Source organism: Rhizophagus irregularis, chromosome 6 (assembly GCF_026210795.1).
Source record: "Rhizophagus irregularis chromosome 6, complete sequence".
Lineage (NCBI taxonomy): Eukaryota > Fungi > Glomeromycota > Glomeromycetes > Glomerales > Glomeraceae > Rhizophagus > Rhizophagus irregularis.
Genome location: NC_089434.1, coordinates 1,816,669 through 1,888,301, shown reverse-complemented (window position 1 = coordinate 1,888,301; position 71,633 = coordinate 1,816,669). Strand labels below are relative to the sequence as shown.

The following is a 71,633-nucleotide window of genomic DNA, read 5'->3' as shown; positions in this document are numbered from 1 at the left end:
TATGCTGACAGCGGTTCATTACATTCTTATTTAAAGGAAAATTTTAATAAGCTTGAATGGTGTGATAAATATCGGTTAGCATTACAACTTGCAAGTGCTGTAGAATGTATTCATAACGAAGGAATAATTCATTGCGATTTGGTAATAATTTCTTAATATTTAAATGCAGTATTATATAAAATTACTAATTTTAATTTAATTCTATGTCTTAGCATGCACATAATGTACTTATACATCAGAATAATATTAAATTGGCGGATTTTGGTCTATCTAGGAAGACATCTGAAGCATCAATTTATCTTAAGGATGTATACGGTGTGTTACCATACGTAGATCCAAAATGCTTAAATGATCAATCATATGCAATAACTACTAAATCAGATATCTATAGTATTGGAGTTCTTTTATGGCAACTATCAAGTGGACGTAGACCTTTTTATGATGAAGATACACAATATGATGTATGTTTGGCTATAAATATAAAAAATGGAAAAAGAGAGAATATTATTGAAGATACACCACCCGAATATAGTAATTTATATAAAGGTAAATTATTTATTTAGTATGAATTTTATTATTTGAATATTTATTTACATTGACTCTCTAAACTCTTATAAAAAAATCAATTTAGCATGTTGGTTAAATGATCCTGATAAAAGACCTGCTATACAACAAGTTGTTTTATCTTTAAAATCAATTATATCTAAAGAACACAACGAATGTATTAGTGCTATTATATGTAAGAAAGAATTACCAAAAGAGATAAATTCTAATCCTATATCAATAGATAATGAATTTGATGATTTGGTAATAAGTGATTTTATATTAAAATATGATTTAGATACGTTAGAAAATAAAATTTTACCATATATAATAAAACAAGTTAGAAAACTATTTAATGAAATATTTGATTCTATAGATTCAATTATTGATAAATTAATTTCTTTATTAATTGAAATACAAGATAAGGAAGGATATAATTTTTTAGAAACGAATCAATTTATTAATCATTATATTACTCTTTCAAATCAAACAAATAATATATTTAATTGGCTTATAAAAAATCAATCAAATAATCCTCAATATATTTTCTTTCTCGGTTTTCTTTATTATAATGGTATTATTGTAGATAAGGATAATGATGAAGCTTTTAAATTATTTTCAAAAGCATCAGAAGATAATTATAATATTGCACAAGTTTATTTAAGTAAATGTTATCAAACAGGAGTTGGAACTGAAATTAATAGTGATTTAGCAATTAATTGTTTAAATAATTCTATAAAGAATAATAGTATATGTGGTCAACTTTATCTTGGTAATTTATATGAAGATGGTAAAGGAACAAATGTGGATTTAAATAAAGCTTTTTATTGGTATGAAAGAGCGGCTAATCATGGAAATTTAAGTGCATTGTATCATTTAGGTAAATGTTATCAACATGGAAAAGGAATCAAAAAAGATGAAAAAAAAGCATTTGAACTTTATAAAAAATCAGCTGATCGAGAAAATATTGTTTCAAAATTTTTACTTGGATGTTGTTATTATAAAGGAATTGGAACTGATATTAATAATACGATGGCTTTTGAATTATTTAAAATAGCTGCCGAAGAAGGTAATTATGGTAATGCACAAAATAATCTTGGAATATTATTTGAAAATGGAAAGGGGATCAAAAAAGATTCAGAAAAAGCTTTTCATTGGTATCAAAAAGCTGCAGAAAATGAAAATAAAATTGGTCAATATAATTTAGGTAGATGTTATCAATATGGTATTGGTATTGAAAAAAATGAAATTAAATCATTTGAATTATATATGCAATCAGCTGACGAGGGAAATTATAACTTGGCACAAAATAATCTTGGATTTTTTTATGAAAATGGTATTGGTACAGAAAAGGATTTAGAAAAAGCATTTTATTGGTATCAAAAAGCAGCAGAAAACGGAAATGAAATTGCACAATATAATTTGGCTAAATGTTATGAAGATGGTTATGGTGTTGAAAAAGATGAAGTCAAAGCATTTAAATGGTATAAAAAATCTGCGAAGAAAGGAAATAATAGTTATGCACAAAATAATCTTGGATTTTTATATGAAAATGAAAAAGGAGTAAAAAAGAATTTGAAAAAAGCTTTTTATTGGTTTCAAAAAGCTGCAAAAAATGAAATTAATGTTGCACAATATAATTTAGGCAGATGTTATGAAGATGGAAAAGGTGTTGAAAAAGATGAATTTAAAGCATTTGAATGGTATAAAAAATCAGCTGAAAATGGATATAGCAAAGCGCAAAATTATCTTGGATTATTGTATGAAAATGGAAAGGGAACAAAGAAAAATTTGGATAATGCTTTTTATTGGTATCAAAAAGCAACAGAAAATGGAAGTGAAATTGCACAATATAATTTAGGTAAATATTATGAAATAATTAAAAATGATGAAGTTAAAGCATTTATATTGTATAAAAAATCAGCTAAACAAAATCATAATGATGCACAATGTCAACTTGGATATTTTTATGAAAGTGGTATAGGTATAGAAAAAAATTTAGAAAAAGCAACTTATTGGTATCAAAAAGCAGCAGAAAGTGGAAATAAAATCGCACAATATAATTTAGGTAGATGTTATCAATATGGAATTGGTATTAAAAAAAATGAAGTTAAAGCATTTGAATTGTTTGAAAAATCTGTTAAACAAGAATATAGTGACGCACAAAATAGTTTAGGATTTTTTTATAAAAATGGTATAGGTATAGAAAAAGATTTTAAAAAAGCAGTTTATTGGTATCAAAAAGCAGCAGAAAATGGGAATAAAATTGCACAATATTATTTAGGTGAATGTTATGAATTTGGAGATGGTATTGAAAAAGATGAAATCAAAGCATTTGAATTGTATAAGAAATCAGCTGAGCAAGAATATGTTGATGCGCAAAATAGTTTAGGATATTATTATAAAGTTGGTATAGGTATAAACAAAGATTTTAAAAAAGCAGTTTATTGGTATCAAAAAGCAGCAGAAAATGGGAATAAAATTGCACAATATAATTTAGGTGAATGTTATGAATTTGGAGATGGTATTGAAAAGGATGAAATCAAAGCATTTGAATTGTATAAAAAGTCAGCTGAGCAAAATTATAGTTATGCACAAAGTAAACTTGGATATTACTATGAGAGCGGCATAATTACCGAAATGAATTTAGAAAAAGCAGTTTATTGGTATCAAAAAGCAGCTGATAATGGAGATGAAGTAGCGCAATATAATCTGGGATTATTATACGAAAATGGAAAGGGCATTGAAAAAGATGAAATTAAAGCATTTGAATTGTATAAAAAGTCAGCTGAAAATGATTATAACGATGCACAAAATCAACTTGGATATTGTTATGAAAGTAGTATGGGTATCGAAAAGAGTTTAGAAAAAGCAGTTTATTGGTATCAAAAAGCGGCAGATAATGGAGATGAAGTAGCACAATATAATCTAGGATTATTATATGAAAATGGAAAGGGTGTTGAAAAGGACGAAATTAAAGCATTTGAATTCTATAAAAAATCTGCCGATCAAGGATTTGCAGACGCTCAATATAGAGTTGGATATTGTCACGATCATGGAATTGGAGTTAATATTGATAAAGAAAAGGCGTTTGAATTTTATAAAGTAGCTGCTAGAAAGAAAAATCGTGATGCACAAAAAAGTCTTGCACTTTTGTATGAACGAGGAGAAGGGACAAAGAAATGTACAGAAAAAGCCATTTACTGGTATGAAAAAGCAGGACATCAAAGTTATAAATAATGATAACGTCGGATAATTATAGTAGTTATTATTATTTTGTTGTACTAATTATTTAATTATTTACAAAATAAATCTTCATCGTCTTATTTCATAAATTATGAATAAACAAATACGATAAATTAATATTTTCACCATTTTTATTTACAAATAAATTTATTAATTGTGATTTAATTAACATACATTCTTTTATTAGGTTATTCTCTATTTTTAATGGATAAGTGATGCCTCTAATATATTTTGGTATTTTGGTAAATTATTTAGTCATGTGTATCATTTTGAAGATACAGTAATAATCTTTACCAGCGGGTTAAGTTGGATGAATAACTACAGCGTTCAATTCCATGCTCTATAAAGGCCTCACAACTTGCACAATTGACTTCAAACATTCAGAACGTTAATATGACCGCGTCACGATAGTAATTAGATCAACTCGACACTCCTTAAATTCATAATAGAACATCAGTATGTTAATCGATATTCCCGCCTCTATACATTACTTCTTCTTGTTCGGGCAGTAAAACTTATGATAAGCATTTTTACGTACCAACAGATTCTGTAAAATCGAAAAAAATTTTTAAGTACGTATTCTCTCTCTCTCTGATAGCATCATACATTTCATTCGCTAGCTCCACTTTTTCACTGAAAATTAATAAAGTTTCAAAAAAATAAATCATTATTTTTTTCATATGCACATGTCCCATTAGTTTGCATTGGAAGATCAAGATTGTACGTCATGCGATTTTACATTTTATGGAAATTAACTCTTATATTACTTTTTCGTGATTATATTATTTTCGCAACGAAAGATATAAAATGGATCTGAGTACTGAATGTCTTAACGCTCTGAAATAACCTGATAAGACAAATTGTAGCTATTTCTTTATGAAAATGCTTTATAATATAACTCGTTGTTTGAATATCGTATGTAGTCTTTTGGAAAAGCACAGAAAGCCCTTCACTTAAAAAGCTTTAGATTTCCGACTACGCGAAGGTAATTTAGATGATGAAAAAATGGTACGTATAAAGGTGAACTAAAGAGTATTATACTGAAACTTCCGAAATCGGGAAGAAGGTACTAAACTGGATAAATGTTTTTAAGGCAAGTTGAATTTATTTAGTCGATACTACAGCCTAAGTTGCTCTATTCTGTCACCAGATACCTGCTGATCGCGTGTTTGCAGTGTGAAAGGTTGCATGCTTGCTGGTGAGCATACCATAATGGTGTGTTAGTCGCACGCTCTGTTCTGTCACTAATTACCCTGCTAATCGCGTATTGGCAGTGGGAAAGGTTGCCGTGCTTGTTGGTGAGCATACTCTAAATGGTGTGTTAGTGTGCAGTGCTTCAATGGACTACTTTGCGGATTGCGTGTCAGTAAAGGAAAGACTGGGTGTTTATCCGTTGTTTCAGGCTGATAATATATTGTCACTCTTTCTATATAATAATATAAAGGTGATAAAAAGTCGAAACAGATAGATCTTTTCTGGAAAATACAAACGAAGAGACAAATAATTCATATAGAGAACAAGATGCTTGATGAGAAAGCCCAACTAAATCAAGTAAGTCCCTTATGTATATTCGAAATTTAATGGCTTACCATTTTAACACCTAACAATATTGAATGTAATCTGCGAAGAACGAACTGAAGAACCATATAATTCATCTCGAACGGGTTAGTATTTTTACTTGATACCTTATTCCACCTGATCTTAAAATTGTATGCTGAAGCCATTATAGACCCAACAGATTCTGGATGCAGCGCCGAAGAGGCAAACAGATGTATAGCTCTTTGATAATAAAAAGGGCGCAGAGAGAAGCATACTCATCCCACCACTCCATAAAATAAAATTATTTCTACCACCCCTCATAAACTGAAATAAAATTATGAGTATAATATAGTAGACTATAGTGTACCTATAACATCTTATATTCTTAGCACATTATAGTCTAATAACATCTTATATTCTTAGCACATTATAGTCTAATAATCACACTATAATCTATCTAGTAGATTAACGTCCTAGCACATTATAGTCTAGTCTAAGACGTACTAATATTAATATATTAATTCTCAGTATGTTTAATGGAACTCCCATTAAATATAGTAATACAGTATAGTAAATTTACTTCCCATTTCAGTGTCAGAGTAAGAACTTTTTTTTAGTTACTACTTACTAGCTATGTGAAAGTAAAAATATAAATGATACGATAATAAATCACGACTTAATGACAGACTCCGGACAAACATTTTCTAAAGTCGTAATTTTTTTATTTTTCAAATTATTCGATGAGATGGAAAATTTAATAATCATTTGAGTATTAAATATGAATAGAATAGAATAATTACACAGGATCAATTAGAGAAATTTCATTAGTTAACAAAATATAATATGCTGTAGATTATTTTCAATTACCTGAAATTTGTAAAAACTGCCAAAACAATTATTCGCCAGAATTATTATCTAAAGTTGCGGAAATAGTACTATTATCAGAAGATAATATTCTTCTTAATTTAGTGTTCAAAAGCAGCAACATATATTAAATGATATTGAATTCGGTTGATTATCTATTAAAGCACTTGAATATCTTCTGTTTTGTATGTATGAAAAAGACTTACCTTTTGCAACACGTTTCAAACAAATAACTTACTGCCGATCAAAAAGTGAACAAATACATAAATCTAAATGAATTAAGGATCAAATTGATATGCATAAGTGGACTTGAATGAGACGGAAGAAGATAATAGGAAGAAACGCAAGAAAAAGAAAGCGATTACGCGTGCGGATGTAGATTTGGATTTAGATTAGAGATTGAATAAGGACGGTCAAGTTTTTTTCTGGATTTACGATTTATAGGTTTATAGCACCCTTGTAGGGTATGATTTATTTACGGTTTTAATCGAGAAAGCTGCTGTATCGGACCGATAACACAGTTCAACCCGGAGACACTAACCATTTTCTTATTCATGTAGAAATTTTTTTCTTTTTTATTTTAGGCTTTCTTTTTCTTTTTATATATCTTTTATTTTAATTTACTATGTATTTAGCGTTAGGTGATTCTTTTATTAGATAGATACTTTATTTAACGGGGTGAATAGACACTTAGGCCTTCATAATGTAATAAATAGTTTATAAGTCCCTTCATCAATATTGCAAAAAACTGCATGATACAATAAGAATTTATTCTTGTTTTCGTATGTAATTAACAATATAGAAAAAATTATTTGGCATTAAAATATGTTAAATTCAAAGTGTCCAGAATCATGTAATTTTTTAATGACTAATGGTATTATTATTGGACAATGTTTTGATAGTAAATTTATTCCTTGTACTGTTTACAGTAAACGCACACCGGTAAAAAAATAAAAAAAATGCAATCTTGAATATTTTCATTATGTATATCTCCATAATTATGTTTATGACCTTAACAACTAAGCCAAATTAAAATTCGTTTTGTTAATTACACCTGAAATTAAAATTTTCAGCTAATTAACTTGAAAAGATATTATTTCTATGACATAAAATTATTTATTTGTATATTATATACAGTATTAACGGTAGATTTTTACTTTGTTTCTCTCTTCTGGAAAACTAATAGATACAGTACTATGGAACGGGATACATTTTCACAATTGTGAAAGCTCTTTGAAATATATACTTGGAAAGATGATGTCACGACTGTCACGTTATAAGACTGAAATTGACGATCTGTAATTCTGTATAATGTAGCACAATTTCATAAACATTAATAAATATTGTACCACAAATCATGCATTTTTTTTATATATAAAAAACAACCCAAAATATATCGGGTCAACGGTCAGGTTGGAAAATCTCTTTTTTTCTCAATTTTAACATTAATGAGAAATGATGACATATAAGCAATTTGATGACCCCGTTGAATGGGTAGAAAAAACAGTTAATATAAAATATTATCCTTATTCCGAATTCACTAATATGAAAGAAATTAATCATGGTTCAGTCGGAAATATTTATCAAGCGAATTGGAAAGGAACCGACACTCTTTTGATTGTTAAATCTTCATATAAATTAACTGTTAAAGAAATCTTGAATGAGGTAATTCATTTAAATTTCAAATGATGATACAGTATTGCCAATTTCCGATAGTTAATAAGCAAAATTAGTATTAACTCGTTAGAATATTTTATAGATAGAAATACAGCGAGAAGTTGATTTTCATCCAAACATTTTACGATTTTATGGAGTTTCAAAACTAGAAACTTCTGGTTTAGCTAATCAGATAAATAAATATTTGTTAATTCTCGAATATGCTGATGGTGGTTCATTGTATTCTTATTTAAAGGAAAAATTCAACGAACTTGAATGGAATGATAAATATCGGTTGGCATTGCAACTTGCAAATGCTGTAGAATGTGTTCATGATGAAGGAATAATACATTGTGATTTGGTAACACAATAAACATAATAATTCACTGTAATTTATATAAGATTAATAATATTATATCTATATCTTAGCATGCGTATAACGTACTCATACATCGGAATAATGTTAAATTAGCAGACTTCGGCCTATCTAGAAAGATATCTGAAGCACCAAATTATCTTAAAGATGCACACGGTCTGCTACCATACGTAGATCCAAAATGCTTAGAAAATCAATCATATGTAATAACTACTAAATCAGATGTCTATAGTATTGGTGTCCTTTTTTGGCAGTTATCAAGTGGGCGTAGACCTTTTTATGACGAAAATACACCATACGATGCAAGTTTAGCTATAGCTATAAGAAATGGAATGAGGGAGGATATTATTAAAAATACACCACCTGAATATAGTAATTTATACGAAGGTAAATTATTAAATTTAAATAATATTCTTTTCAATATTTATTTTATTTATTTACGTTGGCTCTTTTTTCTAAAAAAAAAAAAATTAGCATGTTGGGTAGATGATCCTAATAAAAGACCTAATATACAAAAAGTTGTTTCATCTCTAAAGTCAATAATTTCTCATGAAAATAATGGAGAAATTAATTCTATCGTACATGTAGAAAATACAGAAAATAAGGTGTCAAAAGAGGATGAATTTACTGATTTAGTAATAAGCGATTTTATACTAAAATATGATTTAGATGATATGACAGAAAATGAAATTCCTCTATATATATTAAAACAAGCGAAAAAATTGTTTGATGAGATAAGTGGTTTAACTATCGAAAAAATTGTTGATAAATTAATTACATTGTTGATTAAGGTACAAGATAAAAGAGGATATAACTTTATGGAAACAAATCAATTTATTAATCAATGTATTAATCTTTACGATCAAATTCCAAGTAATGACATTTTTAACTGGCTTATGAATAATCAAACAAAACCTCAATATATTTTCCTTCTCGGGTTTCTTTATTATAATGGTATTATTATTGAAAATAATATTCATGAAGCATTTAAATTATTTTCAAAAGCGTCAGAAGATAATTATCATATTGCACAAGTTTATTTAAGTAAATGCTATCAATTGGGAACAGGAACTGAGATTAATATTCCATTAGCAATTATTTGTTTGCGTAATGCCATAGGGAATAATAGCATATGTGCACAGCTTTACCTTGGTAATTTATATGAAGAAGGTACAGCAAGAACAAATGTAGATTTAAAGAAAGCTTTTTATTGGTATGAAAAAGCAGCTAATAATGGAAATTCAAGTGCATTATATCATTTAGGAAAATGTTATCAATTTGGAAAAGGAATAGAAAAAAACCCTAGTAAAGCATTTGAAATTTATAAAAAATCGGCCGAACAAGAAAATATAAATGCACAATTTTTAATAGGACGTTGTTATTATCGTGGAATTGGAACAGATATTAATCATGTAAAGGCTTTTGAATTATTTAAAATAGCTGCTGAAGAAGGAAATTATAGTAGAGCACAAAATAATTTTGGATTTTTACACGAAAATGGAATAGGAACAAAGAAAGATTTAGAAAAGGCTTTTCATTGGTATCATAAAGCAGCAGAAAATGGACATGAAATAGCACAATATAATTTAGGCGAATATTATGAACTAGGAACTGGTGTTGAAAAAGATGAGGTTAAAGCATTTGAATGGTATAAAAAATCGGCTGATAATAATTTTTTTTATGCAAAACTCTTACTAGGATATTGCTATGTAAACGGTATTGGAACTGAGGTTAATAAGAAAAAAGGATTTGAATTATATAATAACGTGGCACAAATTAATGTTGAACGTTATGATTATGATGAAAAATCAATAAACATTTTAGATAATATGTGTTGGTGGTATCAGAAAGCAGCAGAAGATGACAGTAAAGTTGCATTATATAACTTGGGCAAATGTTGCGAATTAGAGGGTATACTTCAAAATAAAGTTAGAGCATTTGGGTTTTATAAAAAATCAGCTGATCAAGGATTTGTAGATGCTCAGTATAAAGTTGGATATTGTTATGATCATGGAATTGGAGTGAATATGAATAAAGAAAAAGCATTCGATTTTTACAAAATAGCTGCTCAAGAAGAAAATCGTGATGCACAAAAAAGTCTTGCATTTTTATACGAACAAGGTAAGGGAACAGAAAAGAATATAGAAAAAGCTATTTATTGGTACGAAAAAGCCGTAAAGAATGGAAGTCATGAAGCTAAAGAAAGGCTAGATAATTTATCGTCAAAAAATAGTTAAAATTAAGCATTTTTGGTCACTTATTTTTAATGGCAGTTTTTGGCAGGCTTTGATTTTTAATTAGAAATTCATGATATCTGATATTTGAAAAAAAAATGTTTAAACGCTAAACTCGCATTTTAAGTTTGTCTATTCTTTCATATTAATTCTTAATATCAGAGATCTATACACCAAAGAAATTTTCTTCAATCCCTATACATTTAATTTTTGATTAATGTGTTTAATTCATATTAAATACTTTATTCATTTTATAGAAAGGGACGTAACAGATAATGCTAAATTTTTATTTATATTAATTTACCTTCGAAATTTTTGAATTATATTAATTTTGATTTTTGTAAAATAACGCATATTAATTAATTTATAATATTACATGGTATAATTTATTTTAATACTATATAAATAATTTTAACATATATTTAATCATTATAAATTGTACAACTCTGCTATTTCCCTCTAAATAATAATAAATATATCTAACAAAAAAATTTTACGAATAGGGATCGAACATCGTTAAATCTCCCTTGCTTATTTTTTGGTTAGTACTTGAATTATTATTACTATTGCCGTTGTTGTTTAACCCTGACTTATTTGAATTTATGGGTTGAAGTATACTTCCGGCATTAAACATAGGTTGAGATGGAGGAGTATTCATATTCTTATTCAAATTAAGTGTATTATTATTTTTGTTTGGCAATGATGACATTGAATTAAATTGGGAATTAAAACTTGTGTTTGTATTTGTATTAGGTGAATATATGTTGTTTAAAGATGGCGTATTTGATGATGGCCTAGACGTATTCATTGTATTTGAATGATCAAAATTTTGTTGAGACATTCGTGAAGTTGTTGCTATTGAATTAAAAAGACTTGATGAAATTGAAGTAGTAGTTGAAGTTGATGAAAGTGTTCCTGCTTTTGAAGAATTTGGTGGCGGTAATGATGGAATTATATCAAGTGAAGGTTTAGATGTTGTAGAAAATGAATTTATTGATTGTGTCTGCGAATGAGCTTTACTTCCTGCATATGAATTTGTTGAATTTAATGAATTACGAGGTTTTGGTGACATTGGAGTAATTCCTCCATTTGTTATGAAGAAATCAGATTGAACGGATGATGATGACAATTTTCTATCACTTTTCGTCGAATTCTAATAATTAAAAAAATTATTGGCAAACCTATTTTAAAATATTAGAGAGAAGAATTTTTGAATAAAAACGTACCATATTAGAAGATCCTAATGTAGTCATAAATTCGGCAACAGGATTATTACCCGGTGTGTCAAAAGGATCCGATGGAATTTCAATGGCACCATTACTAATGCCATTTCTTGTATTACCATTTATTGTTCCTCCTGATGAACCAACAAGCTTTTCAAAATCAACGGGAACTACATCATCACTACTTTTTCCTCCTTCTACATATTTCTTTGTATTATCTTCAATATTCCTAATGTCTTGAAGTTGACGAGAATGATCCTGTTCAACTTTCATAGATAATTTTTTGATCACATCCATGAATTTTTGAAACTAAAAGGGTGAAAAATTTAGTACAGAGAAATTTTTTTAAAAAAAAAACTTCTGTATAAATTATAATTTCATACCTGTTGAAGATTTAACGTAGGAACAACAGATAGTCTCCATAATTGTGGTATTATTTCAGTAGCTATAACATCTTTTTCTCCATTCTTGCCCATTTCTTCGAACACTGATAGCGTAGTAACCTATAATATAAAGCATATTAAATATATATATAATGCATAAATTTAATTATAACAAAAAATTATTTACCATTACAGTGGCTTCTTTTGTTTTGATACCTTTTAACAAAGGTATAAGTTTTTCCGTTATCGTAAACTACGCAACAAAAAGAGAAAAATTAATAATGTAAGCAATTATAAACTGAAATAACCAATAATTAACAAATAGACCTACATTGTCCAAAAATTTTATTAATGATTGAAGGCAGACTAAGGCTATAACTTTAATGGATAATAGTGTAGTATGGATAAACAAATTCTGTTAAAAATTATAAAAATCATTAATTATAATTGAATCTATATTTGTTAAAAAAAAATATTTCTTCATACCTGAATCCTTGGAAATAATGAAACCTTAACAGTCGAAATATCTAAAGAATCAGCTATCGCTGGAATAACTTTAAGAACTTTGTCTTGTATTGCAGGTGTTTTAGCTTCCAACGCATGATAAATTAAGGGCATTACATCTATGGTGCGCGTAAAGTTAGTAAAATTTATAATATAAAAAGTTAAGTTTGCTTATAAAATACCTTCTTTAAATATATAAGATGAGGTTTTTTGTTGAAACAAATCAATATTATCTAGGCAAGTTATCATATTTTGCATTGGTTCAGAAACAGAAAATATTGGTTTAAGAGGAGTAAGAACTTTTTCGCAAAAATCATTAGGAGATAATTTTTGTGCTATAAAGAAAATATTAGGAAGAGTATAAGCCAAAAGTGAATGATCCTTCATTTCTTGAAGAAGAGATGGTAAAATCTAAATCATATTTAATATATTAGTTAATTATTTCCTTCTATATAAATAAAAATATATTTTAAAGTAAATTTACCTTGCGAACTAGTACTCTTTCAGGAAATTGCGGCAAAATTCTGATTAAGCCTTTCATAAAATTTGCTTTGTCGTCTGCGGTTTTCTCAGGAAAGCTTTCAAAGAATTTCACAGTTGAAACTAAGACATTATCAAAGTATTTGCACGTTTGAAATTCAGCTGCAGTCATTCTCTGAGATGGATATCGCGTAATAAGATTATACATAACCTCTAGACAATAAAAATATATAAACCGATTAGATATTTAATCATTATAATAAAAATAGAATAAAATTTCAAAAACTACCATGAAGATGGTATGGAAGATGGTCGTAATTTATCGATGATAAATTTTCAATATTTTTTCGATATGTGTGAATACTATTATGGTTTTCCATTGGAGGTTTGCCATGTCTATGCACCGTATATATTAAACAGCCAAGCGCAAACATGTCATTCGCGAAATCAAGATTCTCATCCAACACGTATTCAGGCGCTAAATTTACAAAGAAATCGAAGACAATAAGTTTTTTAGTATAAATATGTTGTGTGTTAACCGTCAGTTCGCACTTCAGATGAATTATTTTAGCCACTCTCTTAAGGCATCATAAAATTGACCAAAAAATTAGATCAGTCGTCATCTGAGGCACAACAAATTTAAAGAACTTAGGTATATTTATTTACCCATGTAATCATAATTTTTTTGCGCGTAACTTGGTATTCGAACATCATAATCTGGATATTCGTAAGGTACTGGGGAATCAGGATTATTGAGAAAAGTGCCGAATCCAAATCTAATATATATGTATACATTTTTTTTTTTTCGACAAGATAAATTAAACTGAAAAATCTAATTAAAAATGATTAAATTTAAATTACCCTCCAATTTTCCAGTCTCCCTAATTAAAATAAATATAAGCATCAGTTATTCTTTAAATAAAAAATTTTATTTATTATATCTATACCTTTGTATTTACAAATATTGCTTCTGGAACAAGATTTGAATGAACAATTTTAGCATCATTATGACAAAATTGTAAGCCTTTTCCGACTTGAAGTAAACCCTTCTGAATCTACATAAAATTATTTTAAAAAAGATTACATTTCAAGAAAACGTTACTAAATAATTTGTACCTCTAATTCATCCATATCAAAACTCTTAATGTCGCTCGGGATAGGAGATAAATTATCATAATTTCCAAGTAAATTTGATAGAGAAGCCAAAATAGGTTCAGTTGCAAATGTGATAACTGTTCTTGTTTCCTCAACAGCTTCAACAACTTCTAATAGTGATGGATGGCGAAGTCGCGACAATTGACTAGCCTAAAATCAAATACAAATAAGTAAAAATATATTTAAAATTAAAATAATTATAAATAAATATTTTTTTATTACCTCTTTTTTTAAAACTGTATAAACCCTTTCGGTCTCTTTTTTATCATAACCTTTCCTTAAAGGATTGTCTATAATCTTTTTTTCAAACATCTAAATAATATTTATTCATTAATAATTTTATAATAAACCCGATTAATTTAAGATTTAGATTTCTAATACCCACAAATACGGCTACTTTTTGTCCTGTCGTCTTTTTAGTACCTATCAATAATTAAATTAGATTAATAAGAGTCATTTTAAAAAATTATTTAAGAAAACAAAAATATCATCCACCTGCAAAGATCTTCCATAAACCTGAACTGGCAACTTGTTCACCAAGATCGTATTGACGAAGCGTTGACGTTCCAGCTACGTAGGATACAACTAAAAAACGAAGAACGATCATTAAAATAAAGTAATTTTATTATAATACTTTTAAAAAAAAAGAAAGTAAATAACCTGTTTTAACTTGCTGAAACATTTCTTTTATATAATTTTATAATAAATAAATTTCAAATTTTATTTAATGATAAAAAAAAAAGACACAATTAGTTAAAAAGGTATATCCTAAGGAAAATATATGAATTTATTTGACGTCGTGTTTTAATCGTTTTTATTGGAATTAATTTATAAGAAAAGAAAAAAAGTTTTTTTTGATAAGGTTGATTGATGAGAGAATTAGAGAAACATTTTTTTAAACGGTTTTTTTTTGTTTTTTACCATAATGGCGTATATGCTGATCAAATGAATATTCATTGGTTCATTCATTGCACGTGAAAATAAAATATTTTAATTGTGTACAAACTAGGTCTAACTTTGTGGCATCAGTCAGGGATTGTTCTATTCTCCGGGTGAAATTTTTCAGACGAGTGAAAGTTCCCGTTATTATTAAATTTAACAAGGCCTTGGACAAAAGTTCCAGCGTATACTAATCATTTGTGTAGTGCTGTGAAGAAGGTTTTGAAAATAATAGTAGGGCTGTTGAAAGATAGGGTATATGCGGAAGACGAATCTTCAAAGAAAAAAGCTAGGATAGAAGAATACCGTTCGAAAAAATAATCATGTATAGTAGCGTAGATGTCACGTTCGATGTATTTTTCGCATGTACTATGGCATAGACCCGATATATATTTATTTTGCATGTATTAAATGTATTAATAAAAAAAATTTTTTTTGTTTTTACGTATTTATTCATTTGGGGTTATGCAGTTTGCAAGGAGGATTAAATTTTCTAGCGCTATAAAAGGACATTTTTTACTACTTCATACTTTGCTTGTTTATAGGTTCCTAAAGATCTGGATCAATAGGATGCTTCTTTCACTTCTTTCCGGTATTCGAAACCTCACTTATAGCATTCTCAAAAAGTTAGGGACGATATTGTTAAAGATAAAGAATTACAGATCATGGGAAATGCTTGTAATGTGAAAAAGATTATGCGCTAAGAAATGAATTAGATTGCTTGCTACTCCGAACCTGTTTTTATTCCAAGAACTGATTTGATTACGATGGATGATGCATAAGAACTGAATAATATTAATCCTTATGAAGGTATTGCAGGAACAACAGACACAAATTCGATCATTATTAATTTTTTTTTGCTTACCTTGCTTTCCAATACTTGTTTAACTTGCAACATTGTCAATACACCAATTTTTTTTTTGGAAATAAATATTTTGCAAATACAGTTATTTGTAATTGGAGAAATACTAATTGTGACAGATTCAACTAATTGGATATATAACTTATTTGCATTAATATTAACTAATAAAAGTTTCTTTGCCATCATTTATATCTTCAATATTCTTTATTCATTATTATTTCACTATTATCTTATTATTATTACCAGAATAATTACCATCTTTATCACTATAATTATCATCCCTTTTTTTTGAACTTTTTTTTATCAATTAACTTTTTTTTACCAGATCCTTTTTAAAGCTTTACTGTTATTTCATTTATAATCTTTAATTTTAACATTTAATTTATAATTTTAAATTTATTATTTAATATTTTTTCAGGTTGTTTTAAAATTAATAAACTCAATGAATCTGTTATTTAACAAGTAATGCATAAAAAGTTGTAATTTTTATAAAAGCTAAAACTTATGAAATATATTAATTGTATTTTAGTAAAAGATCAATATCTTTCAATAAGTAAATTATATAATGTTTAATTTTAATTTTAAGAAAAACTCTATAAGAAATAATTACATCTACTGTAAAAAATTTTGAATTAGCTATGTATTTTACATTACATTTAATTTAATATTAGTTAGCCTAAAATGAATTCTATTATAAATAATATTATTAGTATAGTATTAACAATTTAATATTATTGGTTTTTTTATTTTAACTATTTAAACATTTTTTAGATAAAATAGTAATCTTTTTATTTAATTTTATTAGAGAAGAAAATAGGATATTATGAAAGGTATATAATACTAATACAAAAATATATAAATATAACATAACATTTCTTTTTTTTATTTAAAAAGTAGTAAAAGCATATACTAAAACCTTATAATATGATGATCTTATATAATTCAATAGTTATTATGGAAGAATACAGATGAATTTCATAAGATGATAGTAGAGTACAGAAGTGATCTTATAAATAGAAAACTAGTTTAAAGTTTTTAAAAAATTAGTTATATAACAAATATTTCTGTATTTTTACATATAAACTTACAAATTGTACTATCTTGTAAAAAAAAAAAAAAATTTTATAATTTTATAATTTTAGAGTTATAAAATAAATAAAAAATAAAATTAATTTTAAGTTTTTTATATTTGCAAAATTTATATTACTTTATGTAATTTCTTATATAATATCAGATTAATTTTTCTTTTGATTTGTACAATTTAATTTATAAAATTTTTAATTTACTTACTAAAATAGCAAATTTAGAATTAAATTTAAAGTTTTTAAATTTATTAATAATTTTATTCTTTAAAGAATCAAATTAATTATTATTATGCAGTTATCATACTAATAAATACTAATAGTAATACTTCTTTAAGTGCATCCTCCTTGGAATTATAGTAAAAAATAATAGAATGTGCACTTAAAGAGAATGTGCATTTATAGAAAATAAATATTAAAAGCCCTTATAAATTAGAACTTGGAACCAAACCCACCATGCACTTAAAGAGAATTTATATAGTGTATACTATACTTGTAGCTGAAACCTTTTCACGTGATTTTTGGCCACGTCTTTAAATCAAAATTAAGTTAATAAATGATAAAAATTAATCTTTACATCCAGCTGAAACTATAATATAAAGTCTTTGGAGTTTCAGATGGATTTCTGGATAATTTTTAATAATTTATTATAATTAAATTACTGAAAGTCCAAAACCCTGTCCAGCTTTATAGAGGTTTCGGCTTCATGTATAGTGTATACACTTATAGAGAATGCACTTATAAAGGTATTACTGTAATTTAGTTTATTACTAAAGCATAAGCTTTTTTATTAATATCAGATATATTTTTTAAAATTAATATAAAAAAGGTAATTTTATAATTTAATAATAATAGATAATTTATTATTAAAGTATTTAAAATTGTTCTTAGTAAATGTATAGCAATTACCAAAAAAAAAAAAATTAAAGTATTTAAAAATAATCTTGTTATAATAAGGCAATTTTTTGTTTAACATAACCCCCTTCCCCCTCTGTTTTTGGATTTTTATGTAAAAAAAATACATGTAATTTAAGCTGAAATTAGACAAATCTTTAAGTCTTAGCTGGAATTATCATCCAAAATTTTTGCTCACTCTTTTGGTCAAAAATTTGGCCAAAATTAATGGTAATTCTGGCCATGTATTGTATTTTATGTATTAATTTTTGTCCTCCAGATTGGGACCCCCTATGTTATATTATTGCGCTTTTCAAAATTGTGCTACCCCCTGCAGGTCATCTAATAAAAAAGATTATGAGATTGTGATTATAGGACGATTACTGGACAAAAACTGGACAATTTTGCCCGGTAATTGTCCTGTAATCGTCCTATAATCGTCCTATAATCATAATCACTCAGTAATTGTCCAGTAATTGTCCAGTTATTGTCCTGTAATCATAATCATCAAGTAATTATAACGTATACAGAATTCTGAAAACTGCGATAAACAAAAAATTGGCTCAGCCTAATTAGCTTATCAACTTTTTATTTTTAAGAATTAATAGAATTAATTTAAAAAAAACCCCAATTTATTATTTAATATTTTAGAAAGATAATCTATTTTTAAAAGTTTAAATTTGTCTTTATTAAAATCAAATTTACTTTTTTGATAATTTTTATAAGATTTTTAATAATTTTAATTTAAAAAAATAAATAATTTATAAAGGCAAAATGTAACTGCCATACAGTATTATACATTTTTGATGATGTATTTTTGTAAAGAAGAATACCTGAACATATTTGTGAAAGAATAAAAAAATATTTTTTCAAAGATAAATGTTACACAAAATTTGTGGCTGGTTGAGCCACATTTTGAACCAATCATATTTAAGGAAAAAAGGGTATGGAATAATAATCTCAGCTATACCCGGGACGCACATTAAGGACGCCCTTCGTAATTATCCAACATTTGCATGTATTTACGTCGTTTTTCACCGATCATGGGAGAAATTGGTCTTGTCGATTTTTTATCCGATGGTTGTATATTTATCGGTGTATAATATCGAATAGGTTGAGCGTGATGAACTAAATCTGCTCTTAACCGATGGATTTCCTCCGCACTGCGTACCTTTAATTAACATAAATGCATAAAAAGTTAAATATTGAAAAAAGATCGATAATATGAATTAGTTCTTATATCTTACCTCTTCCTCCATGATCTTTGCTATTCTTTGTTCCTCAGCTTCCTTCTCTCGGAATCTTCTGTGTTCGTCATAAATATGACGTTCTTCCATACGAGTATCAGTAAAAAAGAAAAAACCAATTGGTTCTGTTGGTGGAGGACATTCAGGTTTTCTAGGAATTTTGGGCTCAAAATTGGGGAGAGGTTGTGCATGGAATCGACTTTCCTTAATATATTCCTGCTCTTTTCTCACTTTCTCATAAAATTCTCTTTGATATTTTTCTCCACGATCATTAGTTAACAATGCAAATGGTTTCGGGTGAGTTGGTGGATGATAAGGACGTGTAGGCAGACACTTGGACATTAAAACAAAAGAGAAGAATAATTAGAATAATTCTTTATTTATTTTATTCTAGTACGTATAATGGTTACATACATCAGGGGAACCAGTAAGAAGTGGTTGCGCTTTAAATTCACGCATCTTTTCCATTCTCTCTTTTTCTTGACGAATCCTTTCTTCAATTTCTTGTGATTTCCTCTTGGAAATTTCCTCACCAGGTAAATTAAACACTGGTAATTCGATTAACCGGTGTTCAAGCACCGGTCTATATGGTTCTTTATAATCAGGTACGGGATTAGCTTTAATGACACGTGGTGGTGAAGGACTCTTCGGTCTTGGTGGCTTAGGTTTCGTTATGGCCGGTGAATATGGTTCAGTCAACTTTGGCTTTTGTACTTTTGGGATTCCGAAATTCCTATTTTCAAGGATCTTTAAAAGAGAATTTAAATTTTAAAGCAAGAGATGTAACGATGTTTTATGCGTAAAATCTCAGACGAGCAATTACCTTTCGATCTAATGGGTTAGCCTTGAATCTATAACCTCTCATTTCCCTTATTTTACGCTCTTCTGTAGGTAATATACTGAACAAGAATCAAATACATTAATAATTAATTACCCGGCTTATGAATGATTTTTCGTATTTATTTTATTTATTTGAACTTCAATTTATTAGTGACGTATAACTTACGTAGTGGGTTTAGACCTATATTTAGTGCGCAAGTACGGAGATTTCGGTTCAGTTAAGGTATTTGAACGTACTTTATCAGACTTTTTTTTAAGGAAAAAATTGCGATTGTTAGCTTCAAAATCACGATGTTGATTTTTGAAACGTATTATCATCTGATACCTTAGCATCGAATCTGGTTGGATTGTCTAAAAATTGTTGCACACTGAGAGCTAAAGGAATAAATGGTGATTTTGGGGAATTTTCTTTATTACAAGAGTTATTGGCCCACGATTCAGTATAAAATTTGAAAGGTTTTGGCACTGTTGGTACGAATGCACGTTTCTAATAGACGAGATATATTATTATTATAAACGCGTTGAAATGATAATATGATAAAAATCCACTTTAAATTTATAATAATTACTTGTATTCCACCACACTTATTAGCTAAATAATTTTTAGTTTGTGGCGATCGAGTACTTGACGTCACCGACATGACCCGACTAACATCTTCCATATATTCAAACTTTTCGACCACTTCAGGTTTGTCGTTATTAAAATTAGTTGCGTCCATAGTTTTGTTTTCAGTTTTGTTATCAAAAATCAGTTTAGAGCAAAGTCAACAAAGATTATCAGTTATAAGAGGACTTGTTGATCGCACGCGTATGACGTAAGGTTTTGACTCTATTCATGCACGATGCCGATCCTACTGTAAACTGTATAAATAAACTTCGCGTGATCATATAAAACCGGTGCTATACTGCTATTCTAGCGAATAAGCAAAAATTACGTTCTTGACCCTCCTCGTATTACCATGCATGATTATGTATGACAAAAATTTCTTTTCTTGACCTACAAAAAACATTGATGCGTTGTTATTTTTCTATTATAGACACATTGAAAAAAACAATATATTACTTATTTTTTTATCATTAATGATTAATGACAAAATAATTTATTTTTTTTATTTAATATTTAGTTTTATGCAGTTGTAGTTTAGTATTTATTACCACTACTCTTAAATGTAATCTACTTATTGGCTATCTTTTGTAATTAAAATAAAATTATTTTAATTTTATCAATATTGTAGAAATAAAAAAATATGCTGTCTTTGTTAAATATTTCTTTCTTTATCACATATCACATTTCAGGTTAAAAAAGGAACATTTTTATTATACATAATCATATTTTGACCAGTTAAGAAAGTAATATAAGAAGGATCAAAAATGTAATTTTTGTGATACAGCCAGTTCAGGGTATTAATACTTCTTCCCAAAATTGTTATTTTTGTGTTAAAGAAATCTGAAAATTCTTTTCAATAGAAAAAATTAAAGAAGACAACCTGAATAGGCTATAAAAGGAAAGGGCTTGACAATTCTTAATGGGTAATAGGCTAATAGCAATTAAAATTATATGTTGTAGGTGCATGAAAACTTTGCAATTCCAAGATCTACAGCTTGTATATATAACATCATGCCAAAAGGGGTATAATTTAAAGTTGGGTACTGAAATGTTTTGGCTATAACAAATGTCAAAACTTTCTGCCAAAATTTTAAATCAAATTTTAGAGTTGAATTTTGGTAATAATATGGAATTTTAGCATCAGTTTTGGATTTTTAGCAACAGTTTGAAATTATTTTGGCAAGAAATATAGTTGATAGGTTTGAGATTTTATCATCCAATTTTAAGTTTTAACAATAGTCTGAAATTTCAGCAATGGTCCAGAATTTTGATAACAGTTTGAAATTTTAGCAATAATTTGAGGTAGATTTCTAGCTAATTAATATCAAAATCTCAAACTATTGCTGAAATCTAAAATTTATTTTGAAATTTTAGCAAAGAGTTTTGGCACTCAACTCTAGTATAATTTTTCCTATATTATTATTTACAATGGTTAATAGATTATTTGGTATTATTATAAAAAAGAAAAAAGAAACAAAAAAAAATTGAAATATAAATACATTTATATATTACCTTTAAGAATGGGTTTGCTTATTTATAAAAAAAATCTGCTAAAAAATAGTTAACCTTTCTATTAAAGATGTTAAAAAATATAATATGGCTAAATTTATTAAGTTTTGTAGAAGAAAAAATTTAATACTTTTAAAATAAAGTAATTTTAAAAAAGATATAAAAAGAAAAATAACTGTGATTTTTTCCTTAAAATGAATGGAAAAGATTTTTTAGTATTGGAATTTGCTAAAAAATAATTAAAACAAGTAAAAAATCATAGTCTTACTTTACTAAAAATGGCCAATTTTTTGAAATGATTTTGTAATAATTTTAAAATATTACAAAAATACATTTAATACATCAAAATGTTTTTATTATATTTTTGTTATTATTTTGTAATTATATTATATTTAAGTCTATAAAAATAACTCAAAATAATATCACAATAATTTTTTAATATTTTTGTTATTATTTTATTAGGGTATTGCTAAATATCACCAGTGGTGATCGTTACTACATGTAAAATATTTTTTGAATTTTCAAAATTTTTTGACTGAGATATTATTCTAATTATAATATAAATATCATTACTATATGTAAATTTATAGGTAGAACAAGTTTGCCTTAGATTATAAAGGCTGTTGTTTAGATAGTTTTTGAGAAAAATAGGAAAGTTTGATTTTATAAGCAAAATACAATTTTTTGTTTTAAAAAAGATTTTTTTTAGTCAAATTTTCAAATTTTAGTGTGATTAGTATCTACTCAGGTTTGTTTTACACATTTATTATTTAAATTGAAATTTTTGAAAAAAAATTTATGATGTATTTTTTAACTCTGGCCAAAATTATAATTTTCAGCCAGAATTAATATGTATGACGATCCACTGGTGATATTTAGCAATACCCATTTTATTATTATAATATAATTAACTTGCTTTGATATTATTTTAATATTTTAATTTCAAAAATACCTCAAATATATCTTGATATATTTTAAAAATTTTAAAAAATAATTGCACAATTGTTTTGAAAGCCATTATATCTAAATCTATAAAAATATTTCAAAAAATTAGCCATTTTTAGTTGTAAAATAACAGGAAGAATAAGAAAAGGTTGCTGGTATCAATAAGAAAAACTGATGAAAATGCAGAAGTTGTAAAAATGTTGAAAATGAAAAAGCTGATAAAAATATAAAGAATATAATCAATAAACTTTAAATAGAGTTAATCTTAATAAAATTTTGGATAATTGCAAAAATAAATTAAGAGGAATTTTAAATGTGATATATATAAATACAGATAATATATTGAACTTCATACTTACTTTTTATATTATATGAAATTTTAAAAGATGGAAATATTATAAAATATTAGATAACAAAAGTAATATTTCATAAAATCTTCATACAATAATGCTATATATATTTAATTCTTAATATCTACTATTATTTACCTTTACATTTTTTATATAATTAATTAATTATAAAAATTTAATATTTAATAATAACATTTCTTATAATGATTAATATATTATTGGATGATATAATCTAGTAATTTTAGTTATAATCTAATATTTCATGATGATTTGATTTTATAATTATTTTTTACTAAAAGAATCAATATATATAATCAATTTATAAAATGCATTCTTATAAATTATAATAATTTTAAAAGTTTGATAAAAGTTATTTTTAAAATATATAAAACTTGCATAAATAAGTGAAAAATAAATTGAAAAAAATTTCTTTAAAAAATAAATATGTATAAAATTAAAGGTGTTCTATTAATTATTTTATATATGATAATAAAAAAGTAAAGTAAAAACTATATTTCTGCTAAATAAATATTTTTTTTTTCTTTTTATCAAATATAATTTAAGTAAATATAATAGTAGTAAACTTTTTCATATTTGGCATACATTAACTAATTTTACCTGGCCTTTTTAGAGAATTTTGCTTATTTATAATACAGTGAGACGAATAGTTGTGAAGTTTGGTAAGGATGTTGAGTAGAGTACAGTGACATTTGGTGGTATGTAACATAAAGGGTGTAAAGCGTACTTAGGTAATAAATAGTATCTCAACCTATTCTGAATCATGTGTTTGGCCCATCGTATTATTTATTACTTGAGTAACCTGTTACATAGGAGACCGTACTCCATTCATCATCTCCATCAAACTCCACAACTTTTTATATCACTCTTTATAATAGTGTTACTGCTCAAAATTCATTTAACAATAAAATTCAAAAATCTGAAACCCAAAAACTTTATTTTTAATAAAAAAATTGGTAAATCTAAATTTTTCTAAATTATAATTAGTTTTAAAAAAACATAAAAACAGTTTAAGCAATTAATTTTATTATAAAAAATAGTTTCAGATTGAATTTTGACTAAACTAAAATTTTGAAAAAATAGTTTTAGCAAGTATCCTTAATTTATAATAAAGTTCACTGTAGAAAATTAGTCCTTTACTAATGATTTTTATCTTACTTTTTTTTAAATTTTATTGGTTAATTAATTAAAAAGAAAAAAAATCATAATAATATAAAATAAAATTTTCTTTTATAGTAAATGCAAAGAAATTTATATATAATTTTTATAAGATCCCATTTATAACTAATAAATATTACCATAGAAAATTTCAACTTTTATATGAAACCTTATTTTAGAATTTGTTTAAATTCTATTAGTTAATTAGTCAAAAAGAAAAAAAATTATAATAATGTAATATAAAAATTTTTTTATAGTAAAATTTTAATAAATTTTATATATAAACCATATAAACCTTATTTTAGGCTTAGGAATAGCCTATTTTAGAAGTAGGTAGAATCCTATTTTTACCTTAAATCTTTGATATAATTATCTTATAAATAAATAGAATAACTATATATCTAAATTAATTTTTTTTATTAAAAGATTAAAGATTAAAATAAATTAATCAAAAAATTATTAAAAGTAAAAACTCAACTTTATAAAGTTAATTTCATATTAATTTTAAAATAGATTCAGTAAATATGCAATAAATTAAAGATTTTTAAGTTTTAAATTCAAGATATTTGACTAAATTGCTATTTGCTATATAAATAAATATAATTATATAAATTTATGAAATAATTTAGTAAAAGATATATAATATAAAAGATATTTTAGGTAAATTTGCAAATTCCTTACTCTTTTTAGAATACAACTAAGTTATTAAAAAATTAATAATTTAAAATATATTAGTAATTGAAAAATGATAATGTTAAAGTAATTCAATATGAAATTATTAAGAATAATTATATAAAAAAATAGATGTAATAAATTCAAGTAATTTAGAATAATATAATGCTAGCAATTTCTTTTTTTAATTAATCAAATATGGCTTTCTTTTAATCTAAAAAGTATAACTAATGTTGTAAATCATAATTTTAATAAAAAATTATTTATTATATTTTAGTTTATAATATAAAGATTTTATTTATAGTTATATTTATTTAAAATAGTTATGTTTATATTTTAATTATTAATAGTTTATTAGTCAAATGTAATTAGTATATAATATATTTATAGAAGCATAAATATCTAGAATATTGTAGAAATGTAGAATATTGTAAAATTTTTTAGAAATTAAAGAAAATAAGATAGAATTTAAAAATTAAGGAATTATTAGATTTTAATAAAATATTAAAATGTATAAATATCAATAAATTTGATAAAAATTTCATAATTTTGGATTTCAGGATTTATAAAAGTTTAAAGAAATGTTTAATTATTAATAAAGAATTATTATTGTAATTTTATTATAAAAAATAATTAATAATTAATAATATTTAAAGAAAATAAAATATGTTTAGGGAATTATTCAAATTTAAAATTTTAAATAAAAAAAAACTAATTGTTAGTATATTAACTTATTTACTAATAGATAGCAAATATTAGTAATAATATATACTATATATAAACTAATTATACAAACATTCAGTCAAATAAGAAGCAAAAGGTGGTCAAGAAAATCAAGAACATAGATAAGACCTTGGGCGGTATTGACAAGCTTACTATATTAGCAGAAATAAGGTTGATGCTTAAAAAGCTGGAAGTGTCTTGATAAGTTTGAAAGAATGTTCAGATATATAGTCTTAGTTTTAGAAGTTGTAATAGGATGGCTTCATTACTGACTGTTTCCTTATTTTTTCATTTTGTTTTTTTGTTTTCATTTTTGTATGTAGGATTCTTTTTTTTTGTTTTGTTTTTTCCTGCATTTCATTTTTTTTTAGTTCGTAAGTGTATTTGTATCAGATTTATTAATGCATCTTCATTGCACTGTGGGGTAGTTGACCTGTCGTCTGTATTTTCGTGATATGTAACACCTATATTGTATGGTTTTAAGTGTTATAATTAATAAACTTTAAAATTTAAAAAATAAAAAAAAAAATATATAAACTAATTATACATTAATTACATTAATTTATTTTAAATAAAAATTAATGGTATAGTACATTTCAACATGTGTACTAGGCACTACAGATTGCAATCCATATTAAATGATTTTATTTCTTTTTTATGATTACAACTGAAATAAAGGGTACTAGTCAATGCATGGATAAAAAGTAGTATGAAAATGCCGGTTCTGGCTCACCCCCACCATATAATCTAAAATACTACCACTTTATATAATCTAATTACCACCATCATATAACTTAATTACCATCATATAATCCACCTACCACTTTTACTATAATTTAACTACCACTTTATATAATCTAGTTACCACCATCATATAATTTTAATTACCACCATATAATCCACCTACCACTTTTCATATAATCTAGCTTACCATCATATAGTTTTATTACCACCATACAACTCTATTACCACCATACAATCTGAAAAAATTAACCGAACAAGAAATAGGATTTCAAAGCCAACGGAGCCAAAAAAGATAAGGAAATATTAACCCATCCAGGAAACCAGCCATGGGGTCAATAGAGCGGAATAGCAAGGCAAGCAATTACCCTTATACCGAGAAAAAATGTAATTGAATAAAAGGTAGGTACCAAGTAACTATACAGATAAATAGCACATAACATGGCATATACCGCGGAAAAGTTGGCATCAATCTTCGGCTGCACAGTCTCCGATCTTATGGCTATCAATAGGGAAATCCTAAAAAGCTGTCAAACCCCGCACGCAGTATTAACAATCCCCAAACTTGTAGGCCATATCCTGGAATACATTCCAAGTAACAATTTTGGACCGCATCTTCTAGAAGTTAATCCAATCTGGAGAGCCGAAAGATTTTGCTGCGCGCATGCGTCGATAGACATACGAACAGTGGCAATATATGTAAGAAAGCTGAAAGGGCTTTCTGGCGAGATTGTGCAGATGGTGGTATAAATTTTGATAAACTTTCCGATGAATCAACTAAAATTAGTCAAGAAAAGTATACCAGATTCGAAGAAATGGTAGTCATAGAACAAGCTATTCTCCATTGTAGTTTTATATCGGAAGAAACTAATAAGGGAGAATACATCCGAATGATGCGCAATTTTGAGTTATTTAAGGATGGGGATACTCCTGATGAGGATGCGTTCGGTGACTCGGATGATGATGACTCAGATGACGAGGAATAGATTATATCCAGATAAATTTTAGAAGGCGATATTAACCCGTCTTCATCTTTTTTTATCCTTATAGGGTAGGCGAATAATTAATTTTATTTTCAGAAAAAATGTAATTGAATAAAAGAGGGATCTAAAAAGTATACAAGATGTCAACACATCAAGCAAGAAGTGCCCAACACAGACAAGTCGTCCGATCAGTTTTAGCTGAACTCAAACAGGTACCTGTCAAATCCATCCTATATCCCCGCTCAAATGCAAAATTGCAGGAATATGAGGATGAGATCCGCCAAATCCGTGAAGCACAAGCGGCGGTAACCAATGAAGAGATAACCCGCATGATGCAAATTGACCCAGACCCACATTATGAGGTAGTCTTTGAACGTCGTGATCAGGTACGTATAGGAAAGGAGTTAACAGACTCAAACTTTACAGCTGATATTGCTATAGGAACACCTGGAGAGCATGACTATGCTTCATTTCTTACAGCACACAGTCAAACAATCCAGAATATTCTTCGGGATGAAAGAAATCGATTGGGATCAATAAAAGTAAGAATTGGAATATTTGCTACAATAAGACGTTTAGATTCTTACCTTGAGGGATTATTCGGAGATGGTAACTTTAGTGAAGATGATGGAGTAGAGTATATCTACAGATATAACATACCATTTAAAACTCGCAATATGCCAATCCTACCATCAACAGATATTAATGGTACATTTAACTTTGCATTAGCAAGAATCATGCAGAAAGTAGAAGACTATGTAAATTACGGATCAGGTTGGGAATTCTATCGTGTAGAAAAAATATTTATAGAAATCTCGCAATTCCAACCACCCACAGGAGCAGGACATATACCACTCCCAAAAGATCTTGCCACGAAAAAGGGAGTAGTAAATCCAGCTAATGATGATGACAAATGCTTCCAGTGGGCAATCCTAGCAGCATTACATCCAGTAGAAAAGAATGCAGAAAGAATTTCCAAGTATAAGGAGTATGTAAATGAGTTAAACTTTGAAGGTATCGAATTTCGAGTACATGCTGATGAGGTAATTCTAAGAAGATTTGAGCGACAGAACTCAACTATTGCCCTCTGCATCTGTGAATGGCGTGACCACCGCCTATGTCCAATATATGTTACCGATAGGGATGATGCAGAGGGCCGTAAAATAATAGATTTAGTACTTATCAGTAACGGGGAAAAGCAGCACTATTGCTGGATTAAGAATATGAGCCGTTTAGTAAATAAACGTACAAAAAATGAACATGCAATATTAGTCTGCCGATGGTGTATCTCCCACTTTACACATCAACAAAGAAACCTACGACAAACATGTAGCAATATGTCGAGGATTAAAGAAAACCCCACAAGCAGACCGAATGCCATCAGTAAAGAAAGGAAATGATATATATGAATTCAAGAACTGGAAACGCCGCATGCAAGTCCCATATTACTTTGTTGCAGACTTTGAAGCCCTAGTAATGGACATACCACCCACAGATGAAGACAAAGATAAGAAAACCAAGAAAGTACAAGAGCAAATCCCCTGCTCATACTCGTATATTAAGGTAAGATATGATGGTGTAAGTGAATCACAGAAGATATTTACAGGAGAAAATGCAGCACAAAAATTTGTAATCGAAATGCTAAATGAGGCTGAAGCAATCCGTAATGAATTCAGAAACCCAATGGAAATGATGCCGTTAACAACCCAAGAGCAAGCAAGTTATGATAATGCAATAAACTGCTGGATATGTCGTAACCCCTTAGATGGAAATAAAGTAAGAGACCACTGCCATATTACAGGAAGGTATCGAGGTGCAGCACATAGAAGATGTAATCTTGACTTATCCATAAAACCTCGTGAAATGCATATCCCAGTAATCTTTCACAATTTATCAGGATATGATGGACATATAATTATGCAAGGAATTGGTGCAATGGAATGTGAGGATGATATTGATCCTATCCCTTATAACATGGAAAAGTATATGGCATTCAAGTTAGGTTCCTCCGATTTATAGACAGCTTACAATTCATGAAATCAAGTCTCGACAAATTAGCATCCAACCTAGGCGCAGAAAAATGTAGAGCACAAGAATGTAGTAATCCACAACACTTATGGCGAATTGATGCAGGTAGATGCTTTGCACATCCCGAAAACTTTAAAATAACACGAAGTCAAATACCACCTGAATTACTCGAGATTTATCTTAAGAAAGGTGTCTACCCGTATGAATACATGGATGACTGGAAAAAGTTCGAGAAAACTAGTTTACCACCTAAAGGAGCATTTTATAGCAAACTTAATGAAACCCACATTAGTGATAAAGAATACGAATATGCACAGTATGTATGGGAAAAAGCAGGATGTAAAACAATGCAAGATTATCATGACATTTATCTCAAAACTGACGTCCTCCTACTAGCCGATATATTTCAGAATTTCCGAGAAATGGCCTTGAAAAAATATGGGTTAGATCCTCTCTTGGTACTATTCAACACCAGGCTTCGCATGGGATGCACTATTCTTAATGACAGGGCAAAGATTGGATCTTATAACTGACCAGGACATGTACATGATGGTAGAACAAGGATTACGTGGTGGAATCTCTATGGTAAGTAAACGATGTGCTCGTGCAAATAATCCAGGTATGGGAGAAGGTAAATGGACCGCAGATAAGCCCAAGTCATCTATTCTATACTTAGACGCAAATAACCTATATGGATGGGCCATGTTGCAATACTTACCTACAGGTAACTTCCACTGGATAAAGGAGGAAAACGAGTTATCTAACATTCAAAGGCAAATAGAAAGTAATGAAATACCAGATGATTCTTCTGAGGGATATATCCTTAAAGTCAAACTGGAGTACCCTCAAGCCCTCCATTCACAACACACAGATTACCCCCTTGCACCAGAACGAATGAAGGTTAAGAAGGAATGGCTTAGTAAAAAGCAGCAGGAAATAATAGCACGTTCAGGACAACGATATACACCCACGGATAAGCTCATCCCTAACCTATTTGATAAGGATGAATATGTAGTTCATTATAGAAATCTCCAGTATTATGTTAGCCAGGGCTTAGTAATTAAGAAGGTCTATGAAGCTATAAAATTCGAGCAGGCTCCATGGATGAAACCATATATAGAATTTAACACCGCCGAACGTGCTAAGGCTAAAAATGATTTTGAGAAGGACTTCTATAAACTCATGAATAATAGTGTATTTGGTAAAACTATGGAAAATCTCAGGAAACGTGTACGTGTCTCAGTAGTACAACCCCAAACCCATCCCAAGAAATATAAAAAGCTTACCTCAGATCCTGCATTCAAGGGTCGTAAAATATTCTCAGAAAATCTTGTTGCAATTCACCGACGAAAAGTGGAGGTAATGCTTAACCGTCCAACATATGTGGGTATGAGTGTGCTTGACCTCTCGAAGCTCTGTATGTATCAATTCTACTATGATACTCTTAAAGTACGATATGGTGAAAAAATCCAGTTATGTTATACAGACACAGACTCACTTCTTGTACAAATCCAAACTGAGGATATTAATGCAGACCTCATAGATATGGCAGACCAATTTGACTTCAGTGATTATCCTAAAGATCATCCTGTACGAAAAGCATTAGGTGATAAGACTGACATAAATATGAAAATCCCAGGAAAATTTAAGGATGAATGTAATGGAGCAGTTATAGCAGAATTTATTGGCCTCCGCATTGGTGTGAGTCTGCTGGACTTGATCCTGCTGCTAATGCTAGAACTCGTGTTAGGATTCATGGGATCTTTGAGACTTTACTTGAAGATGATGCTAGAGATTGGTATGAAACACATATCAAAGGAAAAAATTGGGAATGTGTAAATCTTCTGGATAATACTGGTGTGGCCAATCTTGCTGCTTTTAATGCTTTGAATAATGGCGCTATACAGGCTGTAGCGGCGAATCAATTTCGTGGAAGGGCTGGTGTATTACATGGACAAGCAGCTGCAGATAATACTATTACTGGTGCTAATTTTATACCTGATCATACTGTATGGGATGAAGATTGGTCAGTAGTCGAGGGTCGTCCTACTGATATAGCTGTTAATAATCCTAATGCTAATAATGGAGGTACAATTGTGGCTCCTGGAATACGTATTGGACAATTAATATATCGTTTTAAGCATTACTTCCCTACTATAACATCTGAAAAGTCTAAACTTGCATTTAATGCTATTGTTCAGGGTAGTGATACTGTAAGCCGATTCTATTCTAAATTACGAAGAATGGTTAGACTTGCATATCCAACTCTTCCAGAGGTAAATCAGAATGAATTAGTACGGCAACAGTTCTTAAATGGTCTTTCCAGTGAAAATAAGTTGGATGCGCGACGTATTGGTTTAGAAAATTCAGTTGCATCTATTCTGAATAAATTGGAAGAAGTTGAGAAATACAGGACAGATATGCCACCTACTCCTATAGTTACATATCGAGGGTCCAACTTTAGCGGATATTGAGAATCTTATAAATTCTAAAATTCCTATGACTACGGCTAGATCATCTGCAGTACCAGTACCATCTTCTAGTCCATTTTCAAGTCCTCAAAATGATACATCATTTCAGAGATTACTTGCTTTAGCATATAAATTAGGTCTTCCAAGAGATATCGATATAAGTAAAGTAACCCTTAGTGATCTTGAAATATTTATTGATACAGAACTTAATAAAAATTTACCATCTGACCATATTTACCGTGGTAATCAGGTATTTGGTATAAGTTCAGGTACACGCAAACCAAAGAAATCAAAGAAATGCTCAAGTTGTGGAAAATCTGGTCATACTAAGAGTTCCTGTCCAAAATCTAAGAAGGGAAAGAGGAAAACAAATTATGCACATGACTCCTCTGATTCCTCTAACTCTTCTGACGCCTCTGACTCCTCTGAATCCTCTGATAGCGATTCATCAGACTCTGGACATGCCTGCTATGATTAAAAAAAAGCCTACAGAAAGGAAACGTATAGATAAAAAGCCTACTGATAAGAAAAAATCACAACTTGAAAGGCAGCGTATTATCTTTGAGGTTTTTATACAACTCTTAAAGCTTCTGGTTCAATCCTTCGTTAATGCTGTACCAAAAGAGACTGTTATATCTGCTTACAATGCTCTGAATGCTGAATTCATTAATTATAAAGAACCAGTACTCAGTCAGCTTAAAGGGAGAACCCTCAATAAAAACACGTGAAAAAGTTTGGGATAATGTTAAGGACCTTTTTCATCATCTATCCTTCATCCTATGATTTCGGTTGTAACTAATAGTATGGCTGCAAATTTAATCCGTAAAAATGATGATGTTATATGTAATAATGACTTATGGTCTTCTATAGCAGGTATTGGAATTGTTAACCGCAAGTCTGCTAGTGATGTAGTCATATTAAGACCAAAGTAAGAAGTCGCCTGAGAGTGAAAAATCTTTGGTTATTCCTACGACAATTTTCGATACTGGTTCTGATAGTTCTCTGATATCTAACAATATTGTAAAAGCGCCTAAATCTTGACGTTGATAGAAGTAATGCTCCTGACCTTAGTGGTGTTGCGACAAAATCTGATACTATTGGGACAGTATATGGTCTTGGTATTCTTGTGTATGATGGGAAGAACTCTAAAAAAATCGAAGATGACTTCATGGTTGTTAAGAGTGATAAGGACTTTTTATTACTGGGTGTACCTTGGATTGATCGTGATAATGTCATTCTAGATTTCCAAAATCGGCAACTGACCATCCCTCTATCATCACGTAAAAAAATTACCATTCCAATTTCTCTACATAAACGGAAAACTAACGTGACTTCCTTGCAGATGGATACTATCGACTTAAAAAAAATTCACACTCTCGAGGAAGATTAACCTGTCATCTATGTGGAGCAAGTTTTGACTTTCCCTCTAAGTTAAAGCGTCATCTTGCTAGGAAAAATCCATGTGTTTCCCAAACTTCTGCAGCGATGATGGGCGGTGGCGGGCGTGACGGGCGTGCCCAAATTTTTCAGCAGTGACGGGCAGTAACAGGGGTAGTGCCCAAATTTTTTCGGCAGTGACGGGCAGTAACAGGGGTAGTGCCCAAATTTTTTTTGGCAGTGACGGGCGGTGAACAGGGCAGTGCCCAAATTTTTTGGCAGTGATTAGCCTTTACAAATATTACATTTGCCATGTTACTCTGATTTCTAGGTCTTTACGGGTTTCTATGAGTTTTTCAATGGCATTTTTATTTTTAAAATATCGACTATATCTGATATCTATCATTCGAAGTTTTGGTAATATATGCAGAATTTCACTTAGCAAATCTCTAACGTCACCTTTTCCACCATAGTATTGATAATCTATTATGCTAAGTTCCTGGATATTGGGACAAGCTTGTAGCATTTTTACAATACAAATGGGCCATAATTTTACCTCATCCATATTAAGCTTTCTGATATATTTTCCACATACTGTCCCTGGTTTTGTGAGATGTTTGTACATTTGGAACTCCTTAATATTATAGCGGTTATAAAGGTCTGTTTCACCCCATAGGAGAGAGTTTGCTACTACAGCCCATTTTCGACACACTAATGCATAATTGCAAAGATAATACCAACGGGAGTAAGTACCTTCATATGAAGTTTTGAATATCTTTTCTAAAAGTTCGAAAGGTAAGCTATTGTTTGTCATGGTATCTCATATGAGATATTGATGAAGAAGTTTTATTTAATTAGATTTTTTCTTAGGATAAAATAATTTGAACATTTCTTTTCTATCAATAGAAAAAACCAGACATGCTTACTTTTAGTGAACTTACTCCATCTCTTACTGTTACTGAATTTAAGATCAATGTTGAAGGGGGCTGATTACACCGTGCTTGGACATAAGCTTGAACCTACTTAAGGATGTTATTGCCATTAATAGCAACTTTATTCATAAAGCTTTTGAGGGTTATGAACAGTACTTATCTAAACCAAAAGGTGAGAGACGATGCAGAAGAAGTACACCTGACAATCCATTAAATAGACGGTGACGTACTGGGGATGGTAGCACTTTTAATGCTTGCATTGAGTTTGTTATCATTTTAGCTGATTCTGTACATACCATTCGTTATTTTCCTAGATCTGGTAGTATACAAGTTTTCGGATCTTTTGATCCTGTTGCTATCTTCTTACGTTACCTTTCTGAATGTTCCCTACCTGAGTTTTCTTCTGTAGAACTTGTGGGTGGAAATAAGGCTCTCCTGTGTAATTACAAATTTGTGATTAATATCGGGAGTAATAAGTTTATTCATCTTTCTACCTTAGCATATGCTTTAGAATCTGTAGATGGTATTCGTGAGATTCTCCCCTTTCCGATAAAGTATATTAAGAATGATGCGGGTGATATTCATTCTAAAATTGTTATAGTCTTCACATCAAAGATTCGGGTACATATCTGGCCTAAATCTGGTAAGGTTAATATATTTGGCACTAAGACTGAATTGGCTGCTGATATGATTTATAAGTTCTTACAGAAGTTATTTTCTAATCCGAATGATTTTGGGGATTTTATTTGTGATGTACCTATTCCAGATTGTGAGAGGTAAAAAATGGTTTCACTGGGAACTAGAAACCTCTATTTGTAAAATCCAGCAATCACATTCCCAACTTGGCTTGTTGGCATAAGACATTCGTCACATAGAGTTATAGCCAACTCATTTTTTAGTCTATCCAGCTGACTCTCGGTGGTCGGTGCAAGATTCTAATAGTATTCATTGAATTCATTCTGCTCTACTTCATCTATGTCTTCATCTGTGTCTTCGTTCATATCTTCATCTCCTTTAATATGGTAGATGCTGAATTCATTTCTATATTCATCATTAGGATTCGTGAATATTCTTTGTATATTGTAATCTATAATGTTGAATGTCCAGAGGCTTTTTCGATAATATTTCTACTAAGTCTAATAATGCATATGCTAATTCTTTATCCTCTGAGAAGTTCTTAATGATATCTAAAAATCTTTCGTATATTGCCATCTCATCTGGTAGAATAGAATATCTTATTCGTGATAAAAGTGATGGATGTATCCATATATCATCACCTTCTAACATCTCATCAAATATTTCTACTAGCTCTTCTAATCCAGATACTAACATACTTTCTTTGCTAAATTCGGAATCTAAAGCTTTTAAATATACTATATCTAAATACCACATTATTTCCTTTACCCATTCTTCTATATTGAGTTCAAACTGACCTAGTATACGTCTTAGTGATGGTCTGTATTGTGACATCTTGTAAGTCTTTTATATGTAAACCTTTTATTCAATTACATTTTTTCTCGGTATAAGGGTAATTACTTGCCTTGCTATTCCGCTCTATTGACCCCATGGCTGGTTTCCTGGATGGGTTAATATTTCCTTATCTTTTTTGGCTCCGTTGGCTTTGAAATCCTATTTCTTGTTCGGTTAATTTTTTCAGATTGTATGGTGGTAATAGAGTTGTATGGTGGTAATAAAACTATATGATGGTAACTAGATTATATGAAAAGTGGTAGGTGGATTATATGGTGGTAATTAAAATTATATGATGGTGGTAACTAGATTATATAAAGTGGTAGTTAAATTATAGTAAAAGTGGTAGGTGGATTATATGATGGTAATTAAGTTATATGATGGTGGTAATTAGATTATATAAAGTGGTAGTATTTTAGATTATATGGTGGGGGTGAGCCAGAACCGGCATTTTCATACTACTTAAAATGAACTTGTTGTTTAGATGTACTGGAAAATTCAAATAAAGATATATGATTTTCTCATTCCTTCTGTTTTGTAAGAAATCTTAAAAATAAATTTTAAGATACAATATTTCTTAAAACATTTTGTTATAAAACTATAATTTATCAGATTTGCTTTTATAAACCAAATACTAAAATCAAGTAATTATAAATCAAATAATAATAAGATTCAAAAAGTTAGAAAAATCTGATGAAAAAAAGTCAATTGATAAAAAAAGTAAAAAAAAAGAAAGAAACAATAATAAAATGATAAAAGTAATGAAAATAGTGGTAGTAAAAATGATAGTAAAGATGATAATAATAGTTATAATAGTGATGATTATATATGTTGCCCAAATTATTTTGGGATGTCATGATTATAATTTGGAATTCCATAATTCATTTAATTTATAGGATTTTACTTATAATTATGGCAACCCAAAATAATTTGGGTGGCATGTATAGTGGTGATAAAGTAAAATTGCTTACCAAAATTAAAGAGTTTTAGCAGAATGGTATATATAAAACTGCTGAAAATAGGTTTGCAAAATCATCTGAAATGCTGAAACTGCTAAAACTGCTAAAACCTGCTGAAATTGTTTCAACAGTTTTGATACAGTATAATATATTATATGATATATATACATTTACCTTTTTCAAAGAAGTTAAATCATAATAACTTATCATGATCATAAAAAGATAAAGTAAAGCTCATTAGAATCACCATAATGAAATGCATCAAATTGCAGTAAATTCATGTTTCTAGTATTGATAGAATAGGGAGTTATTCTCAAAAAGCTTCAAACAGTAAAATGCCAATAACTTTTTCATCTATTGAAGTTAAAGTTATAAAAATACCACGTCTCATTATGGCGAATCAAATATAAGATTGAAGAATAGATAATGTAAATCTAAAAGCATTATATATTAAAAGTATATTTTATTTATTTAAATTCAAAATTTCTTATTTTATTCATTTTATTCAAGTAAATCAGAAAATTATACTAATAAATTACAAAACTTAAACAAATTTTATTTGATTAACAATTATTTAAAAGGAAAAAAAAAGTTGAAACTAATTTTAATTATTGATTTCTAACAATTCAATCAAATATCCTGGTAGTAACCGTCTTTGATCTGCATTAGATTCTAATATAGTGTTTCTAAATTGCTTTTTTAACGTACTATCACTTTGTTCTAATACGTCTAATATTTGAGTTTTAGGTAATCGTAATAAGAATTTAAAATCATTTGGTTGTATCTAAATAAAGATATAAATATGCCATTATTACATTATAATATATCTAAAGATAAATATTCAAGATACAATAATTACTTACCTTAAGGCAATATTCTGTACAATACAATATAAATCCTTTACGTAACATCTCATTCTGCCAAATCTGATTAATATATCGCAACAATAATTCATTTACAAATCCAGATAAATTTTTATATGCTCTAACACTCAATGTCACCTAAAAAAATAATTATATTAATAACACTAATATTTTAAAATAAATCGCACGTTACAAAGTAATCATACCGTTCTCATAAAAGGTGGTGGCAATTCGGGTTGTACAGATAAATGCTGCAACACCGCACCCAATATTTGTGAAGTGAATATATTTGTTAACTTAAAGCACACATGAATTGCTACAAAATTTATTAAAGAATAAATAAACATTCGATGTGACAAAATAAAATCAACATATAAATAACGTTTACCTTCAACAGAGTGTTTTAATGGAACTTCATTTTGCTTCAATTGATGTAAAAAAACCAACAATTCTCTTGGTTCCAGTGGTGTAGGAGTTTTTGCAGAAATTGTTATAATCTTCGAGAAAACTTTTTTTACAATTTCTCTCTGTTTTTCTGTTGCATCAAGCGTTAATATGACTTTAGGAAGATGTCGTAATATTTCTTCCTTTATTTTATTATAATAAAAATATATTAATATCTATATAGTTTCATCATGAATTGAGTTAGATAGAGTACCTTTTCAAAGTATGCAATAATCGGAAATAGAAATCTTCCATCTAGATTTCTCTGTACAATTACAGACTTTGCAGTATTTATTAACTGTGTTGGCGGTTGCACTTAATTATGTAAAAATCATTAATACAATAATTCCAAGAATGAATAAACCATGTATCCTTTAAATAATTACCTGTCTTATTTGTATATACGATTAATAATCTCAATACAAAATCTTCAGCACCGTCTGGAAAAGTTTGGAATAATTCTATTAATCCAGTTAACCCAATTGTATCAATAATTTTTTGTGAGTAATTACGAATAAACTTTTGAATGGAATCTGATGATTCGATGTAGATTGAAACTAATCTTTAAAAAAATAAAAATGTTAGAATCTTTAAGATAATATATATATATATATATATATGAAATAAATCAAAATATATCTACTTTTCAAATAATTGTCTTTTTTTTGCACACAAAGAAAGAAATAAATCAAGATGTCGCTCTACGTCTATTTGTGTCCATTTCTTTTCCTCGTCTTTTACTTCTTCCTTTGCTAATTCTGAAACTTCACTATGATGATAATGATAGTCGTACGTTGGAGGCGGTACCTCTTGGGTAAGTTGTTTTAATGACTGTAATGCAAAAGATTCAACCTCGCCACCAATCACTGGATGAACTGGAAACCATTTGTTAGCGGTAGTAATAGCGGAACTTCTTGGCCGTTCATCTGAATTTTATCAAAAGAAAAAATCGTGTCAAAATAATATAAATTTTACTAAAATGATTTTTATCTAAATTATTGACCTTTATGCAGACAATATGCTAATAGGATTTTTAGACAAAATGGTCTTGCTGGTGGCCGAAGTTCGATCAATTCGCTTAGAGTAGTGAATCCAAGAGAACTCCTATAAAGGACCAAGATAAAATTTTAACTCGGTCATTAATTTGGTTAAAAACTATTTTAAGACGTGAATGCATAATCACCTATCAGGATCGTTACAAAAGATCTTGATGCGATCAACAGCATCTTCAAACAATTCGGGAACATCTAAGAGAAATTGTGTAAATATACGATCTTCAAGTGCTGGCATAATCCTGTCTAACAATCTACATAACCAAATTGAGTAATTGGATTTCTGAAAAAAATTTAAATTTAATAAATTATTATTCATAGCAACATAGAAAATAATAATAATAATAATAACAGGAAGAAATAGTTCTTACATATGATGGGTCTTTACGCAACATGATGGAGTCATGATACCATTCCTCGTCAAGCCATGTTAACGCAAAATCCGTTCTGATTAAGAAAATTTAAAATAATTTGGTGAATTCAATTTTCACTAAAAAAGGTTACTAAATAAAAAACTTACTTATTTCTGAAATCTTTCAGTATGAATTTAATGACCAATTCTCTTAAATCATCAAATTGTTTACGATCATCCTCAAAAGTCTCAAGACCTCGCGTCAAAAACCTTGAAGCCATTATGTGCAATTGTGACTTTGACAGTCGTTTCCCATTAGACAAAGTTGTCAGAACAACATTCGAACGTTTATCTTTTACATCAGCAGATAACGCAGCTTCAACGTCCAATATATTTTCAAAGGCATTTTTTATGAAAGAATTAGATTGATCATGTGATAAAGATTCAGGAGGTGGAAGGGCATAAGGTTGAAATTTGAAAGCGGGAATAGAAACAACTTGTGGTTCCGGCGTTGATTCGACTTCAGGTGGAGTTGGAGTTATATCTTCCATCATATCTGATTTCGGTGGCTCTGCAGCAATATCATCATTGTAAACATCCTCGATATCCATATCATTAACTTCATATGGAGGAGACGTAGGTTCATATTTGAATTTTTTATCTTCCATTTCAACTGATAAATCAGAATCAGAATCTAAAGGTATTTCTTGAACTATTTCATTTATCACTCTTTCCAATCTGTCATCTTCAACAATGATCGCATTACCCGCGTCATACTCATCATCATCATCCTCTTCTTCCTCCTCTTCTAAACGTGGATCACGTGGTTTTTGATCCCGAACTTTTGGTTTTGATTCAGTTTCAGGCTGCGGTACTGATGGTGCTGCTAATGCTGCTTGTTTGGCATTTCGTTCTTGTATTGCCTAATAGCATTTAAATTGAATAATAGGAAATTAGAAAATTGTGTTATACAAGGTGAACATTTGTGATATAATTTGCCTGGTTATTAGACAACATGTTATCGACCCACTTAATTACTTTACTTATCGTTATGAAATGAGGATCCTATATATTTCAGTATTTAAGAAACTTATCTATCGATTTTCAAGTTTTTCCGAATAAAACATAGGGTTCCGCTTATCGAGTATTGACCATCATAAACTATTATCCCTAGGATCAATAATTTAACCGGTTGATGAAATCTCAAAATAAAATGTTCACACTACAAACCTTTTTAGCTTGATTCAATCTTTCTTGTGGAATCGTTTTTAAAACTAAACAAATGACTTCAACAACAAAAGGAAGCGCAAATTGCGAAGGATCAAACTTTATATAAATAACATTAAGAAAATAATATTAATAAATTACTAATATTATAAAAATAATAATAATTGATTTCGATGAATTACTTACACTAATATTTGATTGTTGAGTATTTGGAATCCTTTGTACAGCTCCACGTCCATTTTCTTCAATAGAATCTCTTTGTAAATGCCTACGGAACTGTCTTGGAAACTTGGAAGGATCATTCTTGCCTCCTAATGCAATTATAGCATTAAGAATTTCCATAACGAAAGTTGCATTTTCATGTATTCTATTAAAAGTGAAATTGAATTTTTAATAATCACCAAAATTTTTTTTTAATAAAAAAAAAATTTAAAATTAATAAATTATCACTATCACCTTAATAATGCCATCAATTGCACCTTCATAGACTTATTAACACTCCTAATCTGAAATTGACTTAAACGCAAGTTTCTTTCCGGGATTTTAGTCCATGATACAACATGATTAACAAATGTTAAGACATATTGTGGTCTTACCCTCAATAAGGGTCCAAACGCATTGATTATAGCCGTAATGACGCTACTTGATCTATAAAACAATTATGTTAACCACTTATACAAATAATAGAACGGCATCATTTATTTGTACTAACTCTGTTCGCATTACTGTCAACATTCCATTAACGATTGAAATTGACTCTTTTTCAAGATATTGTAAATCCAATATGGGATGTAAAGAATGACAATGGGACAACGAAATGTCTTCTTCAGGTTTACCCTAAAATCGAAGGAAAAAAAGAAAATCACAAATCACAAGATAAATATTTTTTCTCTTTAAGTAAAAATTAACTAATTAACTAATTAAAACAAAAAAATTACCAAAGAATCCGGCATACGACGAGATTGAACTTTTGCAACCGTTACAAGGTACTTAACGGCACAAAATTTAATGCCTTGACTAGTATTTTCTGAATCAAAAAATCTCATTATTTGAGACTTGATAGATAAAGAAATATTCCAAAGAGAAGTGGAATCTGATGCATTTTCGACTCTTTATAAAACATAATCCAATAGAAAAATTTTAGATCTGAAAATTAGCAAATTGAATACCCAATAATTGCACTTAAACCAAAAAAAATTTTCTCACTGACGAAAAAGTAACTGAAAGATTTTCATCAAATGAACTCACACTCTTTCAAATATTAATGGATAAACTGACGCATTCCAAAGTATTGCTTTTTTAATTATAGCAGGAGATGATTCGTAGTTGATAATATATCCTATGGAAGGTAACACTTTTTCTAAACCTGGTTCAATGTACATTTATTTCACAAAATTATTAATAATATGTCATTAAAACAATAATTTGTTTAAGGGAAATAAAATTTTTTTTTTATTTAAATTTTTTTTTTATTATTTAACATTTATTTAAACCTTCCTAACTAAAAAAAAAAATGAAATAAAATAAAATCTATTCTTATAAAGAAGGATATATTCCCTATATTACTCCTAAATTATAATTAAAAAATTTCCAGTTGAAATCAAAAAAGAAACATACTATCTTTCCGTAATGTCCGCGATAATCCAATTTTCATAAAAGTAAAATCCAAAAAATCTACAATCCATTCTTTTATTTCATTTACAGAATCTCGCAATAAACCACTAATTGTATGTAATATTTCGGGCTGTAATATAATACTTTGTTCCTCAACTAATTGTTTAAATGAATTCAAAGCATCTAATCTTGTTTGTACTTCTTTTTGTTTTTCTGTAGCTTGATCCAACAACACCGAGACCCTTTTATCTTCGAAGACATATGTGTTGTTCATGATTTAATACTAGAAACTACAAGAAACTACAAGAAACTACAAGAAACTAAAAGGTTAGGTGGAAGAATGTAATTAATTATTCACCGTCGAAGAATGTAAATACATGTATGACATTGGGTAGTGTAAATTCTAATGCATGATACTTATAAACAAAATGATCAACAAAATTCGTAATGCTAGTCGCGATATCACGATTTATCACATACTTTTTAATGACTCTATGTTACTATTATATTCCTAACTAATGCTATTAAAATTTAATTCGGACGAATTCTTTTCCTATAAATTATAGTATTCATTCTAATTAATAAATGCCATTATGCCAATCGAAATCACAAATAAAAGAAAGTACATGGGAACAAATCCTCTGTTGTTTGTCCGATGTTCTTACAAACATTATTACCTGAATTTGAAGTTTTTATAGAGATGATCTGAATTTAATCTTGGTACAAGTCGAAGAACCTCTATGTATTTTAACGTTATCATGTGATTCGTAAATAAATTTTTCGTGATAGATCCAAATTTTAATTTAATCTTAAAGCTTATAATGGGAACAACCCTTTTCTTTAAATAGCAATTCAACACACGCTTTTAATTCGTTAGAAGAACCAATCACACTCAATGATCAATCCAACCATTCCAAAAGAAAAAAAACTTACCTTAACACAGTCTTAACGCGTGATACCGGAATGCGTGTATTTTAAAAACGCCGATTCATTATTTACTTATCTTCCATTATCTCCATTATCTCTAAAAAAAAAAAAAAAAAAAAAATTCTTGAACTTTTTCTCTTCTTATGATTATGAAATAACTTATTTACGAATTAAATTTTCCTTTTTAAATTTTTTAAATGATCTTCTAAATGCAGTTTAAGCAAATTACTTAAACACTTCTTTTAAAACCATATTTATTTTTTATTATTTATTAAATATACATGTCGTCCAAGAAACAATTTCTTTTGGTTATAATTTTAAGTCTAAACTTAAATTTTTTTTATTCTAATTTCATAGTCAAGTCAAATGAAATTCACTCACCTCGTAGAATAGTTGCAATAGGAGACTTACATGGAGATTATAAACAAACAATTAAAGTTTTGCATTTAGCTAACATAATTGACGATAACAAGAATTGGTCTGGTAGTAATGGAATTCTGGTTCAAACAGTAATTATTATTTCTATTTCAAATTTTATTATTTAAATTTCTCCATAATGTTCAAAGAATATCTATAGGGTGACATAGTCGATAGAGGTCCTGATTGCCTAATGATTTATGAATTCTTCGAGAAATTACGAAAAGAAGCGGAAAAGGTCGGAGGAAAGGTAAAAATATTAATCGTAGCGTTTAATTAATTTAATTTATTTTACCATGGCATAATAATTATCTTTTTTGTACCATAGGTTATAAATCTTTTTGGTAATCATGAACTTATGAATCTTCAATTGGATTGGAGATATGTGACTCCTGAAGATATCAACACTTTTGGATCAAAAAAAGCTCGAATTGCCGCATTCTCCTCTAAAGGATATATTGGAAAGTCATTCAGGTCCTCTTTCCAAGTTGTTGCAATTGTTGAACAAGATACATTATTTGTTCATGGAGGTGTTAACTTACAATGGGCAAATAAAGGTATCGAGAAAATTAACCAACTTGGAGCAGGTCTAGTTGAGAAATGTACAGATGCTTTAGCTGATGGGAAGCAAAAAGTAATTGCTGCCAGTGATGAAATTAGCATTGTTCATCCTGATGGGCCACTTTGGAACAGAAAGTTTGCTTATAATGATGATAAGGCGACCGAAAAGGAAGTAGATGAAGTCCTAGAAGTGCTAAAGGTTAGTTTATATCTGATCGTTTAAATTAGATTATTATTTTTTTTTTGTTTAATTCAATTATAAATAATTACACCCTCTTTTTTTAATTTAAAGATTAAGAGAATGGTGGTTGGACATACGGTTCTTGGTAAAAAGATCAAGTCAAGATTTCATGGAAAAGTGTATGTTATTGACGTTGGATTATCCGAACATTATGGCAGTAATTTAGCTGCATTGGAGATCATTGGAGATAAAGTCAGAGAAATCTATCCTGAAGAACGAGATGAATTATAAATACATTTTTCGCTTTCACTAGAATATGATCTGGATAAAATTCATTGGATGTAATCTTGAGATAATAAATATAAATTAACAAGTTGATATTACAATATTAAAAAAAAAGAAAATAAATAAAACTTTTTTTAACAAGTTTGTAAACACTATTTACAAATTAAGAATTACAACATTTTTGAAAATTATTTGAGAGAGCAATGTTTTTTATGAAGCTTTATCAATAGATCCGCCATGAAGTTACTTATTTCAAAAGAACCAACATAATTAAAGTCTAGCAAATAAATTCTATTCTATATCTGATATTAATAGTGAATAATTATAAGCAATATCATATTTCCTGCATAAGTAAATTAGTATTGTTATCAGCAAATTATATTAATGTCTAAGGAATTATCAAAGAAATTAAGCGGGACAGTTTCTTGCCAGATGACCCTTCTTTCCACACTATTGGCGTAGAAAGAGATACATACATTTAGTAAATGATTGATAAATAAAAAAGGAAATCTTGATATTTTATTTAAAAAATTTATTTACATTAAAACAAGTAACATTCTTATAAGGTAAATTATAACTCTTAGCTCGTATGTTTTCTTGCTGTACATACAAAATGAAAATAAATTTCAGATTTAGTTATTATGGCCTTTTCTCAATAAGGCGTATCCACTTTATCAGTTTTGGTTAGATTTTTAATATCTATTAAGCAGGATAAATCTACTAATTGTTTCCAATGGACCGATTCTATAGAAAAATGAACTAAAAATTAAAAGGAAAAATGCACTTACAAAATCGTCACCACCCTCCTTGATTAAATCCATCATCTCGTTATATACGTTTTTATTGAAGAACGAAATCCCGCGATGTTTATCGGTTAAATCCATTTTAGGGCTAATGAGAAATAAAAAAAATTTAATTATAGAGGAAAAATTTCCATGCCTTTTCTGGTAAAGTACTTACTGTCCATTAGGGCAAGAAGGTCCACGAGGACAAAATCCGGTCAAGTACAATTGACAGGCAATTTGTTTTACATGTTTCTTATTACATGTTAGACCTGTATTAAAAATATTAAAAAGGGGAAAGTCAATATATATATATATAACAGACTAATGATTCGTGTAATAAGTACTTACCTTTTCTACAGAATCCACGATCGTACCAATTACATCTTTCAGATTCAACTTTATCATGCGAATAAATGCAATTTATTGAATTACATACACCATATAATCTATAATGTGCACATTTTGGCATTTTTGATAAATCATATTCGTGTAAATATTCGCATTGTTCTTCCCCTTTCATACATAATCCACGTAACCAGTATTTGCAAACGATAAATTTTCTGATTTTATGCTGGTATTTACATTTTGTCCTTGTACAAATTCCACGTAGAAAATCTTGACAAATTTCATTAGATTGATTTGCCACTTTCTCTTATATAATATATATATATATTTTTTTTTTAAAAAAAAAATCGATATTTAATAATAATCAATTATTGATCGAGGTAATAATGAAATTTATTTTTATTTTACCGGTTTTTTTTCCGATTCCTAATTCATTCTTGATGAAATTTTCAAAATCAAAAGTGAATTCACTCCCATCATTATTAAAGAATTTTTTATTTTCTGAAGTAACCATTTGTATATTTGAGGCTATACAAATATAATTTGTGTTTTATTGAAAGAAGAAAAAAAGAAAAAAAGCGAATGCAATCTAATAATAAAATTTTTCATTATTCATAAGCTTTAGGCCTTTATATATATAACTAGATAATGAAAAGATACGCATGATATCTGTCTGATTCACGAAGTTTAAAAAAAGCTTAAAAAAGCTTAAAAAAACCATAATTGAAATTCCGAATCTTCTTTAAGAATGACAGAAAATAGTATAAGTTTGTTTTTATTTTTAATTAATATATAATATTCTGACTCAATTCTTCTAATGATACATGTCTTTAAACTAATTAACTCATGGATTACATTACTCCAAATCTCAAATCGGAAATTTGAGGCTGACAGAGTTCATATTAATGATATGATGTTTTAGCCCTCATTGAGAAATTTATAAAGCTCAAGTCTATTAAAATTCGAAATTTGAATTGGGTAACTTTGTGGCACAAGCATTCTTTGTTATATCATTCAAAAATAATTAATACGTTATTTACCAAACTATTTAAGCGCAATTCAAATTGATGTAGATGTAAATGAATGTTTAGTGGTTTTTCTGAGAATCACTTTCCTTTTTTTTTTAAAAAAAAAAAATATCAAAGATAGAGTAGTACATAAATTATTGTCGTTCGAATGAATTTAACGGATCTTTCATATGAAATGAAATAATCAAATAATCACGTATATATATCTTTGTATATTAGAATCGAGAATTTCGATCTAGTGTGTATATATAACTGCAGCCACCAATAAAATAATTCATGAAACTTTTTAATATTTTAAATTAGTTCAAATTCAATTCTTCTACTTTAGTTCGATTGCTTCAATGTCTTAAACATGCGATTCTGTGAAAGTAGTGGCAATGCCTCTAAAATTATGTTTTTCTTTTATATCGACCATTAGCTTTGATTGTTTAGATATATCCTCAGACATGATTAGAAAATTGGTGCCTGGATCAACTGTGGCCGTCAGAATCACTAACTAGATGCTTAATTTAACAGACTTTGCGCCGGAAAATGCTCAGGAAATGTTATTTCACGTTTCGGCATATTTTCCGAAAGATTTGGACGTTAACTTTTAATACATTTGGCATTTCAATGAATATGAATACAATATGTAATTAATAGATGAGAGAAATAAATTCATGTTGTTATTTTCTCTTTACGTTCTTTCAAATTTTCCAACAATTTAGAACTTAGTTCTAGAACTGATTGTTATGAATTGATCAACAGTTACAGGGAGTTGAATTAAGAAAAAAAATATTTTTGTACTGTACTAATTATATATACATAATCTATTTTCGAATTAATTGAATAGTATTTGATTATAAAACAATAAACGAAGAAAATTTAAGATCTCACTAACATTTTAGGACAATAAAAGAAAAAAAAATTTTTTTTTTTTGTGAATTACAAAATTTCAAAGAAAATATACAAATAAAATTTTCATATATCTAAAAAAAACATCTCCCATATATTTGTCCTTCGTTATATCGTTTATTTTTGAATCAAATTGATATCATATAGTAAAGTAAACACGACACGTTCGGAAAATATATCATCTAAATAACAAGTGACAAATTTTTCTTAGCTGGATGATTACATCAATAAATTAATAATAAATGCTTCCAAAAAAAATAACTTACCTCATTATATTTTCTTTGGCTTGTTGTCTGACGCGTTGTTCGTATGCTGCTTTGTCCCTTCTGTATTAGATGGAATAAAATAATATTTAGCAAAAGTCAATACAAAATCTTTAAAATCAAAATATTTAGATCGATAAGTTACTTAAATAATTCGTAAGCTTCCGCTTGAGCAGGACTTTGTGGATTAGGTTCGTTTAAAAGTTGTTGAATACCAAGCACGATCTAAAAGAGGAGTATCATAATCAATAAATGAATTCTCTACAAAATACAATTTGGATTAAAAAAAACTTTACCTGCTTAATAGTAATACCAGGTTTCCAACCTTCTTCTTCATTCAAAATCGATAAACAAACTGTCCCGGAGGGATAAACGTTAGGATGAAATAAAGGTGGAGCGAACTTGCCTAAAAAAATATAAACAGAAAAGTTATAATTCAGTGTTTCAAATTTTTAAACTTTCAAACACTTACATTTCGGAGGTTTTGCCGGGTACTCTATACAAAACCAAAACAAATTAGTGTTCATTTATATTTAAAAAATTCTTTCAGTTTTTCTATAATAATTATTTACCTTGAGGAAAAAACATTACAAGCTTATAAGTCCCATTTTCCCAAGGCGTCTAAATAATAATTTAAATGATTTTGTAACCGATTATAAACATAATCTAAAATATCGATCCGATCGACAATTTCGAACTTTATTTTCAAAATACTTACGTCTTTTACACCAGGTATGCCAACATTCCAAATAAACAAATTTAAAGTACCATCATCGTTCTTTTGGGGCCGAGCATAAAACCCCTAAATAAGGCAATTATAATAGTTAATACATATTATTGGATATTAGGATGACAAATAAAAAAAACAGGAAAAAATTTTTTTCTTAATAGAAATCAACATAAGGATGATCTTTTCTCCATTGTCTACGTTCTTCCGTTAATCTAGATGTTATAATAGTGTTTGACATTTTGTATCAGAAATCAAAAGTAAAATAAAGGTAAAAGTAAAAAAATTAAAATCTTTGTTTGTGTGTAAAAATTTATGAAAAAAAAAAGTTCTCGGGAAGAAAAAAAGTTTACCATTTACATTCTTATTTAACTGCGGATCAATAGACTCGAGATTGTACAACATTCAAAAAGGGGATTGTCAAAAAATGGAAAAGTACCAATTTATTTACATCATCTAAAAAAGGATAGCGATCATTTCATGAGATTATAGTGTAAATCCTTAATGGCTGATATAGCATGGGAAAGTTTTTCGTATACAAAATATGTATTGTTTGTTGTTTGCTACGTTTTACGAGAAAAAAAGCAAGCCAATCATTTATATCTAGGTCAGCAGCTGTTCATCCCATAGTTAAATAAATAAACAAACCAATTCTTTTTTTTTTATTTTCATCTTTTTCATCTTAATCTTTTCCAAGAAAAATGGCATTTCAACTTGTGCAAAATCTTTTTGATAATGTTAATAAATATTTTAATTATAAACAATATTCTACAGATACAAATTATGATGTCATTTTACATGTTGGTGAAGAACAAGATTATAAAAAATTTTATGCTCATTCGGCAACTTTAAAAGTTAAGAGTAAATATTTTGAAAGTGCATTATCGAGTAGGTGGATTAATAAAGAAGATGATTATTATATCTTACGTATTCCAAACATATCTCCTAAAGTCTTTGAAATAATTCTTAGGTACTGTAGGTCATTTTAGAATAAAATGATAATTAAATTTTTTTTTACAAATTATTTGAAATTAATTTTTTTTTTCTTTTCTTTGTAGATTCATGTACACAGATACAATTTTAACTGATAAATCAAATCCTTTTTTACTTTTCGATGTACTTTTAGCAGCTGATAAACTTTGTCTTGAAAAATTAATTGATTATACACAAATCCTCATTACGGATCCCACAAATTATACCAATTTTCTTCTTGATAATTTGCTTGAAATGTGCAATATTATAAGTCTTTTCCCTCACTTTCGAATTCTTCAAAGACATATCACGATACTTGTTAGAAATTATTCAACACGGATATTTAATTCTCAATATTTTATTGAATTACCCGAAAATATTGTAATATCATGTTTAGAAAATGATAATTTAAACCTTTATGAAATTGATATTTGGAACAATGTTTTAGATTGGGGAATTAAACAAATTTCAAAAAAATTAGATAAGCATAAATTGGAAAATTGGTCAACAGAAGATTTTATGGAACTTGAAGAGAAATTAAAGAAATGTATTCCATTGATAAGATTTCATCATATTAATTCAAAAGATTTTTATAATGCGGTTGTTCCTTTTCAACCTATTATACCAGGTTAGAATTCATTACTTTTATTCGGATATATATATATATATATTATTTTTAAATTACTTTTTATATATATAAATATTAACAATTTATTTAATAATAAATTATAGGACGTATCTTTAATGGAGTTTTAAAATATCATTTAACAAATGAAATATTGACACCTTTTTATAGTGTTAGACGTCCTAATTTACGTGAAAGTGAAGCTTCATTAGAGAATAAGACGACAATGTTATTAAATTTTTTAGAAAGTGATAAATATCTTGGGTATTTATGTTCAATAATTTGTGAAAAGAAATTTCATGGTTATTTTAAATTTATAATATTTTTATTTTTGTGTATACTTTATTTTTGGCTAACTGCATTCGTGATACATATAATCATGTGGTTGATAATGATATACACTATGCATGCCACTGTTAGAAAATTTATTGATTATTTACATATTGAGAATAGATATTTATGAAAGAGAAGTCGTGAATTTAAACATTATTTATTAAAAAAAAAACAAAAAATAATATAATAGTAATAATGAATTTCATATATAATAATAATATAGTTTATGATTAATACAGTATAATAAAAAATAAATAAATAATATAATTAATAAGTTATCTTCATATCTTTTTAACTTTTCTATATGCGGTATAGTACTGTACATTTAAGGGCGTATCCAGATTCCAGAATTCCAGATTATCTAAAGTTAATTACTGCGCCATTTCGTTCTGTTTATTTTAAACATATGAAAAACATGTCTCTTTTCCTTATGAAGTGATCATCAGATGGGTAATGGGTTCCCACAATTTTTTTTTTAAGCTTTCTCGTCTCGTACGTCTCGTAAGACCTCCGACTTTTAGATATATCACAACAATGACAGATCAAGGTAAAAATCATTTTTTTTTTGTTAAAAAAAAAAGTTTATAAAATTGAATAAATAAATCAAAAAAAATATAAATAGGCCCACGATACTTGAATGGTGTTACCAAACTTACTTATGTACCAGGTTATGGAAGTGAAGATAATTATGTGAAAATTGATGATTTAATTCAAAAGGTGAATGATCACTATCAAATCATTTGATCCATCTTTTTTTTTTTAAAAAAAAATAACATTATTTAATTTTTAAAAAAGCCATTTTTAAAGCTTGCGTTCCTCAGTACTATGATCGTTGATTTTCCATGGTTATTTACAAAATTACCTAATAATCGACAGATCATTTTAGCCAAAGATTGGGATGCAAATAGTGAGTCGGTAAGTATCATTATATGTAATATGTTATTTATTTATTGATCTCAATTTAACTAATTTATGATTGTTAAAAAAAAAGCAAGGATTATCTGGTATCCCAAACACGAATTATTTGATCGTTCATGCGCCGAAAGCGGAAAGTGGATTTGGATGTTTTCACGCGAAATTAATGTTATTGATTTTCGATAAATGGATGAGAGTCGTTATTTCATCCGGAAATTTGATTCCTCAAGATTGGGAACTTTGTGAAAATGTTGTCTTTGTTCAAGATTTTCCGTCTCGTGATAAATCAAAAGAATATAATGGTCTACCAGAATTCGCTCAAACTATTAATGATATGTTGGTAAAGATGGGGCTTAAAACGCATATTATTACTAGGCTTCCAGAATATGATTACTCAAAGGCAAAAGTAAGTCGTTAATTCATTAAAAAAAATGATAAAATTCACTTTACTAATTATATATGTTTATAAATCATTAAATCATTTTTAAGGCAGTCCTTATTCCATCAATTCCTGGAACTTATAAAGGAATGGAAAATATCAAAAAGTTTGGTCATGGACGTATATGTAAAGCGGTTAAAGAATTATGCGGAGAACGTGAAGATGATCTTCAATTAGAAGTTCAAGTACGTGATTTTAGCAGTATCTCTTACTTTATTAGCATTCGATCAATAACTATATATAAAATTTTTTATGAAGTCGTCTTCAATTGGGAGTCTTAATAAACAGTTCTTGAACGAATTTTATCGATCAGCAAGAGGATTAGATCCCGTTTCGGCCCAAAGTCGGCCTCGCCCAAAAAAAGGTGAAGTTGTTCCTTTGCCCCCGATTACTGTAGTTTATCCATCCAGAAAAGTAATTGATGAATCAAAATACGATAATCCGGTACATATAAATAGTTTAAAACATTCGTATGTTGACTATCTTTAACTTAATTGTTTCTTGTTAAATTTTAATATATAGGCAAAATCTAGTATCGCGTCTACAATTTGCCTTTTTGAACAATCTTACAATAAGGATACTTTTCCTAAAGAAATTTTAAGGTAATTTGAAAAAGGGTTGACCAGAAAAAAAAAAAGTTGTTATGTCAATTATTAATCCAGTTATCTTTAATTTCTTTAATTTCAGAAATTGCATTTCTAAACGTGATGGGTTATTGATGCATTCAAAGGTAATGTCGAAAAGGTACATAAGTAATGAGATTATACAAATGTTTAATTCTAAGAAGGAATTTATTATATATAGTTTATATTGGCGAAATATCGCGAAGATCTTAATGAAGCGGAATCTGATCCTGTCCTTGATGAATCTCAGGAGAATATTGGAGGATGGTATTATTGTGGGTATGTACTTTTTTATATGTTTTGTATGTTTTATATGTGTATGCACGACCTCATACAGAAAAAATAACTTTATATTTTTCAATTATAGGAGTCATAATTTTTCCGAATCGGCTTTGTAAGATAAATTAAAATATTTGTATTTCGATAGATTATGTATAAGTATTCAAAACTTTTTTTCGTTTATAACCTGAATTACCCGAATTATTAGGGGAAAGGTCACTACATCACGCGAAACAAAAGAATTGCAAATCAAGATTAATAATTGGGAATTGGGCGTTTTATTTCCAATTTACAAGAAGGAAGAAGATTATATTCCCAGCGAAGATCATGATAAAAGAGATTGGTTTGATGATCATTCTGTCCCTGTACCATATGTTAGACCGCCACCTCAATATGAGAGTGATGAAACGCCAAAGGTAACATCTTAATAGTTAAAACATTATGATTTTAATCTAAATTTTGTTTCGTTTCGTATTTTCTTTTAATTGTTGATTGGTTCCAAGGTATTATAGAAATTAAAGTTATCTTTTATATTTACAAATTATTTTGTTCGGATATAGTTAAGGCAATCTAATTTATTATCGTTAAAATATAAGTTAAGTCAATACACCAAAAAAAGAGAATTACCAAATCTAATGGGGCCGAATGAAATTTACGTGATTTAAGAAAATATTATCGATTATAAAATTATTTAAGATATAAAGTCAGCGCCATGAATCAGTTAATAAATGTAAAAAAAAAAATGTAATATATTAAATAATAAAAATAATTCGAGAATGATTTATTCCTTTAACAAATAAAATGATTTCAACTTGATTGTTGTTATAATAATAAATAATAAATATAATTTTTTAAATAACTTTTTTAAATTTTTTTTTTTTTTTTTTTTTTTAACTAAATCACTAAATCACATTAAAAACAAGAGAATGAGGAGATTTTTCCTGATGATTTTTCATTGAATTTTTTTATCCATACTAATTTGTTTCAAAACGTAATTTTGAGAAACGTAAAATAATAAATCAGGAAAGACACCATCTAGTATTTTACCCAATTTACCAAGGTGAGTAAAAACAATTTCTCTATCAGCTCTAATAGTTCCATCAACAATGACTTTAGCACATTCTTCAGCTGGCATAGCTTTATTAAAATCAAGATGTTTTGGATTTTTTCCTAATCTACTATCGTTGATTTCAGTTTTAACAATACCCTGTAATGATGATGATGATATTATTTTTAGTATTTTTTTTTAGTAAAAAAAAAAAGAAGAAATATAATTTTAAAAGATATTTACCGGGTAAGCGATCGTGACGAAAATATTATCCTTAAGAAGTTCAGTTTGTAAACTTTCAAAGAAACCTCTTAAAGCACATTTTGAAGCAGCATAACCAGTTCTCATAGGAACAAAAGGTAAAACAGAAGCAAGAGATGATACAACAACAATACGAGGTTTTTCAGCTTTTTTCAAAAGTGGTAAAGCATAATAAGTAAGCATAGTACTACCATAATAATTTACATTCATAATATCTTTAATAATATTAAAATCTTCAATATCTTCTAAAGATTCACCCATTGATACACCAGCATTAAGTACAAGACAATCAATCTTATCATAAGATGCTTCAATAGTTTCAATTAAACGATCCACATCATTTTCACGTGTAACATCAACCTTATTAATTGCTACGTGTGTTGCACCATATTTATCTCTACATACATCCGCTACATCAGATAATTTATCAGCTCTACGTGCACAGAGAATCAATTTTGCACCTTGGCGAGCAAATTCATAAGCGAGTTCTTCACCAATCCCACTTGAAGCACCAGTAATTACAACAACTTTATTTTGAACAGACCATGGTGTAGCGGCTTGATAACGTTTATAACGACAATAAAAATTTGCGATATACAAAATCGGTAAAACCGAAATGAAACCGATAAGAAGTAATGTTGGGGAAACAAAAGTTGATGCCGTTTTAGAGAGTGAATTAAACGTTGACATGATCGTAAAATATATATATATATATATATTAAAAATATAAATAATTTTTTTTTAATTTTTGAAAAAAATTATGTATTTTTTTTTAAAAAAAAAAAATCGGCAATTGAACTATTTATCATGTTTCACCCAAATTTTGATCTTATGATCAAGCCCCTCAAATACATGTGAAAATTATCGCCCAAATGTCCGAGGAAAGAAAAAAATCTTATGAAAATCTCCATAATTGATCTACAATACCACATCTAAAAGGGGTCAAGGTCAAACTAGACAAACTAACCGAAAAAAATGTAAATTCCCTAACGAAAAAAGTAATTTCTAAAGTCATCTTCCTCAAGTACTTTACCGAAATCATTTGAATCCAAGTTCTCTATCATATTTATAAATGTTTGTAAATTATTAACAGAATCTGAAGTGAATATAGGTGGATAAGTAGGTGGAGGAGAACTCCAAGTTCCATCCTCTTTAATCTAAAAAGTAAAGAATTTTTAATTAATATTATTACAAATATAAAATTTGAAATTGTATTACATATACAGTATGATACCATATGACTTCTATCTGATGCAAAAACTCTTAGGAAAGTTTCAGCAGGAATTATCCGAAATTTTCTAACATAAAAAAAAAAAAGGAATTTATACAATTGAATCTTTTTATTATATATTTTTAAAATTTACTTACCTATAATATTGTGGAATATTGAGTACTTTAAATGATTCTTGCGTATAAGTTGAAAAATCACATGGGAATGGAAGTGTTGTGTCAAGATCATAAACATTTATCCTGATTAAAAAATGTTTTTAGAATAAAAGAGATGGTTTGTGACATCCAAAATATCAAATTCAAATACTTTTGTTCCGAATCTTTTTCTTTAACTATCAAAATCACATGATAATCCTATTATGAGGCGAAATTAATAATTTTTTCTTTTTAAAAAAAAAAAAGAAATTTTTTTTTTCCATTACCCTTACCCAAATTATCATTCCATCTGAATATTTAGATGCACGTTGTTTCCATAATGGGACCTGGAAAAGTTTTTCATTATAAATTATAATTTATTTTCAACTAAAAACAAATAAATAAATAAATAAAATAAAATTTTCTTTTTTTTTACCGTAAGATTTTCATTTGATATAAAACAAACGTAAATATCAATTTTATTTTTTATATCATCTAATTCTTTACATAAATGGTAAATATTTTCTTCACAATAACAAGATGTATAAATTAATTTTTTATCAGAAAAGTCTGGTAACATGTTTTTTTAAAAACAAAAAATTTTTTTTTTGTTTATAAAAAAAAATTATTTCATGTCGTACCACCTTTCATATTATATTAATTAATTTAATTTTAAAATGAAAATCACGTTTGTCTTAAAAATAGTCGATTTTATTGACATGTGTAGTAAAAATAATGTTAATACATCAATTTAAAATTTAAAAATTAATAATATTAGATGAAAGAATAAAGAATAGTTTGGTTATTACGTTAAAATCCCGTATATTCTTAGTAATCGATTGAACAATAATATTAAATATAATTCTTTAAATTTCGAATAATGATGATGATATTAAAATAATTGTTAATTTTATAGCGATAATTTATTTACTTTTTATATATATAATGATGAAGAAATATGGTATATAATAATCTAAATATGTAATATTGAAATATTTGATTTTGAATTATTAGGCTGCAGAAGTTATCATGAATATGATTCAATTTTTTAAACCGATTTTTTCTTTGTAAAGTCACAGGGTATTACATTTACGGTATAAATAGAACGACATTAAAAATTATTCTTGAAATTTTTGATTGCATATAAATTTATTATAAAAACCTATTTATTAGCTATCCTATTAACCCAGATTTGTTAGAATTACTTTTTTAATTAATGATTTATGAAATAAGTTGGGTATAACTAATAATTCTTTTAGCACGTCATCCTCTTACTTAAATAAAAGAACAAGCCATTCCTTTAGCAAAAAGAGAATTATTATTCAAATAATTTGCGTTATTAGATTTCATGTATACAAAAATAATATAAATCTTCAACTCTAAATAATAACTTGAGCCCCAACTCAGCTTTTAAATAATAACGACAACAATAATCCAAACATGCTTCGTTACTTTGAACTTGTTTATCACTTTATCACAGTAATCAGTATTATAAATAAAAATCTTTAAATTAATTAACGACATATTAATTAGTTCATATAGTTTCGACTCTATTAATTAAATTTTCATTACGTCACAACCTATTATCAATAAAAAAGTTATTTCGTAAATCAATGTGGCGAGGCGTCAACTTCTCATTTACATGTTGAAAAATATTGATTTAAATTTATTGGTAAGCTATAACATATAGTATATATATATAAATTATTTAAATTACAAACTAAGGAACGCATAAAATATTTTACTACTCTAGCCTTAGTGTTTAAATAATTCAAAATAACCAAAATATTCAATATCGCTTGTTTATAATTATTATTTTTAAAATCCATCTAAAAATATATATATAAATAAATTTAAATAATAGAAATTATAGAAATTAGCAATTAAATTATTATTTATTACAATATTAATATTAAGAAACTAACCATCGGGAATCTCAAATTCGTCTTGATCTTCTGAATGAAGGTTTGGATTATTATGTATTTCGTCGTCGTCTATAAAAGGACAAAATTTTTAATTTAAACATTGCAAAAATAAAATGAAAATTTATAGCAAATTACTTTACTTACCATTAACTGATCCTCTCATTTGTTGCATTGTTTCTTTTTTATAATCATTTTGAATGTCTGAATTTTTAAATAAATAAATAAGATTATAATAAATATTGCTTAATTAAACGATTAAAATTTAGAATAATATTACTTACCATTATTTGAACTTATTTGTAAACTTTTAAATTCTTCAGATAACCTTTTACTATCACCTAAAATTGAGATAAATTTGTATCATTATTTTAAAAATTTGAATATATAAATAAATTACCTTTAAAAATACTATTTATTTTTGATGTTTTATTAATCTTCTGATCGTTTGAATTATTAAAATCTTCAACTAAAAAACGAAAATTTGATTAATAAATATTTCATCAAATGAAAATCTCAATAAATACTTACTATTATCAGGAATATTAAAATCATATGTTTTACTATGAAATGCTATTTAAAAAATAAGAAAAATAGGTTATAAATTATTATAATAGTTAATAAAATAACAATAAAAAAGCTAACCTTCTTGTTCTTCTATAACGAGTACAATCATTTAAATTCAAAAAAAAAAAATTAGTAACGTCATCATATCTTAATCAATAAACAAAAAACTTAATAAATAATACCTTCTGTTGCATTTTTTGGTTCGGGTAAATTTTCAAATTGATGAACTTTGCTCGTAAATAATCTGCTGCTTATATAATTTGTACTAGTTTTTATTTCAAAATTATTTACTCCTTTTGACTGGAAAAGTTCATCTGGCATATTCTGATATGATAGATGAATTTCTCTTATTTTATTACAAAGAGTTAGAACATCAGGTCTTTTTAATGGATCAGCATCCCAACATTGTACCATTAAATTTTTATATTCTAAAGGAATATATGACATAATTTCCGGTCTCATACCATTAATTATATCCATTGCAAGATTATAATCATCATGATTATAATCAATAAATGGTGAATATCCAGATGAAATTTCCCACATAAGTATTGCAACACTATAAATATCAGATTTAAAAGTATATCCTTTTCCATTAATAACTTCAGGTGCTATGTAAGGAAGATTTCCATATATACTTTTTGATGATTTATCAGCAGGTCCACAAAATCCAAGATCACTAATAAACCATCTATCACTATATTGTGAAAATAGTATATTTCCGGAGTGCAAATCTCTATGAATTGCCTTCTCAAAATGAATAAAATATAGTGCCATAGTTATTTCAAAAGTAATTCTAATTCTTTCTTTCCATGTGAGTCGTTCATTATTTTGTTGTAAATATTTTCTTAAATCCATATCCATTTTCTTCATTACAAGCATGTAATTTCCATTTGATGTATCTTGTGTTAAACCGTAACATCGGACAATTTCTGCCCATTTATTATTTATAGTTAAATGTGATTTAGCCTATAAGAATTTAAAAATTTTATTGTCAATACAAAATTATTTAATATAATAAACAATTTAGAATACAAACCTCTTCAAACCAACTTTGATTTGCACTTTCAATATTTTCTAATTTTTTAAGTACTATTTCTGTAGTTCCAAATCTTCTTAATTGTTGTTTTTTAGAATCCCATTCATCATATCCTCCACCAATCCAATCTGCAGTATAAATTTCGGAAAATCCACCTTTTGTAAGATATTTAATATTTTGTAAATTACTATATGGAATCCATTCAACTATAGTATTTGGCATAATTGATTCTATTTGACATTTCTGTATTAAATTATCAATATCATCATTTCCAGATGTCCAATGTGAAAATTTTCCTTTTAAATAATTTCGAATACAATATTCACAATATGATGTAGCTAAACATTTTTTATTGCAATTTTCACAAATTCTTTTTGTTCCCGTATTTTGAAGAATTTTATTTCTGTCGTAAGATTTAGTTATATATTTTATTGCAAAAGTTTTTTCATCATCTGTAAGAAGTTTATCAGCAAGAATAAATTGTTTTCGAAATTCATACTGTTTGTGTATGTCAGTGTAAATATTATAATCAACTAACGAATATGATCTACTAGTTGTTGCATAAACTAATTCATATCGAATAGTAGACATAATGTAATTTAATTAAAAAGAAAAAATTTTTTTATTGTTAAAAATAAATTGAAAAACGAAATTAATGGTGTAACTATAGATTCAAATTTTAGTATGATCTGAATGTCATATGACAATTACAATTACACAAAAAATTTTAAAAATAGACAAAATAAAATATTTTTAAACATGTTTAATTGTTAATCATAGCTATAAATAAATATTATAATTTTATTATGTTACTTTGTCATTAATTAATTTATTTTATTTATTAATAAAGTGAAACTCATGCAATAGTTAAAAACTTGATTTTTCCATTTTGACTTTTCTTTATAATAAATAGTAAGATATACTATGATGAAATTTTGAACGTACATATTTTATTTATTCTGAATTATGCGTTATCAGAGGTTTGAACTTTTTGTTGACGGTACGGAAAATATTTCTTGATTCTCAAGGAATTTTGAGAATTTACCATAAGTATTACGGAATAGTCCGTTTAATATTATAGAAGTACTTTATCAGAGTAAATGCATAAAATAATGTAATTAATGCATTTACCTTTATCATTTTGCTTATTTGAGATACTAGCGAAAATAAATATCTTTAAGTATTGGCTAACTATTAAATATTTTGGCATAGAAGCAAGATACTAATGATGGAAAGTACAAATTAACATGAAAGAAACAGAAAGAAGGCGAAGACATCATTTGTACTGTAGTAACTGTACAATAATGGAAAATAAAAAAAGAATTTTTTTCTTTGCATATAAAAATATAAAATGAGGCCAAAAAAAATTTTGGATGACAAATCAGTGTTTATAATTATAGTATAAAGCTCACTCACTATATTGTAATAATAAAATAAATTTATAGTAAATCTCGCGAATTGTTAATATACTGTATAAATAAATAATACGCAAGTTGATAATAGACTACTTTAACTCTCAGACGCAAATGTATCGTTCTTGAACTACCACGCGGTGCTAAATTGACCCGTATCATATATTTTACAATAAGGTACTTTTGCCTCTCAGACTAATCTAAATAAAAAAAAGGAATTTATTTAAAAAAATGTAGTACTTGGATTTGACATCCTTTTATATTTAAACTTGCTTTACGTATTTATTTATTTATTCGCATATTTACTAAATTCTAAAATAATATAAATTATACGAGACATTTTTCTAAGTGAATTTCATAAATTCATCGGTAACAATGAAATTAACACCGTGGATAAGAAGTTTAATAACTCATAGTTTTGCTTTCATCTTTAGTTTTATCGCTCTATTTCAACTGCCGTAAGAAGTGACTTTTAGAATAATGTCAATAACAAGTGTTAACATTTATTTAGGAGATAAGTTATTGATTGTACAATTCCTTTAAATGTTTTAAATGTAAAAATATATATTTTTTAAATTCGTTAATATTTGTTACAGTATCTAAATTAAATTACAATCTCTATACAAAATGAAAAAATGCGAATTTAAGTCCTATAAACATCTTGAATTTTAATTTCTTTAAATTACTTTTCTTATTTTTTTTCCTAATAATGAAAAAGCTAATAAAAAATCATTGAAAATTGCTAAATACTCTGCTAAATACACTGCAAAATAACGAATTATTTTAACCTCAACTCCACCTTTGTCGTGGACGAGTTTTAACTTCTTGTATTCGATTAAATACAGATGGTGATCAAAAGTATGCGGACATTTTTTAAAATAAAAATTTCATATAAAATAATATAATAAAAATAAAATTTATTAAGTAAATATATTAATCTGATTGTCCTTTATTAATTTTATGTAAAAAAAAATTATATATTAATAATTAATACTATATCCATTTGCAGCAATAACTGCCTCAATTCTCTGTGGCATGCTATCAATTAATTTTTTATAATATTCTGGAGGAATATCATCCCACGCATCTTTAACATATTTCTCAAGTACTTTGATATTAGATGGTGGTGGGTCACGTCGATGCACCATTGCTTTCATTTCTGCCCACATGTTCTCTATGGGGTTCAAATCGGGGCTTTGTGCTGGCCATTGAAGCACCACAATTTTGGCATCTTCACGGGTGGCCATAGCGACTTTTGAACGATGTGGTGGAGCATTGTCTTCTTGAAAAATTCCATTACCCTGTGGAAAATGCTCATCCAAAGTAGGTACAACATAGTTTTGAATAATTTTAGCATGAGTTTGACCTGTAACTGAGCCTTTTAACGGAACAATTGGTCCAAGCCCACGCCAGGAGAAACAACCCCAAAACATTCTGCTAGGACTGTGTTTAACGGTAACTGCAATACAATCAGGATTCAATTCTTCTCCTGGTTCACGCCAAACCCTTCCCTGACGACCTTTCTGAAATTGTGTAAAAGTGCTTTCATCTGAAAAAAGCACTCTTCTCCATTTTCTTGTTGTCCAATCTCTGTGTGCAAGAGCCCATTCAAGACGAGCCTGACGATGTGCTTCTGTCATTGCAGGTTTATGACGGGGAATACAGGCACTAAGTCCAACCTTTTTGAGGTTTCGGCGTATGGTACACACAGAAATAGGTTGCTTTTTACGAGCTGTCCAAACAGTTGCAAGCTTTTTTGAACAAAGTCGACGATTTTCACCATTTTCTTTAACAAAAGCTTTGAGTTCTTGTCGTGCTGGTGAGTCAAAGAGTGGAGGGCGACCTGATTTTTTTTTTGGTGTGAAAGAGCCAGTTTCACGAAAATGTTTAAGTACATCATAAACAGCAGTTTTACTACACCCCAAGTGTTCTGCAATTAAACGGCCCGATTGTCCACAATTATAACCATAAATAATCGCATATCGGGTTTTTGGGGTGAGTGGCTTCATATTTGGTGAATGTTTACTAAAAAAAAAACATTGGGGAGGTTTTTATTATGATATAAGGCGTTAAATGACGTATTGTTTATATTACGTCATCACGTGATGATCGGCATAATTTTGGCAAATTAAAATGTCCGTATACTTTTGATCACCATCTGTATAACTTCCCCAAAGTCAAAGTAGCAGGGAATAAGTTCTTGACCTGCAATCTTCATTTTTAGATTTGGCGCTTTCAATCTATTGAATAATTACAAAAAATACTTAGTTGCATTTTCACTTATTTCTTCCAATCTCACATCACGATCGGGAATATCAGTTAATAAAACTTCAATAAGTTTTTTTTAGCATACTAGGTACTTTCTTTCCACCAGTTCATGTCGTAACTTCCCAATTAGTAAATTTTTTTTCTTTTATTTCCTTAATTGAATCTAAATAAATAATTAATTCAAACAGAATTAACTAACAAGTTGAAGAAATAGGAAAATCAATCGATCATCAGCTATTAAAAATTTACTTTTTAACTTACTTGCTAGAAGGTTCTTCGGTAGATGCAGACGATTTCCTATTACGGGCGGACCGATACTGTTGTTTGGGGGAAAATATATCGGTATATCAAATTATCGTTACATATATGATATACCGTCATCAGTGAATCATAATGCAGGCCAAAATCCAATTCTTGCCAGAATTATGCAAATTCAATCTATTAAAATGTCATGTGATTTGGATGGAATCTTTACGTTAACTTCGGCCAAATTTATAGTGTTGGCCCGAATTAATACCAGTGTACCTAAAGTATTGATACATCTTTATACTATGTATTAATTATAAAGTGGCAAAGAAAAGTATCGGTTGTTACTATATAATATCGGTACAATGAGGTTTTTTTATTAATTGTGAAACGGGACATAGAAAATTCGGTACAGGCAATTATCGGTACATAGGATATCGGTACATAGAGGTCTGACTGTACGTCAACATTTTCTCATATATGCGCTTGATTTGTGAGTTATACAAATTTTTGGAATTGCCAGGTGCAATACTAAAATCTCAATAGGGCTGATTGCTTATCTTGGTGTTGTTGGACGAACTTTGTTCCTCTGCCTAATAATCCTAGTTCGTTAATGAGCGTTACATCGGCATCCTCGTCCGCTGGCTTGGAGGTGGCATCTGCAGTTGAAGATTTGTCTTGCGATCCCTTAAATAGATCTGGAGGAAGAAAAGTTTCGACAGCTTTGTTACACTTCTTATTCGGACAAATCGCTTTTCCACTCACTCACCAGATACTTTTCAAAGATGTGTCCACATGAACCTAGGGTAAATTCTTGTATGGAGTGAATTCATTCGTATAAATATCTTCTCCACACAAAGAGCATGGATATATCAGTGTTTTCTGCAAGGGCACTGAGAATATTTTTTGCAATTACTTCGATGTACTGTATGTTCTATCCATACTGCCTTGCGTATATGGCTGAGCAAAAAAATGATCTATCTGTTTTATAACGCTTATCAAAGGTAACATTTCCAAGAACAACCGGTCCTGAGATCTCCATTTAATGACGCACTGCATTTCATCATTTCGTTAATCTTCCACCCCTTTGCGAATCATGGAGATTAGTTCGTCAATCCTGGGATGAGAACTTATGCAAATCTTACGTCACACTTCTGATATCAACTGCGCATCGATCTCACATGATAAAAATTTTATGTTATAATTTCACTGTTACTTCTCTATCCGGAGATGCTTTCAGGTATGTTATTTCTGGTATATATCCGAACTTGATTCAGAATATAATTCTAACGCCTCATCAAGTGGGATTCCAGGTTCTTTGATTTCATCGTAAAGTACATAATATTTTTTATTTCTTTTGCTATCAATCCACCATGTTGCCATGTTGATACTGATATAGGGCAGGTTCCCGAACCAAAGATGTTGTAGCAATCCATTTGATGCTCACCTTGTTGAGCTTTATATCTAAACACGTTAATACCTAAACATGTTAGTTCTAAATAACGTGGCCCAAGTTCTTTTTGAATTGATTTAACAATAACCTCTTGACATTTACGCTTCCCTTTTGATAGCTTCTTCCAGAGTGGAATGAGTTGATCACTTTGTGATTGTTTTGGAGGAACTTTAGATGCTTTTGAAGTTCGGGGTATAGGTGGATTACTTAGATTGGCGCTCGCTTTAGCTGGCATTATTTGAGGAATATATGGTGCATTTTCTTCAAACAAGATTTTGAAATTCTGTATTGAAAAAAAATACTTAATCAAAACCCGCATCATCCTCTAAATAAAGCTATTCAAATAAAAAAATTATGCAATTAATTGTGCGTAACTACATTACAAGCAATTTATAATGTGTAGTTTGTGTGTATTGTTAGCAGTAAATGACCAAATCCTTAGACTAATGGGCAATCAATAAAATGATATACTTAAATATTTCCAGCCTAAAATTTACGAAATTAACTTTTATTACAGGTGATTGGACATAAATACTCAAAATCACCACAATCAATAATTTAAACATTGGTGATGAAATAATAATAAAAATCATAATTTTTATAAATAAGCCAATCGCGTTCTATCGCGTTCTATCTTTATCATCAGAATAAGAAACTTTGTCCCAAAATAAACACAAGTAATAATAAGATAAAAAATTTTGTTTATTCATCATACTTAAAAATATAGTGCATTTGCAAGAGAAATAACAGCAGTAATTATTGCAGTAAATTGCAACAGAGATTAATTTCCAGCTAATTTCTTATATGGGTTATTAGGAAATAGAAACTGATGACAAAACTTTTTGGTGTAAGTGTGAAGTATTAAAATTAAAAAGTATAGAAGTAAAAATTAAAAATATATATTTAAATATAATGAAAAATTTTAAAAAAAATATTAGTAAAAATCAAAAAAAAAATATAGTGAAAATATCTTAACAAAATAAATAATATTACCGATTTTTTACGTTCTTCTAAAATCACTACCAATAAATCGACTTTCACTTGCGAGGCATCGTTATCTTTTTCTTTGCCTTGGGATCAAACTATCAAGAACTTTTTGTAGTTCTGGAAATAATTGTACTGAAATGACAATAATAGTTATTAATAACTTGAAAACTGCTACATACACTAAAATCTTATTTACCTACATTACATTATTAGGCACGTTACCGACATTAGCATTTTCCATATTGGGTTTATTGAGAATTTATTTCCTGATTCCCTGATGTTAATTGATTTTCTATTGAGATTGCTTGAATGACTTGAACTATTAGTATTGGAAGGTATGTAATAGGAAGAATTTATAGCTATTTTTATTAATTTTATATCTCAAATAATGAAATTACATATTGCAGAGAGAACAGAGAGAAGAGAGAGATGCTTGTAAAAACAAAAAATGATCCCTTATTATTATTAATTTTTTGTCACATGAATAATGCCGATCAAACGAGCCCTTACTTTATTTTTTTTTTACATTAGTTGTGCGTATTTTTTCAAAGAAAAAAATATTTTATAAATCTAAAGTATAATGTCAAAGTTACACTTCGTGTTTTATTTATTTATAATTATAATAATTTGAAAATTACAAATATATGTTGTTAATTATAAATCACAATATATTTAAGTATCACAATAAAAAAAATAAATGTTTGTTAAATAAGTTTTTTTTTTGATTTTTAAAATGATAATAATTGTATACACTGCTTTAACCACGTTTTTTCTTAAAAATTTTTTAAGATAAAACTTGTACGGAATAAATTTTGAGGTGCGAGACATTTATAGATAATATAATAAACAGCGGAAAAAATACAAGTTAACATGTAAGAAAATGACGTTACATGACATCATGATTGTTTAATTTATTTACCATTAGATCGGTCATCAAGAAATATTAAGGTGAGAAAAGAAAAGGTTAAAGATGGAAATACGAGTAAAATAAAACCGTATGAATATTTTGGGAAAATTTAAACAAGCTTCTAGAGAATCAAAGTATAATTTCAGATTTCTTAATAATTTGTGGCTAATTTAGTTAGAAGGGAGGCTTCTTCGGATAATTGTCTTAAGTCTTTCTTTTACAACGAGATTAAGTTTTTAACTAATAATGGGAAAATATTTTGTATGGCTTAAAAGTTTAAAAGCGATAATTATATGAAAGAGTAATAATGGCGTTGATTTTTAGTTTAATTATTATTCTGGATAATAATACAGTGAATATAGTAATTAATCATAAAATTCATTTCATTTATAATGAATTTTTTGAAGAATCTAGCTCTAAAAAAGAAATTAATCATAAAAATTACACGCTATTAAAATTTTTGAAGCAATTGATAGAAATTAGAAAAGAAAAAATTACAGGTGTTTTTTTTTAACGTCATCTAAATATAAGGGATGAAGATTATAAGATTCAAATGGAAGTAGAGTTATATGAAGAATATCTTGATGGACGTTTACATTTAAACTAATTAAAAATGGAATCTCAAGTGATAAATATATAACGAACGATTTAGATACAAAAATACGAGCTTTTAGAATTAAATTTTCTTTCAAACACTGCCGAGTTATGATTTTTTATATAAAAGAAGAGTATTTGGATTAAATCTAATAAATGCGCAAGGTGTCATATAGATGTTGAATCATGGAATCACATATGGGAATGCTCGAAAAACATAAGTACGGAGTGGCAGATATGGAATGAAGTTTTAGAAAGGATCAACCTAACCCTTGACTCTTCAAACTCAATTACATATTTTAGATCGTAGTTCATTCATGTATTCACCACACACTTGAATAATCTTTGATTTTTCTTTTTTAACTTCCGAATCAGCAAATAATTTGACCTTTAGTTATTCTCTCATAATTGAATATCCATATATAATTTTAAATGGTATCATGACAACCTCTTCTAATTTATCCCTTACCAAAAAAATTATAAAAAAAAATTAAAATAGACAATGTAATTAATAATATAGTTGGTAATATTAAAAATTTTGAACTCATACATAAATAAATCACATGACGAGAAACATAAAATGATGACTTATAACACCAAGATTATTATAAGACATATAAAATACATACAATTTAGTTACGTTGATCAGCATAAACCTCTAATAATACTACCATTTGAGTTAATAAACATATTAGTATTAATTTCTTGTGTAAAGTTGGGTATAATATGAGTAATGTTGTGGAAAGGAACTTAATATTACGTGTTTGAAATAATAATTTTACAATAATTATAACAACAGAAATTTACCAAATAAAATTAGTCTAGATCACATTATAAAACAACGTGTATCTGTGGAAAAATAATATAAAAAATGGTTTATATGATTTTTAATTTAATCGAAATAAAATCTTTTTTACGATTGATAATTTTTATATAAATACTATTTTATGTAAAATATTAGACTTTATCTCATTCAAATAAGATACGTACGATGCGCATAATATTATTTTTATAATTAATATAATATTTCTTGTATACGTTATATTCTTTACATATTTTATAAGAAGCGATCAAATTTTTTAACCGACTATAAGTATAACAGATCATTTCATAACTTACTGAATATAAAAAGTATTATTTTTTCACTATTTTTGTTATTTTCAAATCTGGGTTAAAATGAATTTTTTTACCCAATATAATTATTATTTTGTGATCAAATTTTGCGAAAATTAAATTTATGTTATTTACTGTACAGGAACCATTTATTTTCGAAAAAAACTAATTCCAAGCAAATAGCTATACTATTTACCTGGTTTCAATTAAAAAGTAAAAAGTATTTTAAAAATATTGATAATTTAATATATATAAAAATACTTATTACATTGTAAAGTTATTAAAATATTTCGTAAATAAAGTTAAAATTATTAATTTTTATTTTATAAATAAATATTTTGAAAGTAAATTGGATTGGTCAAACAGTTGCTGACAAACGTTTAAATTTAATTTTACGGAGTCCGGCATGCAAAAATAAACGAAGTAATCTATTAGTGAGTTAATAAACAATTATTAATAAATCATTATTAATGAAACGTAAACATATGAAAGTTTTATTATGCAATTATTATGAAAGTATTCATTTATTCTGCTTCATATAATATAATTTATTTTTATTTTATTTACTAATTTTAGAACTTTTTTACAAGAAATTTTTCCATGTATAATCACTAATGCAATAATCACTACTACTGTCAATGTTATTTTTAAATTTTTCATCACAATCCGGTAACTTCCTACTTTAGTATTCACGTTATCTTCTATTTTTAGTTTTTTTTTAAAAAAAAAATAATTATTTATAGGGATGATCAACAAGCATATCTAAAAATAGTTTATTTCGTTCTTTGAACTTTAATTGTGTAATTGTCACATGACATTATTCTGATCATACTAAAAATTCGAATTTATAGTTACACTATTCAGGAATTTTTTGAAACTTAAATTTCGTTGTCAAAAATTCCTTTCCAGTTCATATACTTATTTTTTTTATATACTAATAAAAAAATTTTTCTTTTTAAAGTTTGTAATTAAATTGCATTATGTCTACCATTCGATATGAATTAGTTAATGCAACAACTCATAGAGCATATTCGTTAATTGATTATAATATTCACACTGATATTCACAAACGACATGAATTTAAAAAACAAACAATTCTTGCTGATAAACTTCTTACAGATGATGAAAAAACTGAAGCAATAAAAGATATAACTAAAGCTTACGACCGAAATAAAATTCTTGAAAATACGGGAACAAAAAGAATTTGTGAAAATTGCAATCAAGAATGTTTAGCTACATTATATTGTGAATATTGTATTCGAAATTATTTAAAAGGAAAATTTTCACATTGGACATCTGGAAATGATGATATTGATAATTTAATACAGAAATGTCAAATAGAATCAATTATGCCAAATACTATAGTTGAATGGATTCCATATAATAATTTAAAAAATATTAAATATCTTACAAAAGGTGGATTTTCCGAAATTTATACTGCAGGTTGGATCGATGGATATTATGATGAATGGGATTCTAAAAATCAACAATTAAAAAGAGTTAAAAGACCTGGAATACAAAACCTAATAATAAGGGTAGTACTCAAAAAATTAGAAAATGTTGAAAGTGCAAATCAAAGTTGGTTTGAAGAGGTATATATTCTAAATTGTATTTATAAAATTAGCCAATTTTTGTTTTACAATAAAAGTTTTTATATTTACAGGCTAAATCACATTTAACTATAAATAATAAATGGTCAGAAATTGTCCGATGTTATGGTTTAACACAAGATATATCAAGTGGAAATTACTTGCTTGTAATGTTGAAAATGGATATGGATTTAAGAAAATATTTACAACAAAATGATGAACGACTTACATGGAAAGAAAGAATTAAAATTACTTTTGAAATTACTAATGCACTATATTTTATTCATGAAGAGAAGGCAATTCATAGAGATTTGCACTCTGGAAATATATTATATTCACAATTTAATGATAGATGGTTTATTAGTGATCTTGGATTTTGTGGACCTGCTGATAAATCATCAAAATGTATATATGGAAATCTTCCCTATATAGCACCAGAAGTTATTAATGGAAAAGGATGTACTTTTAAATCTGATATTTATAGTGTTGCAATACTTATGTGGGAAATTTCATCTGGACAACCACCATTTATTAATTATAAGCATGATGATTATAATCTTGCAATGGATATAATTAATGGTATGAGACCAGAAATTATGTCACATATTCCTTTAGAATATAAAAATTTAATGGTACAATGTTGGGATTCTGATCCATTAAAAAGACCTGATATTGAATCTCTTCAGGAAAAAATAAGAGAAATTCATCTATCATATCAAAATATGCCAAATGAATTTTTCCAGTCAAAAGCAGTGAATAATTTTGAAATAAAAACTAGCACAAATTATACAAGCATCAGATTATTTACAAGCAAAATTCATCAATTTGAAAATTTACCTGAACCAAAGAATGCAACAGAAGGTATTGCTTATAAGATTTTTTTTTTATTGATTAAGATATGAAATTATTACTAATTTCTTTTTTTAATTTAAATGTTTATAGAAGGACAAGAAGGTTAATATTTTTTATTGCTATTTTCATTATTAACTATTATAATAATTTTTTAACCATTTTAAATAGCATTTCATAGTAAAACATATGACTTTAATATTCCTGATAATAGTAAGTATTTATTAAAATTTCATTTGATGAAATATTTATTAACCAAATTTTCGTTTTTTAGTCGAAGATTTTAATAATTCAAACGATCAAAAGATTAATAAAACATCAAAAATGAATAGTATTTTTAAAGGTAATTTGTTTATATAAAATTTTTTTTAGATAATAATAATGCAAATTTATTTCAATTTTAGATGATGATAGTAAAGGGTTATTTGAAGTATTTAATAAGCTACAAATAAATTCAAACGATGGTAAGCAAAATGATTCCAAATTTTAATTTCAATATTTATTTAATAAAATTTATTTGTTTTATTTAAAAAATGTAGAAATTCAAAATAATTATAAAAAAGAAACAATACAACAAGTGAAAGGACCAGCTATTGGTAAGTAGAATATTTGTTATAAATTTTTAATTTGCAATATTTTAATTAAATAAGTACTTTTTTTATATTTTTATAGACGATGATGAAATACATAATAATCCAAACCTTCATTCGGAAGAACAAGATGAATTTGAGATTCCTGATGGTTAGTTTCTTAATATTTGTATAAATAATAATATTTTAATTACTAATTGTTGTTTATTTATATGCATTTTTTTTAGATGGATTTTAAAATTATAATTATAAAGAATATTTT

At 27.7% G+C, this 71,633-nt stretch overlaps 15 protein-coding genes across 15 annotated transcripts in view; 5 read left to right on the top strand and 10 right to left on the bottom strand.

The window, feature by feature from the left end:
* OCT59_026154 (uncharacterized protein) overlaps positions 1-3,913 on the top strand; it is a 4,428-nt gene extending 515 nt beyond the window's left edge. Inside the window, exons 2-4 of the mRNA XM_066142985.1 lie at positions 1-141; positions 213-546; positions 632-3,913. The exon at positions 1-141 is cut by the window's left edge and continues 102 nt beyond it. Of these exons, the coding sequence (XP_065992549.1) occupies positions 1-141; positions 213-546; positions 632-3,783 (3,627 nt within the window). The 3' untranslated portion in view covers positions 3,784-3,913. The remainder of the gene's footprint in view (positions 142-212; positions 547-631) is intronic.
* Positions 3,914-7,650: 3,737 nt separating this feature from the next.
* On the top strand, positions 7,651-10,967 carry OCT59_026153 (uncharacterized protein; the record flags this gene model as incomplete). The annotated part of the gene is made up of 4 exons (XM_025323437.2): positions 7,651-7,857; positions 7,952-8,209; positions 8,278-8,611; positions 8,699-10,967. The coding sequence occupies 4 exons, from the start codon at positions 7,651-7,653 to the stop codon at positions 10,459-10,461; spliced, it is 2,562 nt and encodes an 853-aa protein (XP_025182288.2). The 3' UTR covers positions 10,462-10,967.
* On the bottom strand, positions 10,952-14,885 carry OCT59_026152 (uncharacterized protein; the record flags this gene model as incomplete). The annotated part of the gene is made up of 17 exons (XM_025315732.2): positions 10,952-11,611; positions 11,685-11,990; positions 12,065-12,184; positions 12,252-12,317; positions 12,396-12,479; positions 12,551-12,687; positions 12,751-12,979; positions 13,053-13,261; positions 13,338-13,526; positions 13,715-13,824; positions 13,910-13,929; positions 13,996-14,103; positions 14,165-14,353; positions 14,426-14,515; positions 14,589-14,626; positions 14,699-14,788; positions 14,864-14,885. 17 exons carry the CDS (start codon positions 14,883-14,885, stop codon positions 10,952-10,954), a joined length of 2,667 nt encoding a protein of 888 aa, XP_025182289.1.
* Positions 14,886-18,556: 3,671 nt separating this feature from the next.
* Positions 18,557-20,816, bottom strand: OCT59_026151 (uncharacterized protein). Its single transcript, XM_025315733.2, has 7 exons — positions 20,637-20,816; positions 20,393-20,554; positions 20,234-20,313; positions 20,051-20,126; positions 19,642-19,974; positions 19,228-19,560; positions 18,557-19,151 (listed from the first exon to the last, which is right to left on the bottom strand). The coding sequence occupies exons 1-7, from the start codon at positions 20,784-20,786 to the stop codon at positions 18,963-18,965; spliced, it is 1,323 nt and encodes a 440-aa protein (XP_025182290.1). The 5' UTR covers positions 20,787-20,816; the 3' UTR covers positions 18,557-18,962.
* A 14,818-nt stretch (positions 20,817-35,634) lies between these two features.
* On the bottom strand, positions 35,635-36,051 carry OCT59_026150 (uncharacterized protein; the record flags this gene model as incomplete). The annotated part of the gene is made up of 1 exon (XM_066142983.1): positions 35,635-36,051. One exon carries the CDS (start codon positions 36,049-36,051, stop codon positions 35,635-35,637), a length of 417 nt encoding a protein of 138 aa, XP_065992548.1.
* A 1,496-nt stretch (positions 36,052-37,547) lies between these two features.
* Positions 37,548-42,836, bottom strand: OCT59_026149 (uncharacterized protein; the record flags this gene model as incomplete). Its single annotated transcript, XM_025321666.2, has 18 exons — positions 37,548-37,794; positions 37,874-38,011; positions 38,080-38,189; positions 38,262-38,460; positions 38,532-38,632; positions 38,704-38,879; positions 38,961-39,243; positions 39,321-39,421; positions 39,501-39,652; positions 39,741-39,816; positions 39,890-40,644; positions 40,952-41,047; positions 41,135-41,315; positions 41,405-41,596; positions 41,661-41,785; positions 41,887-42,058; positions 42,197-42,314; positions 42,566-42,836. 18 exons carry the CDS (start codon positions 42,834-42,836, stop codon positions 37,615-37,617), a joined length of 3,426 nt encoding a protein of 1,141 aa, XP_025168238.1. The 3' UTR covers positions 37,548-37,614.
* A 934-nt stretch (positions 42,837-43,770) lies between these two features.
* Positions 43,771-45,038, top strand: OCT59_026148 (uncharacterized protein; the record flags this gene model as incomplete). Its single annotated transcript, XM_025321665.2, has 4 exons — positions 43,771-43,998; positions 44,067-44,156; positions 44,235-44,666; positions 44,760-45,038. 4 exons carry the CDS (start codon positions 43,771-43,773, stop codon positions 44,937-44,939), a joined length of 930 nt encoding a protein of 309 aa, XP_025168237.1. The 3' UTR covers positions 44,940-45,038.
* A 303-nt stretch (positions 45,039-45,341) lies between these two features.
* On the bottom strand, positions 45,342-46,187 carry OCT59_026147 (uncharacterized protein; the record flags this gene model as incomplete). The annotated part of the gene is made up of 5 exons (XM_025309588.2): positions 45,342-45,383; positions 45,474-45,533; positions 45,722-45,824; positions 45,894-45,987; positions 46,067-46,187. 5 exons carry the CDS (start codon positions 46,185-46,187, stop codon positions 45,342-45,344), a joined length of 420 nt encoding a protein of 139 aa, XP_025168236.2.
* Positions 46,188-47,895: 1,708 nt separating this feature from the next.
* Positions 47,896-49,309, bottom strand: OCT59_026146 (SUMO conjugating enzyme Hus5). Its single transcript, XM_025321664.2, has 8 exons — positions 49,148-49,309; positions 48,967-49,050; positions 48,821-48,869; positions 48,721-48,744; positions 48,545-48,654; positions 48,394-48,473; positions 48,252-48,311; positions 47,896-48,167 (listed from the first exon to the last, which is right to left on the bottom strand). Exons 1-8 carry the CDS (start codon positions 49,214-49,216, stop codon positions 48,164-48,166), a joined length of 480 nt encoding a protein of 159 aa, XP_025168235.1. The 5' UTR covers positions 49,217-49,309; the 3' UTR covers positions 47,896-48,163.
* Positions 49,310-49,676: 367 nt separating this feature from the next.
* OCT59_026145 (uncharacterized protein) lies at positions 49,677-53,946 on the top strand (the record flags this gene model as incomplete). Its single annotated transcript, XM_066142982.1, has 15 exons — positions 49,677-49,945; positions 50,034-50,575; positions 50,680-50,836; positions 51,352-51,452; positions 51,528-51,622; positions 51,701-51,820; positions 51,897-52,226; positions 52,310-52,444; positions 52,518-52,703; positions 52,782-52,861; positions 52,947-52,989; positions 53,064-53,161; positions 53,250-53,276; positions 53,370-53,577; positions 53,722-53,946. The coding sequence occupies 15 exons, from the start codon at positions 49,677-49,679 to the stop codon at positions 53,824-53,826; spliced, it is 2,496 nt and encodes an 831-aa protein (XP_065992547.1). The 3' UTR covers positions 53,827-53,946.
* On the bottom strand, positions 53,718-55,244 carry OCT59_026144 (uncharacterized protein). Its single transcript, XM_025321661.2, has 2 exons — positions 54,453-55,244; positions 53,718-54,368 (listed from the first exon to the last, which is right to left on the bottom strand). The coding sequence occupies exons 1-2, from the start codon at positions 55,158-55,160 to the stop codon at positions 54,114-54,116; spliced, it is 963 nt and encodes a 320-aa protein (XP_025168232.1). The 5' UTR covers positions 55,161-55,244; the 3' UTR covers positions 53,718-54,113.
* A 174-nt stretch (positions 55,245-55,418) lies between these two features.
* OCT59_026143 (uncharacterized protein) lies at positions 55,419-56,415 on the bottom strand (the record flags this gene model as incomplete). The annotated part of the gene is made up of 7 exons (XM_025321660.2): positions 55,419-55,432; positions 55,504-55,627; positions 55,705-55,768; positions 55,839-55,940; positions 56,008-56,054; positions 56,129-56,182; positions 56,272-56,415. The coding sequence occupies 7 exons, from the start codon at positions 56,413-56,415 to the stop codon at positions 55,419-55,421; spliced, it is 549 nt and encodes a 182-aa protein (XP_025168231.1).
* A 1,238-nt stretch (positions 56,416-57,653) lies between these two features.
* On the bottom strand, positions 57,654-59,585 carry OCT59_026142 (uncharacterized protein; the record flags this gene model as incomplete). Its single annotated transcript, XM_066142981.1, has 10 exons — positions 57,654-57,664; positions 57,761-57,829; positions 57,905-57,961; positions 58,042-58,098; positions 58,158-58,226; positions 58,289-58,330; positions 58,403-58,414; positions 58,507-58,551; positions 59,239-59,293; positions 59,364-59,585. The coding sequence occupies 10 exons, from the start codon at positions 59,583-59,585 to the stop codon at positions 57,654-57,656; spliced, it is 639 nt and encodes a 212-aa protein (XP_065992546.1).
* A 4,990-nt stretch (positions 59,586-64,575) lies between these two features.
* On the bottom strand, positions 64,576-64,977 carry OCT59_026141 (uncharacterized protein; the record flags this gene model as incomplete). Its single annotated transcript, XM_025321659.2, has 1 exon — positions 64,576-64,977. The coding sequence occupies one exon, from the start codon at positions 64,975-64,977 to the stop codon at positions 64,576-64,578; it is 402 nt and encodes a 133-aa protein (XP_025168229.2).
* A 5,887-nt stretch (positions 64,978-70,864) lies between these two features.
* OCT59_026140 (uncharacterized protein) lies at positions 70,865-71,609 on the top strand (the record flags this gene model as incomplete). The annotated part of the gene is made up of 7 exons (XM_066142980.1): positions 70,865-70,886; positions 70,953-70,994; positions 71,056-71,124; positions 71,186-71,245; positions 71,321-71,377; positions 71,454-71,522; positions 71,599-71,609. The coding sequence occupies 7 exons, from the start codon at positions 70,865-70,867 to the stop codon at positions 71,607-71,609; spliced, it is 330 nt and encodes a 109-aa protein (XP_065992545.1).
* Between the last annotated feature and the right edge of the window lie 24 nt (positions 71,610-71,633).

Coding starts and splice junctions, on each gene's coding strand:
- OCT59_026146 (XM_025321664.2), bottom strand. CDS start 49,216: ATGTCAAACACTATTATAACATCTAGATTAACGGAAGAACGTAGACAA. Junction 48,870..48,966: donor GCATACCTGGTGTAAAAGAC/GTAAGTATTTTG, acceptor ATTATTATTTAG/ACGCCTTGGGAAAATGGGAC. Junction 48,655..48,720: donor CCCGGCAAAACCTCCGAAAT/GTAAGTGTTTGA, acceptor ATATTTTTTTAG/GCAAGTTCGCTCCACCTTTA.
- OCT59_026144 (XM_025321661.2), bottom strand. CDS start 55,160: ATGTCAACGTTTAATTCACTCTCTAAAACGGCATCAACTTTTGTTTCC. Junction 54,369..54,452: donor TCGTCACGATCGCTTACCCG/GTAAATATCTTT, acceptor TCATCATTACAG/GGTATTGTTAAAACTGAAAT.
- OCT59_026151 (XM_025315733.2), bottom strand. CDS start 20,786: ATGGACGCAACTAATTTTAATAACGACAAACCTGAAGTGGTCGAAAAG. Junction 20,555..20,636: donor ATAAGTGTGGTGGAATACAA/GTAATTATTATA, acceptor CTCGTCTATTAG/AAACGTGCATTCGTACCAAC. Junction 19,975..20,050: donor CTAACCCATTAGATCGAAAG/GTAATTGCTCGT, acceptor TCTCTTTTAAAG/ATCCTTGAAAATAGGAATTT.